Consider the following 72,089-nt stretch of genomic DNA (forward strand, 5'->3'; position numbering starts at 1 on the left):
ATCTTTTGAATATTCATACTCAACTCCTTGGTTTGCTGATTCTCTTTCGCATTTTACACTCCTCACCTTAATATGCCTATAGAAATTCAACTTCCCAACACACAACATAGCAGTCACACCTAGTTTCCTTTAAACCTGGAAATTAGGACATTTAGGGTTAAATTGAAAGAGACAGTAAGCTGGAGGTCTCTTCTGAAAAATAAGGAAAAGATAGAATTAAAATTGGACAAGGTTGAGATCCAAATCTGGTTCAATTGGATTAGAACCAATCAATCTCTTAGTAGGAGGCACAATGACTGTGAATGTGGATTTTAGACGGTTGAAGACTCATTATGTATTCTAACCAATACTCAGACCAATACATAGCCCTAGCAGAATCATCTTCTATCTTTCCACAAAATTTTTCAGCCTTACATTTTCTAATTTTATCAATCAGGGACTATGTGAGCTTTTAGTATTCTGAAGACAAATAGGTGTCATCGAAGGCACAATAAGGGGCGGATGTTACGGAGACGTAGGGTTGGCTCCCATAAACTCGGTAAACCATTAGCTCATTATACCGCAGAAGGCATTTTTTGCCTCATTTATAGAAAATTACAGAATTGACTTGCTCCCTAATTGGAAGCCAGAATGTTACTATCAACTTCATCAATGATAGAACAGTTTGATTCGGCCGACATCTTTATATCTATAAGAAAACAAGATAATATCAGATCAAATAGCATCACACTATCACAAGTTAATATGGCATGTATTTTCTAGACTCAGCACACGCTACGTTCAATCTTAGAATCGACTAAATTGTAGCTATGATGCCACTAAGTGTAGCAACCCTCACCAGGTTCGATCGTTGGACTTGAATTATAGGATGCTACAATAGTTAATGGAGCAATTCAGATACAATTCCAACTTTAAACATTTAATTAAACAATCAAAACAATTCATAATTCATGCATAATATCATTTACAAACTAATTCGAGTCTCAATCGAACTTACGAAATCTTACAAGTTAACCCATGTATAAATAAGGACCATACTGAAAGCTTTTCAAAAAGTAAGGTAATTTTTGAAGTTAAGGCCACATGGTCGTGTGCCCAGGCCGTGTTACAAATGGTAACCGTGTAGAATTAGAGTCACAAGACCATGTTGCAGGGCCGTGTAACAAACTAAGACCGTGTGAAAATTAAAAGACTACATCAATAGTACACATACGGGCGTGTGGCTAGCCCATGTGACATTCGAAAATCGTATAATACATAAATCTCCTAACTACCATAGAGCACACAGTCGTGTCACTTTTCTGTATGTAACACACAATTGTGTGTTAGCCAGTGTATGCGAAATGAACCTTTTCATGCAAGTCACCAAAACCAATCTTAAATAGGGTAACCAAATGCATCTATCAACTTTTAAAATCTATACAAAACATACCAAATCATATCATATAAATAGACCTAATCATCTAACCAATATGCCTCAATGGCACCATCACAATTCAAATATTTCAAATAACTACAAATCATTCAACTAAATTTGTACCATTCATGTTATTCATGTTATGCACCAAACATACCATTTCACATACTAGCTCGTCCAAACCAACTTCATGCTTGGTTCACTTCCATGAACCAACAAGTGAACATATCTATAATGAAATTCCTATAAACATATCATCAACCATTCAAAACAACATTAAACTTATAAGCCACTCTTATTGCCTAGAAAAGGTATACACTTTAACATATTAAACCCATTTACAATTTATATACATATTCAAGACAAGTATCATTTAAAGACCATTTCACCAACTTTCAATATCAACACTTAACTATATAAAACCCTATTTACATGCCACATAATTGGATCTAAAACGATTCAAAAATCTACTAAAACTGAAGTTGGATAGTGTGATCTCCGAGTTGATCCAATCTTTACGTTCCGCAAAAGACAACTACAAGACAGGAAACATAATCAAGTAAGAATTATATATGCTTAGTAAGCTCATAAGTGTTAACACATTAACTTACCTCATTTCATAAGTAAATCTATCAAAATAACAAGTTTAACTAAGTTTCTTGTCAAAACATATCACAATAGTAAGGTGAGTATTTCATATTTAGTCATATAATCCGTAAATTTGCTCACACCATTCAGATCAGTATCATTTCATCAAAACTATCAAACGGAAACATGATTTTTGCTCAATTAAGCATAAGAACACATATAGTTGTATGAACACATTCATTTCCAATTATATACGAAATCAAACAATATATTTCCTTTTAAATAGTTAGCCCGATGAACTAAATGAATAGATACGAATACGCAAGTAACTATACCACACAGTAGGCACTGAAGTGCTTTAACAGTAGGCACCGAAGTGCTGAACAATAGGGAACATAGTGAAAATACTGTACAACCGCAGCTAACCCTATTGGCATGCCAATTGTATCCTATCCTATGCTCATCTGGGCTCAATACACATATTATGACAATTCTTTACATTTTAGTCCTTCTTGCCTTTTGTACCATTTTGAATACATTTCAAAATCAATTTATATAACAAAAATTCATAATTTAAGCACAATCAATATATTTATAAACATAAATACACCATATGAACTTATAGGAGCAAACAACAATAACAGAATGTTAGGGACTAGTCTGTAATTTTCCCTTTTCCTAGATTATTTTTCTCTCGGTTCACTTCTTAATCTATAGAGTAATTCATTTAATTCAGTGTACATGTCAACTTAATTTTTTTTTCATAATTTTCCTAAAGATTCACATTTTTTTCAATTTAATCCCTAAAACCAACACTATCATATCTTTCCCATTTAAGCTTCGTTTTTCAATCTGTTTTCAATTTCATTCTTATTTAACCATATAGAAACAGTAATTACATAATTTTTATGTCAAATTAATAACATTTTTATTTTAGTCCCTAAACTCAAAACTAACCAAATTCACTTACAAATTAGTCCTTAATCATTTCTAAGCTTACAACCAAACCATTTAACATCAAAAACCTCAAAATTCATCAATGAAAACATTTTAAAACTTTGAAAATTTTACAAAATAGTCCATGGGCTAGCTAAGATTAAGCTACAACGATATCAAAAACATAAAATTTACTAAAAAAAGGGGCCCCGAAAGTACTTACATGCATGGTTGGAAGCTTGGCCAAAACTCTCTAAGCTTAAAAATGGAGTTTCGGTGAAGAAAGGCGGAAAATGAAAACGAAATGGCCATATGCTTTGTTTTATGCTTTAACAAATTTTAATTATGAACTAATATTATAATTAACATAAATTTTCCATTTAAAACCATATATTAACCGTCCACTATAATATATTATGGCATAATTGTCATTTAAATCCATTCAATTATATCATTTACCCCACTTAGCTAATATAAATTAAATATGATTGACTTTTATAATTTTTCCAATTTAGTCCTTATATCTTAATTACTAACTGATCAATAAAATTATCAGACCAAAAATCACCATAATACTATAAATGACATGTAAATATTAATAAATAATATTTATTGACTCGATCATCAGAAAATGGGGTGCTGAAACACACTATTTTTGGTACTACTGAAAACGAGTTGTTACAAAAAGTTTATTGCTATAAATATCACAAACTAGCTCAATTTTCAAAATTTTATTTTTTGTTGTGCAAAAAAAATGTTTTCAGACCAGATTTTTCCAGCAAAACATATAATCAAAAATATTTTGCATTTTATTCATTTTGGTCCCTTTATTTGAAAAGCTCATATTTTTTTTATATTTAACATCATATCAAAATTTGATTTCATATTGACATTGTACTTTTAATCTATAGCATAACTTCTTAATAACTTTCAATTTATTCATTTTAGGGTACGTTTGGTTCATTGTAATGGAATAGGGCTATAATTGAATAGAGGTGTAATGGAATAGAGCTGTAATCAGTAATTCAATTGTTTGGTTGAATAGAATGGAATAGAGCTGTAATAGCATTATTTAGTTTGGTTAAATGGAATAGATGTTGTAATAGTATAAGGAAAAAGACTTGAATGACCAAAGTACCCTTAGCAGAATTTGTTTAGATAAATGATTATTGTTATTGTTATTAAATTTTAATAAATTTATTGTTACATATATTTTAATAAAAATAAAAATAAATAATTTAATCATATTTTAATATGATTATTATCAAATACAATTTAGTAAAATAATATATAATTTAATAATATTCTTAATATAATTATTATATGAATTAAAAAATCATAATTATAATATTATAAAAATAATATATAACCTACTTTATTATTTTTAAACTGCAATACATATTTAATGTGCTAAAATATCATTAATGAAACAAATAATTTAATTATTCTACAACAATAAAAAAACAAAGTATTAGAAGTATAAATAGCTTGTGATTAAAAAATTTAGACACTAAAATAGAAATAATGATATAATTTAAATGTTAATTTATGAGTTAAGTAATAATTTTAATCAATACTTTGTTGCATATAACAAACATTATAATGTTAAATTTCACATTTTCATTTCATTTTAATTGTGATAGAAAAATGTTAAACACCACATACATATAAACTATTTTTGAAAGCTAGACTGTTAAGCTATAAGCTTTTCATAGCTAATCTTTTAAGCAATTAACTTTTCACCAACATAACTAAGTTCGTTAGAGTTAGAACAAAAAACATGGAAGCTAGACTGTTAGAATACTAGCTTTTCACACACAGCAAAGACGCCACAATAACATTAGCATTTTTGCTTTCATTAACCATACCATACCATATATAAGATGGTCCAGAAATTGATCCACCTTATATATTCGAACTTGTGGCATTAATTAGATGATGAAACATGATTGTGCTGTATAGCACCACATGAAGTATGAAGTAGTGGATCCTAATGAACACATTCTCCTTGAAGATCATCCATTGAGATCTCAAACACACAATGCGTGTGAATCCTTCTAAAGTAATCTTGGTACTTTTAAGTAACAATAAACTCCAAAGAAACAAACTATCGAGCAGATAGAGAGCAATAGAAAATAATTCAAGAGCTACTCTGATCCAAGACAATAGATTCCACAGCAGATCGAATCCATTTACCAAACTGAATTTACTCAAGAGCATCAATAATTAACAGATCAAACTATTTTACTAATCCACGAGTAGCAAAGACATAACTAACCACATTCACATCACCTCAAATTTAGATTAACAGAGTTAATGTATTGAAACTAGAAGTAGCAAAAATGAACAGATTGAAACTCATTCATCAGACTAGATCATCAAGCAGCTGGCAGCAGATATCTAAGTAATTCTTCAGTTGCACTTAACAAAGACATAAAGTATTAAGGTTCTTTTACATTTCTCCAAGCTCAAGCACGTTGAATATTAAACTACAACAAAAATTAATAAACATCAAATGACAAGAAGGAAATAGCATCACCATTGTCAATGGAGATTCCCATTATATTTGTAGTTTTTAAAGGTCACTTTCTCAATACAGGAAAATTCTAAGGACATGTATCATTCTTGTGATTTCATGCCAACCAAGCTCCACCAAATCTTTAAACTTGTATCTACAATACGTATGTTGGAGAAGTACTCACATGTATCTCCGATTATGCACTTATCAGCCATCAAGTTGAATTTTTATCAGTATTGCCTTCTTGTTGTGCTTTAGAAGAATCTTCCTTTTTATCCATGATCTGCTGGATACCTTCTTGATATCCTTCTATGAAACTCTTAAGAGCATCTTTATATGCAGAAGCCCTTGTCATGTATAACCTCTGTAAAGCAGGCCTTAAATCCATCCCTCATCTTGCAGCAATCGTTATTAAATCATTTCCATAGACAACATCAAAACAATGTAAAATTTAAGAAAATAAACTATAATACTAGGAAAATAAGAGAGAGAAAAGGGTGAGAGGAGAGAAATTGGCCTAAAAAATTTTAGTTGAAAATTTAATATCTTCCTTAACAACTGAACCTTGGCCTGGTGAAGAAAGGATTCATCAAAAATATGCCAATGGAAGTGTAAAATATAAGACTTGAACACAGGTGCCAACAACAAAATAAAACAAAATACAGTCACAGATGACTCTGAGCAGCAAGGGGAAAAAGAAATCAAAAAATAAATTCCATGCTATCTCCAGACAAGTTCTACGAAAAAAGGAAATTGAAATGAAAACCTAACTGAACTCAAACATTACGGGACTTTGATCCTTGACCTCCATAAGATGTCTCAAGCACGAATCTAACGTAAACCATCAAAAGTTACAGTTCTACAATCCAGTTCTAATATAGCTTCTTCATCACATAAACCATCCAAAAATACAATACTACTTAATCAAAATGCAATACTACTTAATCAATACTACTTCAAAAGGCTTGCCTGATGGCTTGGCCAAAATGCAATACTACTTAATCAATGTAGACTTAGGTTTAATAGTTGAAATAGTAAATACTTCTAAGTTGTTCTCTGGCTTATTCTATAAATTGTTTTTCTCTATTATTCTCTTTCTTTGTTTTCCTTCTTTCACTCACATTTCTTCTCCCTTTTCACTCTAAGGTGCTTCCATCTATCTTTCTTCCTTTGTTGCTCACAGTTAACAGTTTGCTTCCTTTATAAGTTACAATGATTAAGCTCATATGTAGATGATTATCATCCAAATTCAACCAGGATAAACTAATAATAAGAAATGGAGTTCATATAGAATGTTCACATGGCAAACCAAAATTTAATCTTATATTAACTTAAGCCAGATATCTCAAGTCAACAAGGAATCTGCATAGCAGTCACAAAAATGAAAATCAAAAGACAAAATATATAATACTAAGATAAGTGAGCATTGGATATGAGTACGTGTCTTACACAAGTATACTCATTTTTTTCGAAGTTTTTCTATATATTTGGACGATGATACTATATATTTGTGTCTATATATGTGTCAAACACAGGCATAAAGAGTTGGTAACATAAGACAGTATTTATAAACTGACTAAAGCATCTACATTCTTTTCAACTTGCAACAATCCCTATCCTATTCATGTTGATTTCCATAACAACAAATGTGCATTTATAAGTATAAAAGCTGTCAAACCCAGGGTCAAAGAAATCATTACCTTCTAAGGCCATAATGTAGTTATAGTAGTCTCTACCATCGAGAAGAAAGCTGGAAGACCCAACAGAGCTGTCAAAACCAGACCTTGTTCCTTAAACACTTTAAGAATCATAGATGCCTTAGGCCAAGCATTCCTCAACAACAATATGCACTACCCAATAACTCCATAACCAGCATTAGCCACTCCATCCACAGTAAAAACTCTTTTGCATCCAAACACCAATACACCACAAACCATTGCCACCAAAATACCCCTTTTCACCAAAACCATTTTTTGATCATTCCTCACACCTTCATTCTCTTCCCTCAACGATCCCACATGACCAAAAATACCATTTTTGAGGAATCAAAAAGCTTTGAAAGTTGGGGGTTCGAACAGGTGGAGATAATAGGAGTTGGGTAGTGATTGGTTTTGGGTAAAAAATTTGATTGGTTCTTCAAATTTCGATTAAAAAACATGAAAGATGAGGAATTTGTTGAATAAATAAAAGTAGGTCGACTGAAAATTGAGGATTCAAGTGCCATTTTTATCAATAAGAATAAATCAATAATTAAAAAAGATCGAAACTTGTTTAAGCAAAAAAAGAAGAAGAAGGGATTCTCAGGTTTCAAAGGAAGAGTCGTTTTGTAATGGAAAGATTCTAGTTAGCTGCAAGTGGGATGGCAATATATTGAAGAGAGAAAGATTTGAATAAGAAGAGAAACTGCAGATTGGGTTCAGAGGAAATGGGATTAAAAAAAGGTTTAAATTGATAAATTGGGAATTTGTTGATATTATAGTGGAAGGAAGAAGCATGAAAAAGAAAGGAAAATATTTCAGACGCGAGAAAGAAAGGATAACGGCAAAGGTAAAATTGAAAGCTTTAGCTAATTTCTTACCCACCCATTCCCTGAATCGTCATTCTATGGGGAGACCACCGAATGCTAAACAGCATTTTTGCCCTGAATAAGCCTGTATGGAATAGGGCTGTAATAGCTTATTACACCCAACCAAACAATGGTTTAATAATAGGTCCACTGAATTGAGCTGTAATGCATAGGTATTACATCCAACCAAACATGTTAGTTTCTAATGTCACAAAACTAAATATCAAGCCTAGTTAAATTTCAAATTTATTCCAATAGTTTTCTTTACTTTTCAACTTGGTCCTAACATGCTCAAAACTCATACTTCAATTTCTCTTCAAAATCAAACTCAATTTCATCAAATACCCATTAATGAAAATTTGATAAACATTTAAAAATTGACAATTCCAAGGCATGAGTAAGCTTAAACAAAGCTTAGATGATCATGAAAACATAAAAAAATTCAAAGAATGGACTTAGTACGTTAGGGATTTTGAACCAATTTGTAAAGAAAGAAAAGAGAAAATTCTTTCTTTTTCTTCCTATTTGGAGGACGCAAGCTTGAAAAAGATGAATACTCTCTCCACTACTTGTTATTTATACTAAGATTAATGTTTTAATTAACTTAATTAATCATGATTAGTTTACTAAATTAAGACATGTACTTGTTTATTAATTATAATTATGGAACTAAATGGATATCATCATCATTTTCCACTATCACACAAGAAACAATGGTTTAATAATATTTAGGTCATTTGGTTGATTACTAATTAGGTCCTCAAGTGTTTTCGAAATTAAAATTTAATAGTGATTGAACTTTTACAATTTAGTCCCTGGACTTTAATTAATGATTTTCTCGATTTAATTTCTCAATAATTTACTAATATATTTTCATACTAACTTTGTAAATCCTTCTATTCATATTTTCACTAACTCTGTTTATGGAATTAGGTTCCGAAATTTCATTTTCCAACACCAAAAAAGTCAGATCGTTACAGAATGGATTTAACCCATAGAGATTAAGGATATCCTATAAGGGTAACACATATAACAAAGTCATTGGATGAGAACTTAATAAGTAGATTCTGTAATGGTATATAAAAGGGAGAGCTCAATCATGGTAATTTAGTGGAATGACTCAATGACTAAATAATGTTGTAATTAATAGACGAAGAGTTAGAATTTAATTTTATTATTTGAACCCTAATTATATATGTCTAATCAATCACTCTGCTAGCTTAATATAACATTGATGGTTTGCATTTGAATCAATGAGATGAGTAAATGAAAATGATGAACTAGAGAAATAGATCGCATATATCACTATTCGCTGTGAATTTATTTTCTCACTATGAGCAAGAGATGACTTAGAGATTGAAGTAATATTTTCAAATTAGTATTTGATTGATTGTGACTAAATAATTGAATATCAAAGTGCAAATTAAATTAATTAGTCATTGCAATCTTGTTGAGCAAGGAAATTAAATTAATTTACTCATTGATTCTAACATGATAATGTGGTCATGACTTTAACAGAATTAGAATTTGGTTAAAAAATAAATAAATTATAAAATTAATTAAATTTATTTTAATTAATTAATTTTTTGATAGTAGAAAAATGATTATTAGGTAGGTTAAATTATATGAGATAATTAAATATCTAAATAACACATATAATTATACCCAACATACAAATGAGTCTAAGAGATCTGATTAATACATGATGGGCAAAAAACCCTAGTCTCCATAAAGGAAGGTGTTGCCCCTTATTTAGTCCTAGTAAGAATGCATATTTTAAATTAAAATATTATTATTTTTCAGCTCCTTCTTGTTCAACTAATACTCTTGTGATTTTCTCAATAAATAAAGACAATTGACAAGGGAAAAAAAACAATATTTAGTTTCGGTACTCTATCAAAATTCAGTGACATTTATTCTTCCAAATATATTCTAATTTTGAGAGTCTTTTTTTCTATTTCTAGACTATGAGAATTACTTATATTCCCACTAAGTATCAATAGAAACATCGGTTTGTGAATTAGAGCACACACTCTAAGCAAGTTAGGGTTTGAAAATAGAAAAGAATATCGTGTTGGTCGAAAGTTGGGAAACATCTTATATTGCCTATTCCAAAGCACAGGTACAAATTTGATAAAGAGTTTATTGCTATAAATAGCACCATATTTCGGGTTTTAGTTAAAAAAAACATAATTTTTTGTTGTGCAACAAATCTGTTTTATAAACTAAAGTTTTCCAACAGAAACACTAGGAAGCACATAAGTGTTCATCCTTCAAGCATACCAAAAAGCACCGAAGTGCTAAGCACGAAGGCATCATGGACTACATGTGAATGCAAGGCCCAAAGACAAAAGAGAGTGCACAAAATAGGTGTAATGCTCAAAAGCATCAGAACTCCAACCATATTTAATCCATATCCAATCATATCCTATTTATTTCACTAAGTTTACTAGGACACATTATGTACATAAATATCTTAAATCAATTATGGCAAAAAACATATTAATCATTCATACAGAAATGAATACAAAGCTTATAGAGTTCACATAGTTTCGAGTATATCAGACAAACTTTTGTCTAATTTCACATATTGGCACAATGAATGCCTTCACAAATACGTTCAATTCCAATTTATCAATTTAGGTCTTATAGCCATGTTCATTGTTCAGATTATTTTTTTCAAGCATCAAAGGTATTAAGTTTATTTGTTTGTTAACATTTTCATAGTGATTTCTAAGAACGGTTGTCATGACCTCACATATAATTGAACCTCCATTTTATAAGTTATACACCATTATCATGTACCAAAAATTCTCTTATTAAACAAGATAGCTTGTAAATACATGTTACTCGTCAATATTACCAACCCACACACACGTACTAATCAAATCACTTTTATATGCCATTCCATGGCAACCAAATTTTTCATATCACATTATTAGTTGGTTTGGCACATTATAACTAAGGCTCATTAGGCTTAAACCTTTCACAAGTCAATGTTTCAAACACCCTTGTCCATGGAGATTTCCATGCAATTATTACATAAACATTTTCAGATTCATTACAAAATTTAACTAATTTCCTAAACATATTAGTATAGGAAAGTAAAATCAAGCCTCACTTGAATCCATCCTTTTACTAGCTTGAAAATTCATTTCTCATCATTCCTCATTCACCTATCCACAAACGCATAACCAAATATTATTCAAACTTTTCTCGTAACAACCCATAACAAATATCAAGTTAAGGAAGATGGAAAACTTTATTACTAACCTTATTGAAGCTTTCTATCTCTAGCTTCAAGTTGATCTATAAAAAGAACCATAAAAAGACCTTGCTAAAATAATGGTTTTGAAGGTTATTCAAGCTTGATTATGAATTTCCTAGTTGATCTATGCAAGAACTCAATATGGGTGTTGATATTTTTTTAAGAGATTTAGAGAAAATAACAAAACAATGAAAAGGGAAAGCTTCCCCTCGGTGAAGGAGAGGGGGCGGCTGGTGGGTGGAGGAAGAGGATGACTTTTCATCCCTTTTTTCCCATTTTAAAATACCAAAATAACCTAAAGTCAAAGTTGGTCAAAATTCATTTAAAATTTGTGTGATCCACAATTCTTCTCACAAAAATAATCACATTAAATATCTTATCAAAATAATATTTTCAATATTAAATTCTAGAGAAATGAACAAATGCCCTTTTGTAGCAAAATAATCATTTTACGTCTCTTTGCACAACCTTTACAACAAATAGATACTTGTCAACTCAAATATCATAATTCATATTTAATCTTTAATATCAATCCATGGGTAAGGAAAATTACATATTTTCCCTTTTCTCAATAAAAATGGAAAATTTGTAATTTAATATCTATACTTTCAAATTTTTTCAATTTGGTTCCGGAAATGACTTTCATTACATCAATTCATATTCTAACTTATTCTCATGTCAATTAATCAATAATAACTTGAATTCCTCATTTTGGTTAAAATGTATACTTTAGTCATCAAACTTTTCAAAATTTGTAATTTAATTCTTTTGTCACTTTTCCCACATCTACAATACTTCTCATCAATTTTCATCGCTCATGTCAATTTCTCTCTTCTTCTTTTTTTAAACATTCTTTATTTGACTCAATTTCCAAATTTCTCAAAAATTCACCTTTTTTTTCTAGTCGCAAACATTACATGTCTTATAAAAAATTTGGAGGGTTACAAAGTAAAAAAAATTAATAATAGGATAAACTATAAAAATGGTTATCCAACTATGCCCACGTTACTGTTTCAATCATCCAACTTTAAAAATTTCTAATTTAGGCACTAATATTTCGTTCCTATTTTGGTTACCTGCCATTAAATTTATAACGGAAAGCCTTTTTCTAACTAGTGTAATAACACATTTAGTCCTCAATACTTATTTGTTCTATTCATTTGATCCTAGTTTAAAATAATTCAATAAATTTAACCCTTCACGTTTACAAATTCTATCAATTTAAACCTCAAACTTCCTAATCAAAGCTTTTAGCTTTTAAAAAAGAAGCATCCCACATCTATTAATTGCTTTATTTATGGTTGAAATTATCCAATTTAGTACATAACCCTTTTTGTTAAATTTTTAAGAAGTTGATGCTAGAAATTAACTAAACACCATTAAAAAAAATAGAAAATATAAATTTTAAAAATATAATATATAATAAAATTATATGAATAGTTTAATATTTGTAAAAAATAATTTTTCATTCTTACTAGCATAATTTTAGCTTTTAATTAATTTGGTAAATGATTAGAAACTAAATCAGATTATTGGTGATACATATAGCTTATTATGGATTTAGAAAATAAAAAAAATAATTAAAAATAAATAGAACACATAATAATATCTTAATCAAAATCATTATCAATGTAACAAAAGGAAATTCTATTAATTCTTTCACATTTTTATCTTATGAAAAATTAAATGTTATAATTTTTTGCTTATATAATTATCAATTGAACAATTGAACTTTGCAAAGCTATATTTTTTAACTCTAGATTTAATTTCCAATTTCAAGAACTAATTTCGAGGACTATTTCTATGCACCATGAAGGAAATATCATACTATTAACAATAAGAGTAAATCTAAAGTATTTTTTTAAGGTTTTTCTTATTTTCTTTAGCTAAAATTTTATCAATTAAAGGGTTATAAAATATTATATTTAGAAGAAAACCAATGAAAAAAAAAGAAAAAGAAATAAGGTGTCAAGATAAACTCATTGGTATAAGGAATTGGCTCAAAAAACTTTGATTAAGAAGTTTGATGATCAAATTGATAGAATTTGCAAACGTGAAAGGTTAAGTTATTGAATTATTTAGAGTTAGGATCAAGTTGATAAAATAAGTAAGTATGGAGGATCAAATGTGTTATTATACCGGTTAGAAAAAGACATTTGTAGGGTGACTAAAACAAAAACGAATTCAAATGCCAATGCCTAAATAAAAAATAAAAAATTGTAGGGTGGCCAAAGCAAGAACACAGGCATAATTGGGTGATCATTTGTATAATTTACTGTTAATAATAAATAACACAATTTAGTTAAAATTAGTATAATTAATTTATAATAAACACTATATAATTTAAATAGATATTTAGTAGGTCAAAATATATGAGAAATTCTCTCTTAGTCAATAATTTTTTCAAGTTATATAAATAAGTAGTAAAATATCATTATTTTAAAAAATAAATATATGTATTAAATTAAAATATTGCTATTATTTTATAAAAATATGACCAACTTTATTTACAAAAATGGGCCACTTTTTTTATTATTTATTGGAATGGACTGAAAACACTAAAACGCATTCATGTAGGAGCGTTTTAGGGGGAAATTCTAACAAAACGTGTCCTTAAAGGAGCGATTTTTCCATGTTATCACAAAACGCGCTGATGTGGACGCGCTTTGCTGACATGGCAAAATCGCTCCCTTAAGGACTCGTTTTAGCCTGTGTTTTTTACCCCCAATAGTTATTTAAAATTTTGACCGTTGAGGGGTTCAACGGTAAAAAAAAACTATAAAAACCCCTCCAATTTTTTTCACACAAATATTTCTTCCAAAATTCTCAAAAAACCTCTTAAATTTTTCCCTAAATTTCTCAAAGTACTCTTTAATTAATTATTTCCTTTAATTTTTCTCTAAATTAGTATTTTTTATAATTTAAGAAATATTTGATCGTCTTAGCAATGGCTGGGGAATTAATTCGTCTCGATCATAAACACATCTCCGTCAAACAAATAAAAATGGTAAGGGTTAATTTCAAATTTGAATATTATTTAATATTTTTTTCATTTATGTAATTTTAATTAATTTTTATTTTATAATTTTTTATAATAGCCTGTAGATCGGGTGTTACAATGTTATATTCATAATATGTCTGGTCCTTCATCACCGTTGATAGAAAATTACTTGAGGGAAACGGGTTTTTGGCACGTGGCCAACATGGGTGGGGGGTGCAAGTTAGACTCGAAACTCATCAGCACATTCTTAAAGAGGTGGAGGATTTGTAGTTACAATTGGGATTGCCGATAGATGGGTCCGTACTCACCAAGTCCGTTCAATCTGCTGATTGAAGGGCCATATGCTACGATCTTTTAGGTGCGATTCCAAATAATATTTATGGAGGTCGAATCGAGATGAGCTGGTTACGAGACACATTCTCGGAGCCGGGGAATGATTCGACTGAAGTAGAAAGAATACGATATGCTTTGGCATACATCCTTGAGATCATTAAAGGTTATCTGATGCAGACTTGTTACGAAAACTCGTACATCTGAGGTGGCTGCTGAAATTCGTTGATTTTAGAGTAGCTGGTTAACTTAGTTGGGGCTTTACCATGTTGGCAACATTGTACAAGGAGACGTACGAGGCGATGAAACCAAATAAAGCCAAAATCGAAGGTTGCCTATCACTATTACAATCATTGGCTCAGTTTCGCTTTCCATTTTTACATCTTTGAGTGAACCACCCATATACATTCTCACTCATAACGAGGTAAAATTTATATTAGATTTTACAATTATTACATAGATTTAAAATATAATTTTATGCTAAAAATTTATTTAATTAGGTGGAACCATTTGACGAGTTATGTTGGAATACCTACCGCTCTTGAAGATATACGGCTTCTATTAGACCAACGGTTGGAAGCGCATGTAAGTATTAAATAAAATATATATGTAAGTATTAAATAAAATATATATATACATAACATATTCATTTCATATTTAGTATTTAGTATTATGTATATAACTAATATTTTTATCACGTTCATATAGTTTCAATGGACACCATACGAGAATCCGACAATTCGAGCAGTAATTCCAGATGAATTCTGTCAAAATTCGAACATTTGGCATGTTAATGTCCCATTGGTCAACTATGCTAGAGATGCACCAGACCGATAGAGTGTTGCAACAATTTGGATTCTGACAACTGATTCCCGTGACACTTGAGGTGCTCGATGATGAGCACAAAATCGACTTACAGCAATCGAATACGCATTGCCCGGTATTCTTCTCAGAATATATCAAAATTTGGGAAAATCAGTATGATCATATGCCTACTTGCGAACCGATCATCGTTCCAGAGTTAGCATGCGCACCAGATTACATGCCATGGTTTAGGATCCATGGCAAGTCATATTTGCTCTCGGAAGAGCAGAGGCGTCGATAAATTTGTGTCGAAAGGAAATGACGGAGCCCTTTAAATCCAACGAGAATGGATGACGACACGGGCCCATCAACAGCGCCTATACAATCACTGGGCCCAATGCCTCAAGTGACGACACCCACACTACAACCCCTTCAAATTATGCAGGTGCTTATCCTAGCCTTTATATGTATCCTAACCCTTATATGTTTCTTTTTCCCAGTCCTATGCCAGGTTAGAATGCATGGCCCATTGCATTTCCTTTCCCGATAACTCCAAGTCAACCGACGCAAGAGGGATCATATGACGCACCGTCAGGAAGCTCACCTCATTCCAATCCCTATCGCCTTATGGAATTCAAACACCTCCACTTTGGGTTATGCAAACACCTCCGCATTTTTTTATTCTATCAAGGTGGGTCATCCTCCCAACACCCACAACCAGAACAACCACAAACCCCACTGAAAGCTGAACTAAGAAGGAATCTAGTGCGTAAATATCGACCATCCCCATGTGGAACTGATTCCGACCAGCACATACATTGATTTTTTAAATATATTTGTATAAACTATTTTTATATTATTTCATTTAATAAAATAAAAGTTGTTTTGAATATTTTAATAGTAAATTATTTTTATATTTTGTCTTATTTAATAAAATAAAAATTCTTTTGAATAAGGTAATAGAATTAATGCAACATAGTTTCATTTAAGCAATTATCAACTATTTCGATTTGGATATATTTGAATTGTATAACCTGGGTTCCTACACCATCCGCACAATTTTTGTTGGTTCATTCTTTCTCGGATATCCATATTATCACATATTTGACTCGAGCAATGTCGACTTTTTGGTTTGCGACATAATTCTCTATTCGGTAACAACTTAAATAGAGCAAGTGATACAAATGACCACTTACGTTCTTCTAGGACCAGTGGGAATACGTGTCTCTACACATTGTACATGTATTCTATTTTGTACACTTCGTTGCCATAACTTATTGGATCAAAACGAAGATTCTGACAAGCTGTAATTCCATGAGTGTATGGATAACGAAATGCGTCAAACGTCCCACAGTCGCAAGTCCTATTTCTCAAGTGTACACGTATGCTTGTGTCCACTGATCGAAAGGTATGTTACAGAGGTACTCTGCGTCTTGATCGTTAACTAACCGCAAAATCACCAACATCTCATGAAAATAGTCCTTATTGATCTCGTACCCTGTCAATATAAGTTGACAGTGAAAATTACATACCACTTTTCTAATCAATATAAATTGAATATTACAAACGAAATTATATAAATAAAGATTAAATACCCATGTTGATCACTTGTCGTTGTTCAGCGATAAACCAATATTGCCCGTAGTAGTTGGACACAACGTACCTTAGATAATAACGATGGTGTGTGTGATCCCATAGGCTTCCTTGCCGCTCAATTACAGCTAGTATTCCAATACCCCGATTTGATATAACACAGATATCAGGTTGGGGGCAGACATGCCTCCTTAACTTAGAAAGAAAGAAATCTCAGTCATCACCTGACTCCCTCAGTGTTATTGCAAATGCAATTGGAAGGATTCTCCCACCGCCATCCTGTGCCATAGTTAGTAATAGTCGATAGGTATATCTACCATACATAAAGGTACCGTCAATTTGTACCAATGGCTTGTAGTACACAAATGCGTCTCGGCATTGCTTAAAGCTTCAGAACAGATGCTTGAACACTTGGCATCCACGGAGCAAGCAGTTGTTGTAGTATACTAGGGCTATTTCAAGTTCTGTTATGCAACCTGGGACGTACCTCTCTAGCACCTGACACTACTATCACACCTCATTATATAAAGCATCCCACCCACTATGCATCTTTTCCAACGCCTTCTACTTAGCTATCCAGCCTTACGGTAAAAGGGCGTATACCTTAATTGGCTACGAATATTGGCAATTAAGGCCGATACAGAAGCCTTGGGATCTGCTTTCACTATCGGTAGTATTAAGCTAGCTATCATATCTGAATCCATCTTGGGATGATCTTGTGAAACACTTGTCAACGAAGTATATTAAATAATACAACATTAAGTAATAACAATATTATTCAAAAGCCCTAAACACCCAGTGATATTGTACCGGCAACACAGGTATGTGGACCTTTGTACTTATTTTTTCTCCTACAAGCCTGTCTTTTTCCTAACCGAAGCCGTAATTTTTCATGAACATGTACCATCTTATACTGCACACTTGGCCTCAAAATTCTCAGATTTGGATTTAACCGCGTGGTAGTTAATGCCGTTTATAATGCTATATTATTTCAATGCACCAAGAAAACTATTCTTACTGGAAAACTCCATATCAACTTCTAATTCACCCTAATCCAACGACAAATTTGTACGATCATGCCTTCTGTGTGGTAGATCTGGAAACTCCAACGTATCATCTGTCGATAGATCGACATTATGCATGTGGGCTGGAAGCGAGTAAGCCCTAAATTGCAGATCTTCTTCTTCATCATCTAAACCCTATTCACTGTCTTCAGGTTCAGTTGGAACAGACTTCGGTTCAAAAAATAATACAAACTTCTGCACTATCACGGCCGGGCTCTCGAGGTGGATCCACATCAGACTCATCATTCAACCTACCATCATCTACAACATACTAGGTCCCCTCGCCGGTGGATGTCGTAGGGAGTACATCATCCCTTCTTGTGGACGTTTTGTAATGTCCCCAATCAGGTGTGGATTGCTAACAACTAGAAGTTGATGTCATTCCCCAGTACGTATTTCCAGCATTGAACATCGACCCACTGAGGTGCATGTCCCATCCACTAACTAAGTGTCGTGCAGGAGTTATGTATTTCATACTGCCACCAAACACCGGTGCTTTCGTGTTCTACCTCCCACTGACTGAGTGTCGGGTAGGGGTCGTGTATTCTTCTCAAATAGTAGTAGATGTTGAAGTCGCAAATACTTCATTTGGCGATGAAAATTATATATATAACTCAAGATAGGTGATCCATTAGCGAGATGAGTCTGTACCATCGCCTCCAAGCTACGACCCTCTTTGATATCAAATAAGTCATATATGTCACGGGATCAACCAAAGCACAAAATTGATACTTAATAGATGAAACTCTCATTGGCATCATTCTAAAGATTTTGTGCTTAAGTCTTTTACGAAGTTCTGTCAAATCTATGTTCTAGTTAAAAACCAGTCGCATTGTGTTCTCCGATAAAAAAATAACGTCATTCTCGGTGTCACAGACCTCACCATCATAGCAAATAACAACACTAATACGTTCACTCATCTTCAATTTCTATTTTCCTTAGCCTCTCTAATTTTTCTTGTTGTAACTTCTGCAACATGAGAATGAAATTTGGCTCATTTATAGCCTAAAGCCAATCAGGAACTACTGTAGAAAAAGAGCGTCGACGTGGGAGCTTTTTTCAGTAATTTTGCTGACAGTGCATCCTACTTGAAGCATTTTTTACACTATTTTTCAGAACCTTCTTCTCAAAATTATTTTTTCAGGAACTAATGTAGAAAAAAAGCGTCCACATTGGAGCTTTTTTCATAAATTTTGCTGACAGTGCATCTTGCTTGAAGCGTTTTTGACATTATTTTTCAGAACCGTCTTCTCAAAATTATTTTTTCAGGAACTATTGTAAAAAAAGAGCGTCCACGTGGGAGCTTTTTTTAGTAATTTTGTTGACAGTGCATCCTGCTCGAAGCATCTTTTACACTATTTTTCAAAACCGTCTTCTCAAAATTATTTTTTTAGGAACTACTCTAAAAAAAGAGCGTCCACGTGGAAGCTTTTTTCAGTAATTTTGCTGACACTGCATCCTGCTTGAAGCGTTTTTGATACTATTTTTTCAGAACTGTCTTCTCAAAATTAATTTTTCTGAAACTATTGTAACAAAAAAAAACAAAATCCTTCTTGTCAATATATTTTTTCTAAACCCTAAACCTAAATCCTTTTACAAAAACCCTAAAAGCTAAACACAAAAATTATTTAAAAAAAACTAAACCCTAATTTAATTAATTTTCTTAAAAACTCTAAATCCTAATTTAATTTATTTATTTAAAACCCCTAAAACCTAATTTAATTATTTTTTTAAAAAAATTCTAAACCTTAATTTATTTTTTAAAATTCTTAAACCCTAAATAAAAAACCCTAAATTATTTTAACAAAACACTAACACTACAACCCTAAAACCCTAAACCCAAAAACCCTAGGCACTAAACATGCAAATAGCCCTAGCCCTAGAAAAACACGGGCTAAAATGCGTCATTGAAGGAGCGATTTTGCCATGTCAGCAAAGCGCATCCATGTCAACGCATTTTGTGCTGACATGACAAAACCGCTCCCTCAAGGATGCGTTTTGCTGGAAATTTCCCCTAAAATACTCTTATGTGGACATGTTTTGGTGTTTTCGGCCCATTCAGATAAATAATGAAAAAAGTGGCTCATTTCCATAAATAAAGTTGAAAATGAGCCTTTATTGATAAAATAGTCTAAAAATATTCATAAATTTAACATCATATACAAGTATATTTGAAAAGCTAAAATAATTGAATCTAGATGTAATTTTTTGTAATTAATTAAATACGTAATTACTTTAATTTTCATCTTCTTTCTAACAATTAAAAAACGTAATTAAAGTATTCCAATTATACTATATTCAATAAAATACAGTAATTACCATAATTACCCCATACACCATGTATATATATATAAAAGCAACTACGATCAAATTTCAAAATCAGCCTCAATTAGCCGGTGCCTTTTTATGCAGGAAGAAAATAGCTTATCTGTGAGTCGAGCTATACGGTATAATGATGAACTGAGATGAGAACAACACTTAGCAGCGTATATTCTATCATGTGATTCGAGGGATTAATGCATAATTTGCTGCGTATGTTTTGGGGGGACTCCATTCTTATCTACTTTTCCGGGTTTTGGAGGGAAATGCTAGACCAGACTGACTAGCACTATAGCGTCCAATTTATGGCCAGAGATGAGTTCACACCCTTATCAAAATCCCAACATCTGCAATCATTTCTCTTATTTCCAAATTATAACATCTTTTCTATCAAAAAACAAAAAGGAAAAATGAAAGGAAAAATATAGAAACCCAGTGTAGTACTTTTTAACTTTGTAATTATTAAAAACCATGCCCACTGGTTAAACTACTAATATTTAATAATTTTGGTAATTTGATGGCCAAGCAGGGTACGCTAGCACCAAATAAGGAAAAGGGGTGTTGCACATTTTATCAATCAGTAGGATCGAGAGTAATCGTCCCATTGAAAGGAAAAAAGGCAAAGCTATTCATAGTACACCAACAACGAACCGGTGGTTTTAGGTAAGATACAAAGAAAAAGGAAAGTGGAGACAGACCTTACCATTGTAATTTCTATAATGCCAGCTCAAATTAGCATTAAGAAAAAAGCTTATGGCTCTTCAGCACGTCCTGGCTCGCAAAGTTGGTTCTTGGTTCGCCTCGTCCCAGACAGTTACTCAATTTCACAGCTAAGCCAAAATCTTCTATGTTTTCAGTGCATGAATCTCAATACCCAGTAGCACACGACTTGACCTTGGAGAGCACTAGGACGACACAGAACAGCTATGAAACCAAATCAATCAAACGACTCCAACTAAAATAATAACAATGTTGCAAGCATGTAATGTTTCGACATCAATTGGTCACCAACATGAACTTAACATAGTAGAAACATCAGTCAAGATCCAACTGACCCTCCTCCCAAGGAACCAAACCCCCTATACATAATTTCTAGTACAGAGCAAACCTTTGGAGCATTTAAAAGGATTCCCTAAAGTAGAGACTGTTATAACCACTCACTACAATTTTTTTTCCATGTTGTGACACCTATATCAAAGTTGAAGCAGTGGCAACGCCATTACAATACCAAAGATGGAAACAAGCAACAACATCATCCACGTCGGGAAAGACTGTTTCTGGTTTCTTCGTGTATTCCTGAGGGTATCTACTTTTTTAACATCTTTCCCTGAAGAGTTAACAACTTTTTCAGTCTCGGGTTTAGAATTTTCTCCTTGAGGTGATTCTGGTGATAAATGCTCTGACACAAGCTGCTGCTGCTTGTTGTGCTTATCCACATACTCCGGAAACAGTTTTCTGAATGTGGGGCTGCCAAAACAGACCTAAGATGTAATTCTCAATATGGAAAGCAATGTGCACAAACAGTTTAGAAAACAAAACCAAGGCAAAATTTTCCTGATAGTAACTGCGCAGACACCGTTCAAAAAATAAATTGAAAATAAAAAGGGAGGTACAATGGAAAATGTGCAAAGATTTAGACTGAAGCAAACTACTCAAAGCAACTTATTACTGTTAACATCATGTACAACCGTGTAAAGTTTATTTTTTTGCAAATAACAATAATAATCCAGCTGACAGAAATACATTTAGCTTCCGAAAGACTGCCAAAGCATATTCACAGCGGCAGACAATGGATGAAACTAAATTGGAGACCCTTATATCATAAATAAATAAATAAACAGAAAAATGAAAAAAAACCAATGCAGGTGAATCAGTAGACTCACTTTTTACAATTAAATGCAAGGGATGCCTTTGCCAAGCGTAGCTTTTCAGAAACAGTAGTGTTCACACTGCCAGTGGTAGGACTATTATCCATCTGCACAAGAAATAAAGCAGCTCAGCATAAGGACATCCCCAATGTAAGCAAGAAGTATCCACAACCTAACTGCAATCTAAATTATTTAAATGACAAGAAAGACACCAAGTCTCACCATGAAAGAGAGAAGCCCGGTAAGTATGCTGCAATATTAAAGAAAAAGATTTTTAGCAACAAGAGCTAAAGATGCAAATACAAGCTATAGCAACTGTAACACAGTCAACAGCACCCTGTGACAGTTACATGTTTGAACATATGATGCAACAACAAAAGGAACTGGCAATTAGAATGTAATCTTCATACCTAGATACAGACCACATAGGGTTCCAACTTTCTGGATGAACTGAAAAAGAACATGACCAAGATTAAAATGAAAGCAGCTGTTAGAGATGCAGATAAAACAGGAATCTAATTCATTAAAAAATATTACAATCACTCATGGACAAGCATATTTTCTTCTGTGTCATAAACCGTCCATTGGGGGTGATCATCCTACATAGAAGAAAAATGCAGTTCAAGGTTTCAAAGAGCTTTGTGTTTTCTATCATAAATTTTAAAAGGGTTAAAACAGTAAGAAAGTGCATACCTGATTCCAGGAGGTTTGTAGGGATACTCTGGAGGGAACTTGATCTTTCCATAATAATACCCACCTTAGCAAACCAAATTGAATGAATAAATAAATGTCAGTTAGCTTCTTCCAGAGTGCACAATGATCCAGAGAAAATCAACCACAAACATCATGGAGTAAACTAGCTAACCTGCAAAAGGCGTTCCTTCACTCCCTTCCAGCACATAATCTGAATGAGCGAAGCAGAAAAATTAAATCAATGTCCATAAAAACCACTGCATCAGTTATATAACTTAGACAAGAAAATCATAGCAATTCAATCAAATACTTAACCCAGTGCTGGAACCTCATTCAATGAAAAAAGACTAGGGTACTTGGATAACAGGTCAAACAGAAGTAATATCCGGGAAACAAGTCAATTTTATAATGCAACTGCACGAGTAGAGGAACAATATGCCATTCCTGAGTGATACAATATCCATACTTATTACTTGCAACAGTGAAGAAATCAACTAACCAAATTGAGGATAGACGACAACTTCCTTCAGAACAATATCTTGGAAGGTATAATTGGATAAAGATTACGAGACAATAGAGATTGAACTTAGTTTTTGTACAATTATACCAGAAGTCTGCTATAGGTTCAATTTCCACATTCAATCACAAATTTACAGTCCACAACTTAGCTAGCATGAAGCATATTGCAAACCAACTACCATCCCCACACATAATTAACCAACAGTCAAGCCATGAATCATTTCTCAACAGCATTGGGAAACAGGAAAACACATTTTCCCGCTTTTACATAAGATGTTTTCATGTGATTGTTACAGAGTCTTATCCAAAGAAAGAAGATGAAAAAAAAGATTTAATAAACTTACGCCACTCAAGAATGTCATTTGGGGATGGACGAGCAACAACATGAGAAACTGGTTCCTACAAGGTCATAGAATAACTGTTAAAAATTATCAAAAAATAGTATTAAGCTATAATAATACCAACAACTTCTTATTCTAGCATCAATTTTCTAATATTTTCAATTTATTAGTGAAATGAGTGAAAAGATATCCAAAAAATTATTTGTCAATGGTTATGTAAGTTTAACAGAATGCTGAATTGTAGACTGATAAACTACTAAAACAGACAATAATTCCCAATCTGTCCACTCTTGATGCAAGTCATACACACGGTACCATAGGCATAAAATTTTCCTTGAATCAAAAGAAGAGTTATAAACCACACAGATACATAAATACTAAAAAATTACATTGAAATGACAGGATAACTAGATAATATTAATGAATAAAGAACAGGTAAGCATATCCATCACCAATTCATATAAAAAGCATGAGTAACAATAAAAGGAACTGGATGAAATGAAAGGATAAAACCATACCTTACAAAGTGCTCTATATTCTTTCTGAAGGCGCTTAACACACGATTTCTCCGCCATTCCTCTGAAACCTAAAAGTGGTCTGGGCCACAAGAAAATAAAACCCCACCCCCTGTTTCGTTTCTTCAACTTTCAAATTATAATTATTCACTGACCCAAGAAAAAAATAGAAAGAGTAAAATAAGAACAAACAGTTAAATGGAAGACAGCAATACGATAAATTCCACAAACATTTGCCTAAAATCCTCTACCTAAAGATCCATATAAGCAGGCAAATTAGCTAATTTATCGACTAATCAAAGGCCTAAAAACTCCAACAATAAATTTACGTACTCGTAACCAAGAATCATGAGAATAACTCAACAAAAGTAACATCCTTTTTTCTTAGATTACTTTAGTTAACAGCTAGTTTAATAATAAAACAAAGATTACCTTAAGGAGTTGCCAAAATCATTGCAAAACAATTAACAAATAAATTGCTAAATCTGTTTTAGACTGATATAGATTGAATTATAAAATTTGATGATCAATTAATTAAATTTAAACTCAACGTCTTATCAAGGAATCACCCTTTTAAAAAAAATGAAAATGGAGATCGGACTTTTATTACTGAAATTCAAAGACGATAAGTTCAAAAATATCCCAAAATCGAGGGGGGAAAAAAACTAAAGAGAAAATTGAATTTGAAAAAGAGAGAGAAATTACCTGGGGATCGAGGCAGATAAAAGAAGCTGAAACTATAACTAAAAGAAAGACGAAAGAGAGGAAAGGAAAGATCTAACGGAGAGCGAAAGCGAGAGAGGAGGATTCTTTTGACGCTGGGGATTTGTTTGTTACGCTTTATGTGATAGTACTGTAGCGTACTACTAATGCTGCCGCTGCTCCTTCCTTTCCTTCCCTTTCTCCAGTTATCGTCTCTCCTTCGAGATCGACTTGCCGGAGGATTTTGCTTTTGCTGCTTTCTTGAAATGACATTATCAGCCTTCTTCAAATCATTTCATTTTCTAGTATGTGGAAATAATTAATGGTTAATTTGGTAATATCAGATGCTTGTTTCCTTTTTGAATAACATTTGTTTTAGCACGGATTGGAAATGCAGTTTGACAACTGTATTTTATATTGCCAAAAAAGAAAAACTAAATTTAGAATTTTCAAAAAAATAAAAAAATAAAACCAAAACAGAAGTACTTAAAAAAACCTTAATTGAAAATTACAATTAATTGAGTCAAAATTAGACATGAATTCAGCAATTGAAATATAATTTTTCGTTGTGACAGGTGATATGTGAAAATTGCTGATTTGACGTAGAAAAATGTTAATAATGAGTTTAGTTTTTAATTATTTTTATAGAATTTAATTGAGTTTTTAATTATTTAAGCTTAAAAATTGTAAAATACTATAATAAATGTAGAAATTTATAAAACCTACAAGAAAATAAAAGGTAAATGATATCTTCTCATCGACATTACATGATAAATATAAAAATAACGTAATCACGAGTTATTTGTCTAGAACGAATGATTTAATTACTTTATGTTATGATTAACTTTTTCATGAAGAAAAATATAATGTTTATCATGAGATAAAATAAATTATATTGGGAGAATGAATTTTATCCCAAAAAGATCAATGATGTCATATGTAGTTAACACATATATGATAAGGTCATTGGACAAGTAGTTGATAAGTAGCTTTCGTAATGGTATATAATATGGAGAGCTCGATCATAATATTTTAGTGGAATGACTCTATGACTAAATAATGTTATAATCAATAGAAAATGGCTTGAAACTTAATTACAAATTATTTGTACTCTAATTATATATATGTTTAATCGATCCCTCTACTAGTTCGATATAACCTTGATGGTTTGCATTTGGATCGATGAGATGAACTGTAACACCCTTCACCATCCCATCAAATAGTATGAATGGGAGTTGCTATCGAAAACTTTCTTACCTTGTTTGAAAATTTTCTTTTAATAAAACAACATTAGGAATGTTATAAAAAAGCCAATTTTACCAATAAAGGCCCATTTCCAGCTCTATTTACAGAAAAAGGACCACTTTTTTCATTATTTATCGGAATGAGCCGAAAACACTAAAACTCTTCCACGTAAGAGCGTTTTAGGGGGAAATTCCAACAAAATGGTGTCCTTGAGGGAGCGATTTTACCATGTCAACACGACACGTTTTGCTGACATGGCAAAATCACTCTTTTAGAGACGCGTTTTAGTCTGTGTTTTTCTAGGGTTAGGGCTATTTGCATGTTTAGTGCCTAGGGTTTGTCGGTTTAAGGTTTTAAGGTTGTAGTGTTAGTGTTTTATTAAAATAATTTAAGGTTTTATTTATTTAAGGTTTAAGAATTTTATAAAAAAATTAGGGTTTATATTTTTTAAAATTAATTAAATTAGGTTTTAGGGGTTTTAAATAAATTAATTAAATTAAGGTTTAGTTTTTTAAAAAAAATAATTTTTGTGTTTAGCTTTTAGGGTTTTTGTAAAAAGGTTTATGTTAAGGGTTTAGAAAAAATTATATTGACAAGAAAGGTTTTGTTTTTTTTTTCTACAGTAGTTTCAGAAAAATTAATTTTGAGAAGACGGTTTTGAAAAGATAATGTCAAAAACACTTCAAGCAGGATGCACTGTTAGTAAAATTACTGAAAAAAGCTCCCACATGAATGCTATTTTTCTACAGTAGTTCTTGAAAAAATAAATTTGAGAAGACTGTTCTAAAAAAAATAGTGTAAAAAACACTTCAAGCAGGATGCACTGTCAGTAAAATTACTGAAAAAATCTCCCACGTGGACGCTCTTTTTCTACAGTGGTTCCTGAAAAATAATTTTGAGAAGACGATTTTGAAAAAATAGTGTAAAAACGCTTCAAGCAGGATGCACTATCAAAAAATTAATGAAAAAAGCTCTCATGTGGACGCTTTTTTTCTACGGTAGGTCTTGCTTGGCCTTAGGCTATAAATGTACCAAATTTTATTCTCATATTGCATAAGTTACAACTGAAAAATTAGAGAAGCTAAGCAGAATAGAAATTGAAAATGAGTGAACGTATTAGTGCTGTTATTTACTATGATGGTGAGGTCCATGACACCTAGAACAACATTGTTTTTTTATCGGAGAATACAATACGACTGGTTTTTAACGAGAACATAGATTTTACAGAACTTTGTAAAAGGCTTAAGTGCAAAATCTTCGGAACAACTACAATGAGAGTTTTGTCTATTAAGTATTGATTTTGTGCTTTGGTTGATCCCATGACATATGACTCATTTGATATTAAAGGTGGTCGTAGCTTAAAGGCAATAGTGCAGATTCATCTCGCTAGTGGATCACCCTATCTTGAGTTATATGTACAATTTCATTACCAAATGAAGCATTTGCGACTTCAACATCTATTGTTGTTCGAGAGGAACACACGACCTCTACCCGACACTCCGTTAGTAGGAGGCAAAACACGGAAGCTCCCATGTTTGGTGGTAGTATGGAATATACAACTCCTGCACGACAATCGGTTAGTGGATGAGACATGCATCTCGGTGTGTCGATGTTCGATGTTGGAAATACGTACTGGGGAATGACATCAACTTCTAGTGGTTGGCAATTCACATTGATTCGAGACGTTACGAAACTTCCACAAGAAGGGATGATGTACTCTCTACGATGTCCACCGGTGAGGGGACCTTGTACGTTGCAGATCATGAAGGGTTGGATGATGAGTCAAATGTGGATCCACCTCGAGAACCTAGCCTCGATAGTGTAGAAGTTGCATTATTTTCTGAACCAAGGCTTATTCCAACTAAACCTAAAGACGGTGAAGGGGGTTCAGATGAAGAAAAAGAAGATCTGCGATTCAGGGAGTACTCGTCTCTAGCCCACATGCATAATGTCGATCTATCGGCAGATGATGCGTTAGAGTTTCCAGATCTACCATACAGAAGGTGTGATCGTACAAGTTCGTCATTGGATTCGGGTGAATTGGAAGTTGGTAAGGAGTTTTCCAGTAATGATAGTTTTATTGGTGTATGAAAACAACATAGCATCATGAATGGAGTTAACTACCATGTAGATAAATCCAAATCCGAGAAGTTCGAGGCCAAGTGTGCAGTGCAAGACAGTACATGTTTATAAAAAATCATGGCTTCGGTTAGGAAAAAGACAGGCTTATGAGAGATAAAAAAAGTACAAAGGTCCACATACCTGTGTTACCGGTACAGTATCACTGGGTGTTTAGGGTTTTTACATAGTACTATTATTACTTAATGTTGCATTATTTAACGTACTTCATTGACAAGTGTTTCACAAGATCATCCTAAGATGGATTCAGATATGATATCTAGCTTAATACTACAGATAGTGAAGGCAGATCCCAGAGCTTCTATGTCGGTCTTAATTGCCAATATTCGTAGCCAATTGAGGTACACGCTCTCTTATCGCAAGGCTTGGATAGGTAAGCAAAAGGCGTTGAAAAAGATGCATAGTGGGTGGGACACTTCATATAATGAGGTGTGGCAGTAGTGTTAGGTGCTAAAGAGGTACATCCTAAGTGGCATAACAGGCCTTGAAACTAGCCCTGCATACTACAACGATCGCTTGCTTCGTGGATGCCAAGTGTTCAAGCGTCTGTTCTGGAGCTTTAAGCAATGTCAGGACGCATTTGTGTACTGCAAACCATTGGTACAAATTGACGGTACCTCTATGTATGGTAGATATACCCATTGGCTATTGCTAGCTGTGGCATAGGATGGCGGTGGGTGAATCCTTTCAATTGTGTTTGCAATAACACTAGGGAGTCAAGTGATGACTGAAATTTTTTCCTTTCTAGGTTAAGGAGGCATGTCTGCCTATAACTTGATATTTGCATTATATCAGATCGGGGCACTAAAATACTAGCCGCAATTGAGTGACAGAGAAGCTTATGGGATCGCACACATTATCAGTATTGTCCAAGGAACATTGCGTCCAACTACTACGGGCAATATCGGTCTACCACTGAACGACGACAAGTGACGAACATGAGTATTTAATCTCTATTAATATAATTTCGTTTGTAATATTCAATTTATTCTAAATAGAAGAGTGGTATGTAATTTTCGCTATCAACTAATATTGGTAGGGTACGAGATCAATAAGGACCATTTTCATGAGATGTTGGCGATTTTATGGTTAGTTAACAATCAAGGCACAGACTACCTCTGTAACATACCTTTCGATTAGTGGATAGAAGCATATGACGGTGGCCTACAATATGGTCATATGACCTCAAACCTGGCTAAATGCATAAATTTTGTTCTGAAAGGAATGCATCATTTGCTGATAACCTCGATTGTACGAGAGACATATTTTCATTTGGCGGTACTATTTCCAAAGTGAGTAGCAAGTTATAAAGGCCAAATGCAGGAAGGCCATATATGGTGCTGGAAGGTATTGCAAGAAATTAACAAGGCGAAGGCATAGGCCAACACCATACAGACAGTGTGTCACGATCGAGACAACCTATGGTTTTGTGTGACGGACTACGATAGACCGAACCTATAACACCCCACGCCTGTATCCGACGCCGGGATAGGGTTCAAGGTGCTATCGAAATTACACACTAATAAACAAACAAAACCGAGTCATATATCTATATTTCAATTTAAAATTTCTCAAATTTCATCTTTAAGTCCCTAATATGGACCTACGGGGCCCAAAATATGCTTAAAAAGTGATTTGGGACTAAACTGGGTACTTTGGAAACTTTTCCTTAAAAAAAGGGGCACACACCCGTGTGGCTCCCATGGTCGTGGGGCCAGCATGTGGGTAGATTTGTGTTGCTCACACGACCATGGGACTAGCCTGTGGGTGATTCTGACTTTGCCACACGGCCTGGGCACACGCCCATGTGACTTGGCCGTTTGAAAACCTGATTTTTCACCATTTTTAAGTTATTTTCACATATCAAACACACCTAGTTCATGCCCAAAACATTGACTTATAAATCTTGATCAAATAACATTCATTTATCCATTTCCTGTACCTAAACACAATTATACACTAATAGAATCCAACCAATCAATTATTTCAAGCCAAAACATGTATATTTCATTTTAAAAAACAAATCATCACATTCAACATACTTTGAATACTTAATCATTCATACAATTACATTATCAAATCACCTCCTATACATGCCATATAAATCAAAAAGTTGTTTAACAAAATCTACCGGAGTAAATCTGGATAGTGTGATCCTTGTTGTAGATCTGATCCTCCGTATGTATATAAGTCAATCTACAACACAAATGTCATACACAAGTAAGCTTATAAAAGCTTAGTAAGCTCATAGGCATAAAAACACAAATCTTGCCGAACATTGTACACAATCATACACCTTTTAATTTTAACTACTTTATCCTGTAAATCACAAATTCATTATTAAACTCTTTTGAATAATTTCCATGTTGCTATTCACGAATTTAACTTCTTTGGGCCCCCTTTTTTCATTTATTTCCATTGTCAAATTATGGAATAGTAATGGGATTAAGTGCTTCATTATCACATTACCATAGTAAACTATGGACTTGTACATTGTCACATATCACACACCGAAGCCATAGCTTTGTTATGGTCTTATACGGATCACATCACACACTGATGCCATATCCCAAATATGGTCTTATACGGAATCACATTATCATGTCATACCGATGCCATAACCCAGCTATGGTCTTATATGGGAACAAATATCACATTGCTCTGATGCCATAGCCCAGCTATGGTCTTATACAGAAGCACATATCACATCTTTTTCGTCAATTCATCATGGTCATAAAAATGAAAGCACTCAAAACCATTATTCCAACTAATTTGTACTTTTAATTACATATTATTTAGTAATTAATACAATTTGATAGCATTCATATACAATAATATACCTTAGTGAATCATAAGATTTTCACAACAAAACATTAAAATTTGCCATATGAACTTAGTTGGGCTAATTTGCAAAAGTCGTAGAAATTCAGGGACTATTCTTAAATTTTCTCCTTTCCACGATTCACTTCGTTTTCTTGATCTATGATTATAAAATCATTCCTTCATTAGTATCTATTTCGATTCTATTCTATTTCACAACTTATGCCCTTAATTTTTTGAAATTACACTATTACCCCAAACTTTTCAATTTTTACAATTTAGTCCCTGCTCAATTTATTCATCAATTAAACTAATTCCTTTCAAATATCATTTTATCCAAACACTAAAAACTACTTCACAGTCTTTGACAGTCCAATTTTTAACACAAAACCCTAATTTCAACAACTTTCACAATTAGGTCCTAAAATTAATTTCTATGAAAATCTCTTCATAAAATTATCATATAATAAAATTAAAACTTCAATTCCATAATAAATCATCATAAATTTTCAGCACTTATTCATGGGAACTTTTAAAATTACCCATGAAATCAAAAACTAATGAATTAAACAAGTGGACCTAGTTGTAAAAATCTTAAAAACACAAAAATTACAAGAAATAATCAAGAGTTGAACTTACATGCTGTAGAATATAAAAACCAGCTTCTTATAAGCTCTCTACTGGTGTTTTTAGCTGATGAAGATGAAGAAAAATGTTGAATTCTCTAGAATTACCAACTTCATCATATTTTACTATTAAATTTTTACCCTATTTCCAATTTTGTCCCTTGTTCACACTTGATTTTTATTTTTCCTGCACACACATGCCGTCCAGCCCAATAATAGGTGTTTAATTGCCTATTTAGTCCTCCTTTAATTGTTACTAGAACTATTTAATCACATCTCACAATTTTGCACTTAATTCAATTTAGTCCTTTTTACCCAATTAGCTACTGAAACCTTAAACTTTCTTGACGAAACTTTAATACTAACTTATTAACACTCTATAAATATTTCTAAAAATATTTATGGCTCGATTTATGAATTTGAGGTCTCGATACCTCGTTTTTATCCCATTTTATCTACAACTTCTTTTAATTCATAATTTCACTAATTCAAAATTATTTCTAAAACCACACTTAACATTTACTTACTAATATCTAAACTCACCTGTCAGATTTAGTGATTTCAAATCACTGTTCCGATATCACTCAAATTTGAGCCGTTACAATTCTCCCCCTTAGGAAATTTCGTCCTTGAAATTTCGTACCTGAAAACAAATGAGGATACTATGATCTCATAAATTCTTCCGTTTCCCAAGTTGCCTCCTCTAATCCATGTCGATGCCATAACACTTTTACTAATGGTACTCGTTTATTCCATAGTTCTTTAACTTCCTGAGCTAATATTTTCACCGGTTCCTCCGAATAAGTCATATTTGATTGTAGCTCTATCTCAGTATGAGGAATCACATGTGAAGGGTCTGATCTATACAGTCTCAACATAGATACATGAAATACATTATGGATTTTCTGAAATACATTATGGATTTTCTCAAGTTCTTGAGGCAAGGCCAATCTATAAGCTACCGGACCAATCCTCTCAATGACTTTATCCGGTCCGATAAATCGTGGACTAAGCTTTCCTTTTCTACCGAACCGTAAAAATTTTTTCCACAGGGAAACTTTCAAAAACACACGATCACCCACATTGAACTCTATATCTCTTCTTTTCAAATCTGCATAGGACTTCTGACGATCGGAAACAGCTTTCAAAATTTCTCGAATAATCTGAAATTTCTCTTCAGTTTCCCAAATTAAATCCACACCCACTAATTTCGATTCACTTAATTCAGACCAATACAACGGAGTTTTACATTTTCTTCCATACAGAGCTTCAAACGGTGCCATTTTGATACTAGCTTGATAACTATTATAATAAGCAAATTCAGCTAAAGGTAAATACCTTTCCCAGCTACCACTAAACTCGAGTATACAGCACCTCAACATATCTTCCAAAATCTGAATCACTCGTTCTGATTGCCCGTCAGTCTGAGGATGAAAAGTTGTACTAAATTTTAATTTGGTACCTAAAGCTTCCTATAGTTTACTCCAAAACCTCGAAGTAAACCTCGGATCTCGATCTGAAATAATTGATGTCGGCACCCCATGTAATCTCACAATTTCTGACACATATAATTCTACTGATTTTTTAAGCGAAAAATCTGTTCTAACCGGAATAAAATGCGTCGACTTAGTTAATCTGTCTACTATCACCCAAATTGAATCTTTCTTCTTCGGAGTCACAGGTAATCCAGATACAAAATCCATAGTCACATGTTCCCACTTCCATTCTGGAATCATTATAGGTTGTAACAAACTCGTGGGTACTTAATGTTCTGCTTTTACCTGTTGACAAATCAAGCATTTAGCTACAAATTCACAAATTTCTCGCTTCATACCTGGCCACCAATACATTTTCTTCAAATTACAATACATCTTCGTACTGCCCGGATGAATCGAGTACATGCTACTATGAGCCTCTAATAAGATATCGTTCTTCAATTCTAGATTATTCGGGACACAAATTCTATTGCGATAGTATAACATACCACTATTATCAATAGAGTACTCTAAGTTCATGTTGTCTTGAACCATTTGTTGTTTCAGCACCAACTTCGGATCTTCATCTTGCAACTCCCGAATTCATCGAAAGAATACTGGTTTTGCCTTTAATTCGGCTAACACAGAACCATCTTTATTAATAGACAAATGAGCATTTAACGCCTAAAGAGCAAATAATGATGATTTCTGACTAAGTGCATCTACCACTACATTTGCCTTACCCGGATGATAATCAATGACAAGATCGTAATCTTTCAATAGCTCTAACCATCGCCTCTGTCTCAAGTTCAGCTCTTTCTGCGACATTAAATATTTCAAACTTTTATGGTTTGTATACACATAAAATTTCTCCCCATATAGGTAGTGTCTCCAAATTTTTAGAGCAAATACTATAGCAGCTAGCTCAAGATCATGTGTAGGGTAGTTCCTCTCATGTGGTTTCAACTGTTGAGAAGCATATGCTATAACTTTTCCTGTCTGCATCAATACATAACCTAAACCATTCAGAGACGCATCACTAAATACTACATATGGCACACCTGATTCAGGCTGAGTCAACACTAGGGCCTCTGTCAACCTTTTCTTTAACTGATCAAAACTTCATTGGAATTCTTCCGACCATACAAATTCAACATTCTTCTATAGTAACCAGGTCATCAATGATGCAATCATTGAAAAATCCTTCAGAAATCGACGGTAGTAACCAGCTAATCCAAGAAAACTTCGCACTTCTGTAACATTCTTTGGAATTTTCCAATTAATCACTGCTGACACTTTGCTCGGATCTACTCGTATACCATCAGTTGACACAATGTGGCCCAAGAATCCCACTTCATGAAGCTAGAATTCACATTTGCTAAATTTTTCATATAACTGTTTTTCCCTCAAAATCTGCAGTACAATTCTCAAGTGCTGAGCATGCTTAGATTCTGTCCTTAAATAGATCAGTATATCGTCAATAAACACAACCACAAATCTACCCAAGTAAGACTGAAAAATTTGATTCATTAAATCCATAAAAGCAGCAGGAGCATTTGTCAAACCGAATGGCATAACTAAGAACTCATGGTGACCATACATAGTTCTAAAAGCTGTTTTCATTACATCACATTCCTTTACCTTTAACTGATAATACCCAGATCTGAGATCTATCTTCAAAAACACCACAGCATCTTTAAGCTGATCGAATAAATCATCAATACGAGGCAAATGATATTTATTTTTAATCGTTACCTTATTCAACTGTCTGTAATCTATACACAGCCTCAATGAACCGTCCTTCTTTTTCACAAATAAGACAGGTGCTCCCCATGGCGACATACTTGGTTTGATAAACCCTTTGTCCAACAACTCTTGCAACTATGTCTTCAATTCTTTTAATTCTGCTAGAGCCATTCTATACGGTGTCACTGATATGGGAGCTGCTCCCGGAAGCACATCTATCACAAACTCAACCTTTTTATCGGGTGGTAAACCTGGTAATTCTTTAGGAAATACATCCATAAATTCATTCACAACAGATAATTGCTCTAACTTTGATTCAGAACTTCGAGTATCAAGAATATAGGCTAAATAAGCCTCATTTCCTTTACGTAACAATTTTTGAGCAGAAATAGATGAAATCATTCTAACCGTATCATTCAAATTTCTAGACTCAACCAAAATAATATCTCCCGTCTGACATTTCAAACTAATTCGTTTTTCTCGACAATTCACTACCGCATCATGTTTCATTAACCAGTCCATGCCTAAGATAATATCAAATTCCCCGAAAGAGTAGCAGCATTAAATCAGCGGGGAAATCACAGTCCTTAACTTTCAGTGGACAGTTATGAAATATTAAATTAACTACCACACTTTAACCTAACGGATATGTAACTTGTACATCATAACCAGTAGGCTCAACAATTAAATTCTTTTCAGATACTAACATAGTACAAATATATGAATGAGTAGACCCAGGGTCTATTAAAGCATACACAGGAACATCATAAAGATAGAAAGTACCATCAATTGCATCCAAAGCTGTTGCTTTTTCTCTTGCTCGAATGGCATAAGTATAAGCAGGGGCCCTAACTTCTGATCAATTAGCAGTATCTTTCATACCTGAACGAGTAGCCACGGTAGCACTACTCTGACCAGAGCGTCTTCCTTTTTGAGGAAGAATTTTCCTGTTTCTCCTTCTGTTCCACTTCTTCTACTTGTAGTTAGGGACAATCACGAATAAAGTGATAACTGGCCCCACATTTATAACAAGCCCCTAACTTACTTCAACATTTACCCGGGTGACTTCTTCCACAATGTTGGCACTTAGGCTTTTGGGTATTTTGTACACTACCCACACTAACAGCAGGTCTGTCAGATGCCTTATAATCAGATTGTCTTGGTCTACTCTTTCTCGATCTTTTCAGTGCTAAAGTGGCTCCACTAAATTCCTCTTTAGATTTCTTCATTGGTAAAGCTAAAAATGACTTAGATGCACTTCTTTTGAAAGATTCTTTACTTCTTCTGTCTCGTTGCATCTTTCTATTATATACTTCTTCAAGTTTTTGAGCATGATCTGATAGAACAACGAATTCTCGTATCTCAGTGCCCCCTATCATCATTCTGATCTCATCATTTAGCCATTCTTCGAATCTGATACACATTTCTTCCTCAGTGGGTACAATATCTCATGCATATTTGCTCAGATAAATAAATTCTCTTTCATATTCAGCCACTAACTTGTTTTCCTATCGCAAGTCAAGAAATTCTCTTTTCTTCTTATCTAGATATCTTCTACCAACATATTTCTTCTTAAATTCATTTTGGAAAAATTCCCAAGTGATCTTCTCAGCTGGTACAATAGCTTCTATTGTTTCCCACCAGTTATAAGCTTCTTCTTTCAATAATGACACAGCACAAATTAAGTAATCATCTAGTGAGCACACCATTTGCTTAAAAACCCTCATTATACTTTATAGCCAATATTCAGCTTTGACGGGGTCATCATCTGTTCTTCCCCGAAATTCTCCAGCCCCATGTTTTCTGAGCTTTTCAAATGGAGAACGTTTACCAGATTTAGTTGTCGGAGGAGGTGGAGGACCAACCGGGGGTACTACTGATGTTGAAATAGGGGGAGGAGGTTGCTGAGTCTGATTTCTTTCTCGCACATTCTCATTATACCACTGATTCATGAATCCATAAATCATATTTTTGAGTTCTTGTTCGTGCATAAATGAAATTGAAACTTCACTACTTGTTCCTTGTCCAGAGGTTTGTCCTTTACTGTTAACTTCTTCTTGCTTAATTTGTTCTGGTCTATCTGACATTTTTTCAAATCGAAGATAATCTATAATAAAAACATGGAATAGATCGGATCATACACATAACACTATCACAGATTTATATGGCATGTAATTCTAGACACTTTTCATATCATACATATTCTGAGAATTGGCTAAACCTGGCTCTGACACCAATAAATGTAACAACCTATGCCCGTATCCGATGTCGGGATAGGGTTCGAGGTGCTACTGGAATTACACACTAATAAACAAAAAAAACCAAGTCATAAACCTGTATTTCAATTTGAAATTTCTCAAATTTCATCTTTAAGTCCCTAATATGGACCTACGAGGCCCAAAATATGCTTAGAAAGTGATTTGGGACTAAACCAGGTACTTCGAAAACTTTTTCTTGAAAATAGGGGCATACACCCGTGTGGCCTGCTCGGAGGGCTCCCATGGCCGTGGGGCCAGCACGTGGGTAGATCTGTGTTGCTCACACGACCGTGGGACTAGCCTGTGGGTGATTCTGACTTTGCCACACGGCCTGGGCACACACCCATGTGACTTGGCCGTGTGAAAACCTGATTTTTCACCATTTTTAAGCTATTTTCACATATCAAACACACCTAGTTCATGCCCAAAACATTGACTTATAAATCTTGATCAAATAGCATTCATTTATCCATTTCCTGTACCTAAACACAATTATACACTAATAGAATCCAACCAATCAATTATTTCAAGCCAAAACATGTATATTTCATTTTAAAAAACAAATCATCACATTCAACATACTTTGAATACTTAATCATTCATACAATTACATTATCAAATCACCTCCTATACATGCCATATAAATCAAAAAGTTGTTTAACAAAATCTACCGGAGTAAATCTGGATAGTGTGATCCTTGTTGTAGATCTGATCCTCCGTATGTATATAAGTCAATCTACAAAACAAATGTCATACACAAGTAAGCTTATAAAAGCTTAGTAAGCTCATAGGCATAAAAACACAAATCTTGCCGAACATTGTACACAATCATACATCTTTTAATTTAACTACTTTATCCTGTAAATCACAAATTCATTATTAAAATCTTTTGAATAATTTCCATGTTGCTATTCATGAATTTAACTTCTTTGGGCCCCCTTTTCTCATTTATTTCCATTGTCAAATTATGGAACAATAATGGAATTGAGTGCTTCATTATCACATTGCCATAGTAAACTATAGACTTGCACATTGTCATATATCACACACCGAAGCCATAGCCCTGCTATGGTCTTATACGGATCACATTACACACCGATGCCATATCCCAGATATGGTCTTATACGGAATCACATTATCATGTCATATCGATGCCATAGCCCAACTATGGTCTTATACGGAAACACATATCAGATTGCTCCGATGCTATAGGCCACCTATGGTCTTATACGAAAGCACATCACATCTTTTCGTCAATTCATCATGGTCATAAAAATGAAAGCACTCAAAACCATTGTTCCAACTAATTTGTCCTTTTAATTACATATTATTTAGTATTTAATACAATTTGATAGCATTCATCTACAATAATATACCTTAGTAAATCATAAGATTTTCACAATAAAACATTAAAATTTTGCCATATGATATTACCTGGGCTACTTTTGCAAAAATCGTAGAAATTCAGGGTCTATTCTTGAATTTTCTCCTTTCCACGATTCACTTCGTTTTCTTGATCTATAATTATAAAGTCAATCCTTCATTAGTATCTATTTCGATTCTATTCTATTTTACAACTTATGCCCTTAAATTTTTAAAATTACACTATTTCCCCAAACTTTTTAATTTTTACAATTTAGTCCCTAATCAATTTATTCATCAACTAAACTAATTCCTTTCAAATATCATTTTATCTAAACACTACAAACTACTTCACAGTCTTTGACATTCCAAGCTTTAACACAAAACCCTAATTTTAATAACTTTCACAATTAGGTCCTAAAATTAATTTCTATGAAAATTTCTTCATAAAATTATCATATAATAAAATTAAAACTTCAATTCCATGATAAATCATCATAAATTTTCAGCACTTATTCATGGGAACTTTCAAAATTATCCATGAAATCAAAAACTAATGACTTAAACAAGTGGACCTAGTTGTAAAAATCTTAAAAACACAAATTACAAGAAATAATCAAGAGTTGAACTTACATGCTGTAGAATATAAAAACCAGCTTCTTATAAGCTCTCTAATGGTGTTTTTAGCTGATGAAGATGAAGAAAAATGTTGAATTCTCTAGAATTACCAACTACATCATATTTTACTATTAAAATTTTACCCTATTTCCAATTTTGCCCCTTGTTCACACTTGATTTTTATTTTTTCCTGCACACACATGCCGTCCAGCCCAATAATAGGTGTTTAATTGCCTATTTATTCCTCCTTTAATTATTACTAGAGCTATTTAATCACATCTTACAATTTTGCACTTAATTCTATTTAGTCCTTTTTACCCAATTAACTACCGAAACCTTAAAATTTCTTGATGAAACTTTAATACTAACTTATTAACACTCCATAAATATTTCTAAAAATATCTATGGCTCGGTTTATGAATTCAAGGTCTCGATACCTCGTTTTTATCCCATTTTATCTACAACTTCCTTTAATTCATAATTTCACTAATTCAAAATTATTTCTGAAACCACACTTAACATTTACTTACTAATATCTAAACTCACCTTTCGGATTTAGTGATTTCAAATCACTGTTCCGATATCACTAAAATTTGGGCCGTTACAGAACTAAGGTATTGCCGGTGGGCAATATCGTGTACGCTTGAAAAATAATACTTGCGACTGTGAGATGTTTGATGCACTTTGTTATCCATGCATTCATGCAGTTGTAGCTTGTCAGAATCTCCATTTGGATCCCATGAGCTATGTCAACGAAGTGTACAAAATAGATTACATGTACAATGTGTGGAGACATGTATTCCCACAGTCTTAGATAAACGTAAGTGGCTATCTGTATCGATTGCTCTGTTTAAGTTGTTACCGAATATAGAATTGCGTCGCAAACCAAACGATCTACCTTTCTTAAGTAGATACGTGGCAATATGGATATTCGATAAAGAGCGAACCAACAGAAGTAGTGCGGATGGTGTAGGAACCCAGATCATACAATTCAAACATGTCCAAATTGAAATAGTTGATAATTGCTTAAATGAAACTATGTTGTATTATTTCTATTGCCTTATTCAAAAGAACTTCTATTTTATTAAATAGGACAAAATATAAAAATAATTTACTATTAAAATATTCAAAACAACTTTTATTTTATTAAATGCAACAATAAAAAAATAATTTTGATACATGATATTCATGACATGTTTTAAAAATTTATAATTAAGCGTCCTTGAAACTAACTATTATCACGATGAAGGCAAATGTACCTATCGAACAGTAGTATAGCTTTAGCAAGATCGGATTGTCGAACCCAAAGGAACTAAGAGTACTAGTAATTACTTTCTTTTTATTATCTAGCCTAAAAATTAAGGGATTTGTTTAGCTAAACTAATTAACTAAACTAAGAGTGCACAGAGAGAAATTGGGGAAAAGATTTTGGGAAAATTCGATTGATTAAGACAATACCCAAGGAAAAATCCACCAAGACTTCACTTGTTATTTGACTCTAAATCAGACGATTTATTCATTTGACTTGATCTGTAGAAATCCCTAAGTTATATTATTATCCCTCTCGAGGCTAATAACGTCTAACCCTAGGTTGATTAATTGAAATATCTTTCTAATTAACGCCTTAGTGTTGCATTAACTCGATCAATAGATCCCCTTATTAGGTTTCACCCTAATCCGGAAAAATCTTATCACCTTATCTCTAGGCGTGCAATCAACTCCGCTTAATTATGACAAATTTACTCTTAGACAGGGTCTCTTCCTCCTCTGAATAAGAGCATTAACTCGAATCAATATCCTGGAATATTAAAACAAGAATTAAGAACACATAATTAAGAATAAGTGAAATATTTATCATACAATTCAGATAATAATAACAAGATCCGTCTTAGGTTTCATTCCCCTTAGGTATTTAGGGTTCATTGCCCTTAGGTATTTAGGGGGGTTTAGTTCATAATAGTAAAAGAAAACATCTCAGAAGAATAAAGAATACAAAACATAAAGAAAACCCAAAAACCCCTGAATGAAAATTGAAGGGAGATCTTCAGTCTTGACGACGAATCCAACTTCTAAGATGGACCAATCGGCTTCCCTTGAGTAATTCCTTACTTCCTACTTCGCGTCCCCCTTCTAAGTACCTCCTTAGGTGTTTAAATAGGCTTTAGAATACCTAAGAGCCCTAAAAATTGGCCTTTTCTGAATAGGACTATACTTGGGCTCGGCAGGGACATGCCCGTGTGACACGCCCGTGTGCGATTACTCCAGCCCGTGGTTAAGGCATTGAATAGGCATGGGTGTGTAGTCTACCCGTGTAAGTCGTGCTTCGATCCTGCCAAATGGACACGACCGTGTGACACGCCCGTGTGAGGAAGTCCAGGCCGTGTTAATTTCCCATGTGGGTCCATTTTCTCTGTTTTGGGCTGTTTCTGGCTCTTTTTACTCTCCTATGCTCACCTAAGTATAAAACATGAAATTAAAGAATTAGGAGCATCGGATTCACCAAGTCTAAGGAGAAATCATCCATAAATGTGCTAAGCATGGGATAAAAATATGTATAAATTACGGTTTATCAAATATCCCCACACTTAAGCGTTTGCTTGTCCTCAAGCAAAATCCTCAACTCATAATCAAAATAAATTCTTCTTGATAAATGCCAAATGATACATGTTTTTACCCCAAATACTTAGCATATTTATGGATGTTTACTACTAGATTTGTGGATTTTGGTGCTTTTAATCCGGTTATTTCATGTTTTGTACCCAGAAGAGCACCAAGAGTCAAAAGGAGCCAAAAACGAGCTAAAAAGGGACAAAACAAACCAAATCGAGAAGATGCACACGACCTAAGCCTTGCCACACGGGTAGCTCACACGCCCGTGCCTTTCGAGGGTGTCGACCAAGGTTTACACGACTTACACGGCCTGGCCATTGAGCCCACACGGCCGTGGCAATTTAACGGATCGCACTCGGCGTAACACACGGGCGTGTCCCTTTTTCAAGGAGTTGTATTCTACACGGAAAAAGGATACTTAGGGGGAAAGAAAAGCCAATCAAAAGCCTATATAAAACCCCTAAGTAGGACCTAGAAAGGAGGCTCTCCAGAATTTTTCTGGAACACAAAACCACACACCGGGAATTACTTGAAGGAAGCCAGACGATCCATCTCAAAAACCGGAGCTACTCCAAGACTGAAGATCCCTCTCAGAATTCCTTTAGGGGTTTTAGAGTTTTCTTTATGTTTTGTTATTTTCATACTTTTGAGATGTAGTCTTGTTTTATTATGAACTAAACCCCTTAGATACCTAAGGGGGATAAAACCTATGATGGATCTTGTTATTATTATCTGAACTGTATGATAAATACTTGGTTTGTTCTTAATTATGTGTTCTTAATGCTTGAGTTAATAGTCTGAGTATTAATTCATGATTTGATGTGCTTATGCAGAGGAGGAATAGACCTTGCCTAAGAGTAGATTTGGCCTAATTAAGCGGAGTTGATCAAACGCCTAGAAATAGGGTTGCGAGATTTTGCCAGATTAGGGTGAAACCTAATATGGGAGTCCATAGAGTGATTTACTACTTCCCTAAAGGTTTTAATTAAGAAGTAAATTTTGATTAATTCAACTAATGGTTAAACGTTATTAGTCTCAAAAGGGATAATAACATAGGTTAGGGAGTCTCACGGTGTAATAGCCCAAAATTGGGTCTAGTTGAAATAGAGGTTTCGAGACTACAAAATCTGAGATAAAAATAATTATTTTATGATTATTTTGAGGTCTATGATATGATTTCATGATTGTGTGAAAATTTCATGAAGAAATTCTATGCATAAAGTGCTCAATTTGAAGTTAGGGACTAAATTGAATAAGTTATAAAACTTGCATTCTTGAAGTTTCTAGTTTGAAATTGCTTTGAAATATTAATTAGGAGTTTTAAATAGAAATTTTACCAATTTCTAAGTGATGGACAAAAATTGGACATGGATGGAATTTTTGAAAGTTTAGTAAGGAAGGGCATTTTGGTCATTTGGTAATTAAAAGAAATAAAAAGAGAAAATAAAGCCAAAATTTACTCATCTTTTTCATGGAGGCCGAAATTAGCATGGGGGAAACCATGGCTAGGGTTTTCAAGCTTTCCGAGCTCAATAGTAAGTCCGTTCTAACCCCGTTTTTCAAGTTCTTTACGTTTTTAGAATCCCGGTAATTTGATTAAGCTTATTCTAGCAATAATTTAAGCTAGGGTTCATATTTGGAAAAATAACCATAGGTGAAATGTGTTTATTTTGATGTTTTATGATAGAACATGAGGTTTTAAATTATGTTAGACAACTTGTGCTACTCGGTTTTAAGTGAAAACGAGTAAAAGGGCTTAATCGGTAAAAATACCTAATAGTCATAAGTATATGTTAGAGTAGGAATTTGATGTTGCCATAGAATAGAAAAGTGATCAGCATGTCATAAAACATAAGAATAAGGGATGAAGTTTAATTCCCGAGCCTAGGGGCAAAAGTGTAAAAATGCAAAAGTTTAGGGGCAAAATTGTAAATTTTCCAAAGTTTGAGTTAAGGACTGTTTTGAATAGTACATTAATTAAATAAGTAAAATATGATGTTTTAGATCCCATAAAACGAGATTTGAACCTAGAATGAGAGAAAAATCGAAAAATGGGAAAGTTGGTTAAATGGCCGTTTTAGTATCGAGGTAAGTTCATATGTATAATAAGCATTTATTTATGCATGTTTCAATGTAAAATTGATATATTTATTATAATTTTCGAGGTGTTGAAAGTATGTAAGTTGATATGATAATAATACAGCAATATTGCTGTAATTTAATTTGAAAGTTAAATTTAGTGAATTAATTGAATTATGTTAAATTAAATGATTATGGTGCCAAGTTTATGAATTGATTTAAAAATATGTCTATGGTACATGCAGTGCATTGAATTATCATACATAAATGTGATTTCTATGATTATGGATATTATGGGGAAATTGTAAGTTCATATGATTTTTAATAAGGCAATGTGTAATTTAATGTTATTGCCTTGATATTAAATAAGATGTAAGTTTATATGTAAGTAATACATCAATATTACTTGTATTATGATATTTTATAATAATATTGGAAATATGTTTGTGGATAATTACTTGATTGGTGAAATTGTTGGAAAAGAGAGAGAAATCCCGGTTGAACCTTCGGAAAGATTGGATGATACAGATAGTATGTAGCTAGGTCACATGTATGGTGCTAAGTGCACATCATGTGTACAAGAGAGCTACAAGACATTATGATGTAGCTAGGTCGCATGGGTGATACTATGTGTATACCATGTAGACAAGAGAGCTACGGGATATATGTAGCTAGGTCACATGTGTAGTACTAAGTGCAGGCTACTATGCGTACCCGATAACTTCGATCACGTGTGTAGTACTAAGTGCAGGCTACTACGTGTATCAGATAGTTAGGTCACATGTGTAGTACTAAGTGCAGGCTACTACGTGTACCGGATAATTGGTTGCATGTGTAGTACTAAGTGCAGGCTACTATGCGTACCAGATAGTTTGGCTACATATATGGCACTTATGTGCAAACTTTCCATGTATCCAAATTATATTCTGAAGTGTTCAACGGGAGACTCTCTATGTATTACTTTGTGAGTGTTGTGATGAATAAGTGCAGGAACTTGGTTATGTGAATGATGTGTTCATTAAGTGACCAGGATGTGGTAAGATTATAAACAAGTAAGTTATACATGAGGATGATTTTATGGTGATCTTGTGATCATGGGCCTATACTTGTGATGTATGAAATGTGGTGAAAATGATTTGTGATATGTATGTTAAAATGAGGTTAATACAAAGAAAGTGTGAAAGAGTGAATTAGCAATAAAACTATTTTGGATAGTAGCAGTGACGTGATTTTGAAAAATCACCAAAAATAGTATCAATTGAATCAGAGACTGAATGAGATGTCAAATTAAAGATTAATAAGTCTATTTTCATATAAAAGAAACAGAGCAAGAAAAAGAGTTATATATTTTGAGATATTTATGTTTTTGTGAGACTGATTCAGAATGATTACGTGATCCCCTGTTCTGACTTTGGAAAATCACAAAAATTTGGAGAAAAATAATTAGAGGCTCAAAATTATATTTTTAAAATCCCTAATGAGTCTGTTTTCAATATAAATCAACAAGAACATTATTCAAGTTCTGTACTGTGAGATAATTAATTTTTAGTGAATAGAGGTCAGAATTGTCAGAAAGTGAAACAGGGGAAATTTTATTGAATAAACTGTACTAATTGGATAAACCAAAAATTATACAAAATTTTATGGTGGAAAGATATGTGAGTCTAGTTTCAGGGGAAATTTATGGATCTTAATTTGGAGCTCTGTAGCTCAAATTATAAATAAGTAAGTAACTATGACTCGTGTGGACAGTTTGATGTGAGCATTTATTAGTAAATTGTGAAATCGTACTTACAAGAATGCTATATACATTAAGGATGTGGAATGGAGGGGAGGAGGAGGAAAATAAGTATATGTGGAATACATGGAAACTATGGTATATGAAATATTGATATAATGAAATAAATGATATGTGTTTATAAGAAAACAGAAAGAGAATAATATGTATCATGACATGTATAGATATATATGACTAGTCTCAATGTAATGCTTGTTGGGTATGGAGTTGAATTGAAATGTTTCAGGCAAACATGTTATTCTGCGCATCTAAATTGTGGTATTTTTATAAAGATATGATCTAGCTTTAAATATGAATGCTTGATGATTAAGCTGAAGATACTTGGTAAGATGATAATCTTGGTATAAATGTATAAGTGGTACTATAATAGACAAGGTAAAATGAGTATGAGAGACACATGTATGATGACATACAAATGCTATGTTTGTGGTTTAATTGAGAATGTTTAATCATTAAATGAATACCATGTTATATGCTTTTGATTTTGTATAAGTGTGTAAGAGATTAAGGTTGACCAAAGCTTGGAAAATAGCATAGGTATATTCTACACAGGCAGAGACCCGACCATGTGTCTCAGCCGTGTATGGAATACGACTTTGGGACACGGTCATGTGGAGCCTTAAAGTATGAAATTTCCAAGATTTTCGTAAGTTCTCGGTTTAGTCCCGAACCCTTTCTAAAGTATGTTTTGGGCTCCGTAGACTCAAATAAGGGACTATGTGTAAGTAAATGAACGTTTAGAAATATGAATGAAATTTTATGGCCCGTATTTTAGTTTAATGTTTGTATGTTTGTCCGGTAACACCTCGTACCTTATCCCGACCTCGGGTACGGGTAAGGGATGTTACACACGGATCAAGTCAAGTGAATAAATCGTCCGGTTCAGAGTCAGATAACAAGTGAAATCTAGGTGGATTCCTCCTTGGGTGTCGTCTCTATTAATTGCTTCTCTTCAAGTCTTTTTCCAAATTCTTTCTTCACTTTAATTAAATTAGTTAATTAGTTTAGATAATTAGTTTAATAAACAAACCCTTTTATTCTTAGGCTAGATAATAAAAAGATAGTTATTACCAGTACTTTTGGTTCCCTTGTGTACGATATCCCGATCTTGCCATTACTATACTATTGTTCGATAGGTGCGCTTGTCTTTTCGTCGTGATAATAGTTAGTCTAGGTTTGATCTTCATTATAAATATTTATTACTTGTTACAAATCACTGCGATCACTTCTCAATTTATAATCCCTATCAATAATATCTCAAAATAATCCATAAGTATTCATACATTGAAAATTCAACTAAAAGTACATCAAAGTTTCAAACATTCCAAGTTGAGCATTTTATTACGAAAACATAGGTGTCTCCCCTCATCTAAGTGATTACCTTTGATCAAAATATCACCGAGTTTAACATCCTCACTAAAGGTTCACTCAAATCACTCGAGGTGTTTAAGGACATCAATTAAAGCACTCATTAGTTAATATGAAAAGCTATTGCCATAGGCTTGCTTGAAAATCAAATCTCCACCACTATATATTGAGCTGATACATCAATCAAAAAGGTCTTTTAGAGGGTTGTAATGTGGCTTTGGTTAGGGGGTGTGGTCACAAGCTGAAAGAAAAGGTTAGAATCGAGATTGAATTGAAAAATTACCTAGCTAGAAAAATAACTAGTCATCAGTTGAATACAAGTGAGCTTTTTCTCAGAATATGGAATTAACACTCAAGCTCAAAAACGACGAATTACTACTAATATGTATTGAAGTATATATATATTTTAAGAACAAGTCAAATACATGGAACTTAATTGCTGCAACGAAGAATAAAACATAGCTAAGCAATTAGTTCAAATCAAATCTCGACAAAAATAGGGATCAAATTAGGAGATTTCAACAATAATGGGTTATGGGTTAATATTGAGGGTAAATCAATTAATGGCTTGTTAGGCTCAAAGGGGTTCACTAAAGGTTAATTATGAAGGTAGGGTTTTGTGGAGTGAGTGGGTTAAGCCTAAGTGCCTTTATCATCTTGACATATCAACTTAAATGGTGTGGTCTTGACATGCATAATCAAGCAAGTTTTAGAATAACAAATCAAAACTGACGCACTCATAATAAAAGTGAGCATGAAAGGAATAAAATATGCTCTAAAGGCTCAAGATCTCACAAAAATTATGGCTTTTTGATGTTTAAACTTGTGAATTTCAACTCACGATAATACCTAAACTTAAGGAAACAACCGAAAAGTTTATAATTCTTAAAAAATTAACTTACCATGCTTGATTCCCTAATATCTTAAAGTTTAAACAATCAATGCATGAATGCCTATGTTTTAATTCAGGACATATCAATAAAAATCATAAATTAATTAAAATTCATTCTAATAGTGATATGAGTGATTCACGTAAGAATAAGACAAAATTCAAGGATAGCTAATGATGATATAAAAGACCCCCCACACTTAAGATGTACATCACCCTCAATGTACAAAGATAAATATATTGAAATATATAGATATATAATCATAAATAGGGAGAGAAGTGAAACTTCCTGAATGATAAATGAATTCCTTAAATTGGAGGTATAGAGAATAATCGGCCAAGGCAATGATGAGAGTGGAAGAGGATACTCCGGTGTAGAGGTTCATTAGTCCATAAGTCCTTTGCCATTGGAGTTTTTAGTTCCTATTTGATGATGAGCTTTGGAGCTCTTTATGACTGTGATAAATTCAGGAACTCTTTAGGAAATATAATGAAGCATAATTACTCGTAATGAAATAGCCGAAAATAAAAATTGTAAAAATCAAGATAAAATAGTATTAAAAGGAAATAAAAAGTAATTTCAAAATATAAAGATAAAAATAAAATAAATAATAGGTGTTTATGGAGAAATTAGGGCATACGGCCGTGGGGCACGCCTGTGTGCCTTCATTTCAGCCCGTGCATTTCATGGTTTTTAAAATTGGGCACATTAGTGTACACGGCCATGTCGCACGGCCGTGTCAATATTTGTTCGCTTCTCCCATGCCCGTGGATGCAGGTGCACGCCCGTGTTATTTTGATAGGCTGGACCACGGTCGATGGGCACAGTTATGTCGGTTGCCTTTATTAATTTGGTAGGATTGCCCATGGCCATGTCACACGGCCGTGGCAATTTATCGGATCCCGTGTTGGGGAAACGTTTTTGATCTATTTTCACAAGGCCGTATCGCACGGTCGTGTTGCATCTCGTGGTATGTGCACGTCCTACGGCATGCCGTGTGCCTAGCCGTATGGTTCTGGAAATCTTGTCTTCAGTGACTCAGTTAGTGAATTAAATGTTAAAGACTAAAATTTAAAGAAGTCAACACTGTTAGTGCTCGGGGTGCCTCCCAAGAAGCGCTTGTTTATAGTCTAAGCTCGACTCTACCTTGTGGGTATATTTAGGTAACTTCGTGGAGCCGTAGCTCTTCTTTATCGTCTTTGAAATTCTCACCGTTATACATTTTGAGACGATGTCCATTTACCTTAAAAGTGCCTTGTGATGGATGACTTACCTCTACTGTGCCATATGGAAACACAGTTTGAACTACAAAAGGACCTAACCATTGTGGTTTAAGATTTCCAGGAAACAATTTGAGCCTCGAGTTATATAACAGGACAAGATCTCCAACTTCAAATTGCTTCCGTTGCTTCAAATGAGTGTCGTGGCGGTGTTTCTTCACTTTCTTATATAGGCGCGAATTTTCATATGCATTGGCTCGCCACTCATCTAACTTGTTCAACTCAATCAACCTATTTTCACCTGCAAGTTTGGGGTTAAGGTTTAGAAATTTTATAGCCCATAATGGTGACAACTTTTCCCATAAACAAGTCTGTAAGGAGATGTTCCTATGGGAGTCTTAAAAGCAGTTCTATAGGCCCATAAAGCATCATCTACTTTCATCACCCAATCTTTCCTATTTAATTCTACTGTCTTTTCTAGGATACGTTTAAGCTTTCGGTTCGCTATTTTGACTTGGCCACTAGTTTGAGGGTGATAAGGGGTAGCTGTTTTGTGATGAACTCCGTATTTCTTAAGGGTCTTGTCAAATTGGGTGTTACAAAAATGAGTACCCCTATCACTGATAATTGCTCTAGGTGTACCAAATCGAGAGAAAAGTTTCTTAAGGAATCATACTACTACTCTAGCATCAGTAGTAGGTAAAGCTTGGGCTTCAACCCATTTGGACATATAATCAACAACTACTGAGATGTATTTATTCCTGAATGAATTAGGGAATAGACCCATGAATTCAATACCCCAAACATCAAATATTTCATATGAGAGCATATATGTCTGAGGCATTTCATCACATTTGGATATATTACCTGTCCTTTGACATTTGTCACAAGAAGTAACATACCTGTTGGCGTCTTTGAATAGAGTGGGCCAATAAAAATTTGATTTGAGGACTTTATGTACGATCTTCTTTCTACCGTAATGTCCTCCAGTCGATCCTGAGTGGTAATGTTCCAAGATTTTCAATGCTTCTGTCCTTGGAACGCATCTCCTAATGATTTGATTTGCATATTTACGGAAAAGAAAAAGGGTCTTCCTAGAAGTAGTTTTTCACATCAGTGAAGAATCGCTTCTTTTGCTGATGTGTCAACCTTTTTGGGATAATGTTAGCGGCTAAAAAATTTGCAATATCTACAAACCAAGGTACCTCAAAATCAGATATAGCAAAAAATTGTTCTTTAGGGAATGAATCATTTATTTCAATGTCATATGGTTTGTTGGTACTTAAGTTTTCAAGCCTGGAGAGATGGTCAGCCGCAAGATTTTTAGCTTCTTTTTTATCCTTAATCTCCAAGTCAAATTCTTGCAATAATAAGATCCATCGAATGAGTCGAGGTTTTGCATCAGTTTTAGTCAAAAGGTGGCAAAGAGCGGAATGGTAAGTATAAACGACAACTCTAGACAATATTAAATATGACCTAAATTTATCGAATGCAAAAACCACAGCTAGCAGCTGTTTCTCCGTGGTGGTGTAATTTTCTTGTGCGGTTGTCAAAGTCCTGCTAGCATAATAGATAGGTTGAAAATGTTTATCTCTTCGCTGTCCCAAAACTGCACCTACTACAAAATCACTCGCATCGCACATTAGTTCAAAAGGTGAATTCCAGTCAGGTGCAATTATAATTGGAGCTTTAGTCAGTTTATCCTTTAAAGTATTCAATGCTTCTAAACACTCCTGATCAAAATTAAAATGCACATCTTTTTCTAGTAATTTAGTCAAAGGCTTAGCTATTTTAGAAAAGTCTTTAATTAATCTTCTATAAAACCCAGCATGTCCTAAGAAGCTTCTAATAGCCTTAACCGAATTAGGGGGAGGTAGTTTTTCAATGGTTTCAATTTTAGATTTATCAACCTCAATCCCTCTATAAGAAATTTTATGTCCTAACACAATACCTTCTTGAACCATAAAGTGACATTTTTTCCAGTTAAGCGCAAGGTTTGTTTCCTCACATCTTATTAACACCCGTTTTAATTTTTTGAGGCAAAGATGAAAAGAGTTACCGAAAACTGAGAAATCATCCATAAATACCTCTATGATGACTTCTACGAGTTCGTCAAAAATGGCCATCATGCAGCGCTGAAAAGTGGCAGGAGCATTACATAATCCAAAAGGCATTCCACGATAAGCAAACATACCGTATGGACATGTAAATGTCGTCTTTTCTTGATCTTCAAGAGCTATTGGGATTTTGAAATATCCAGAGAGTCCATCTAAAAAGCAGTAGTACATGTGTCCTGGCAATTTTTCCAACATTTGGTCAATGAATGGAAGGGGAAAGTGGTCTTTTCTCGTGGCATCATTTAGCTTCCTATAATCAATGCACACTCTCCAACCTGTGACTGTCCTTGTTGGGATTAATTCATTCTTCTCATTGGCTACAACAGTCATGCCTCCTTTCTTAGGAACAACTTGCACTAGACTCACCCAAGAACTGTCAGAAATAGGATAAATTATTCCAGCATCTAGGAGTTTAATTACTTCAGCTTTAACAACTTTCTTCATGTTGGGGTTTAGTCGTCTTTGGGCTTGCATGCATGGTTTATACTCATCTTCTATTAAAATTTTGTGGGTGCAAAAAGAAGGACTGATCCCTTTAATGTCAGAAATTTTCCAAGCTATGGCCCTTTTATGCTATCTTAATACTTGGAGTAATTCCTCTTTCTCCTTGGGTTGCAAGTTGGATGAAATAATTACCGGTAATGTAGAGTTATTTCCAAGGAATACTTATTTCAAGTGATTCGACAATTGTTTAAGTTCCAGTTTGGGAGGTTCGTCAATAGAGGGTTTTTGCTTAAGTTCATCTTTTACCTTAATTCCCTCATATTTTGCTAGTTTTGGGGAGGTGTCATTGGAGTTTAGTTCGGTTCCTATTTCAGAATCATCATCCATCCCCTCTCCTTGGGCAAGACACAGTTCCATCATGTCATTGTGTACGATTTCCTGAAAAGAATCTTGAGTAGCATGATCAATAGAGTCGATAAAATAACATGAGTCATCCTGTTCTCTAGAAAATCTCATGGCATCATAAATTTTAAAAATAATCTCTTTGTCACCTACTCTAAGTACCAATTTACCATCACCCACATCAATTACAGCCCTAGCAGTGGCTAAAAATGGCCGACCTAAGATTAAAGGAACCTCAACATCTTCATCCATGTCTAGCACAACGAAATCAACGGGGAATATAAATTTATCTACTTTTACAAGTACGTCCTCTATAATTCCCCTAGGATATTTAACAGATCTATCAGCTAATTGAATACTCATCCTAGTGGGTTTAGGTTCCCTAAGACCAAGTTGTTTAAACATTTTATATGGCATCAAATTAATGCTGGCGCCTAAATCAACTAGTGCTTTATCAACATTCAAACTACCAATTAAGCAGGGAATAGTAAAACTTCTTGGATCTTTCAGTTTAGTTGGCAGTTTATTTTGGAGTACGGCTAAGCACTCCTCATTAAGTTCTACTGTAGATAAGTCTTCAAACTTCCTTTTGTTTGTTAGAATCTCCTTTAAAAATTTTGCATATGTAGGCATCTACTATATAGCTTCAACAAAAGGTAAGTTAATATGCAGTTGTTTAAAAAGTTCAAGAAATTTACCGAATTGTACATCCATGCGGTCTTTCTTCAACTTTGCTGGGTATAGGATTGGTGGTTTATATTCTTTTGGCATTAGATTGTCATTGTTTTCGGGTTCGACCTTCTTTTTGTCAGCTTCTTGTGGTGGCTTCTTTTCAAATTCAGCTAACACTTTCCCACTCCTTAGTGTAACTGCTTTCACGTGTTATTTTGGGTTGGGTTCAATGTTACTAGGTAGACTTCCTGGTGGTATTTTAGAAATTAGTTTGGCAAGCTGTCCTATCTGAGTTTCGAGCCCTTGAATTGACACTTGTTGATTCTTAAGTGTTGTTTCAGTATGCTAAAAACGAGTTTCTGACACTGAGATGAATTTTGTTAGCTTCTCCTCAAGGTTCAGCTTTTTCTCTTGTTGGTAGGGTGGTTGTTGGAAGCCTGGAGGTGGTAGTGATCGCTGATTCCCTTGGCCTCCCATAAAAAGTTTGGATGGTTCCTCCAATCTGCACTGAAAGTATTACTATAAGGATTATTTTGAGATCAAGGATTTTTACCCATGTAGTTTAATTGCTTGTTCTCCATGTTGTGGCCATAGGGTGGGTTTTCTGAATTGCTAGATCCACCTCCACTTGCTTCGCACTTCATTACTGGGTGAACCTGTGAAGAACCAAGAAAACCGTCAATTTTTCTATTCAGAAGTTCTACCTGATTAGAGAGCATGGTGACCGAATCGATGTTAAAAATGCCAGCTGTTTTCATTGGCTTTGTCCTCATGACTTGCCACTGATAATTATTCAGTGACATCTCTTATATAAATTTATAAGCATCTTCAGGTGTCTTATTGTTGATAGTTCCACCAACGGCTGCGTTAATCATCTGTCGAGTCGAAGGATTTAGGCCATTATGAAACGTTTGAACCTGTAGCCAGAGTGGTAACCCATGGTGAGGTCACCTTCTCAAAAGGTCCTTGTATCTCTCCCATGCATCGTAGAGTGTTTCTAAATACATCTGCACAAAAGAAGAGATATCATTACGTAATTTGGCTGTTTTAGCCAGTGAAAAATATTTTAATAAAAATTTTCGGTCATTTGTTCCCAAGTAGTGATTGACCCTTGTGGTAACGAGTTCAACCATTGTTTAGCCTTATTCCTCAACAAAAAGGGAAACAACTGAAGGCGAATGACATCATCAGACTAAAAATTGGCCTTTTCTGAATAGGACTATAATTAGGCTCGGCAGGGAAATGCCCGTGTGACACGCCCCTGTGCGATTACTCTAGCCCGTGATCAAGGTTGTTGAATAGGCACGGGCGTGTAGTCTACCCGTGCAAGTCGTGCTTTGATCTTGCCAAATGGACACGGCCGTGTGACACGCCCGTGTGAGGAAGTCCAGGCCATGTTGATTTCCTATGTGGGTCTATTTTCTCTGTCATTTCTCGCTCTTTTTAATCTCCTATGCTTACCTAAGTACATGAAATTAAAAAATTAGAAGCATCGAATTCACCAAGTCTAAGGAGAAATCATCCATAAATGTGCTAAGCATGAGATAAAAATATGTATAAATTACGGTTTATCAAAAATCAATGTATATGTTGGTCAGAATCAGTGCCACATGGGGGTGGTCAACAATTACGCTCTTGGTTCAGCTTTTGGTGGGTGTTGTGGTTGCTCTGGTGGAGATTGTGGTTGTCCTGGTTGTGGGTGTCGGGAGGATAACCTACCTTGATAGAATAAAGAATGTAGAGGTGTTTGCATCACCTTCAGTAGAGGTGATTGAATCCCATAAGGCGACGGGGATTGGAAATAAGATGAGCTCTCCAATGGTGCCTCGTGCGATCTTTCCTGCGACAATGGCCTATATATCATCGGTTGAGTCGAAGTCATCAGGAAAGGAGATGTATTGGGCCATGCATTCCAACCTGGCATAGGACTAGGAAAAGGAAATATATAAGGGTTAGGATACGCACCTGGCATAATCTGAAAGGGCTGTGGTGTGGGTGTCATTGCTTGCGACATTGGCCTGGTGATTGTGTGGGCGCTGTTCATGGGCGTGTACCATTATCCTTTCTCCTTGGATTTAAAGGGCCCTGTCGTTCCCTTCCGACACGGATTTTTCGACTCTTTTGCTCTTTTGAGAGAAAATATGGCTTGCCAAGGATCCTAAACCATGGCATATAATTCGGCGCGCACGATAACTCTGGAATAATGATCGGTTCGCGAGTAGGTATATGATCTCAAATTTTGATATATTCTGAGAAGAATACCGACCAATGCGTATTTGATTGTCATAAGTCGATTTTGTGCCCATCATCAAGCACCTCAAGTGTCATGAGAATCGGTTGTTAGAATCTAAATTACTGCAACACTATCTGTCTAGTGCATCTCGATAGTATAGTTGACCAATGGGACCTTAACATGCCAAATGTTTGGATTTTGAAAGAATTCATTTGGAATTACTACTCGAATTGCTAGATACTCGTATGGTGTCCATTGAAACTATATGAACGTGATAAAAATATTAATTATATACATAATATTAAATACTAAATATGAAAAAAATATTTTATGTATATATTTATTATTTAATACTTACTTGCGCTTCCGACTATTGGTCTAATAGAATTTGTATATCTTCAAGAGCTGTAGGTATTCCAACATAACTCGCCGAATGGTTCTACCTAATTAAATAAAATTTTAGCATAAATTATATTTTAAATCTATGTAATAATTGTAAAATCTAATATAAATTTTACCTTGTTATGAGTGAGAATGTATATGGGTAGTTCATTCAATGACGTAAAAATGGAAAGCGAAATCGAGCCCATGATTGTAGTAGTGATAGACAACCTCCGATTTTGGCTTTATTTGGTTTCGTCGCCTTACACGTCTCCCGGTACAATGTTGCCAACATGGCAGACCCTTAACTAAGTTCGCTAGCTACTTTAAAATCAACGAGTTTCAGCAGCCACATCAGATGTACGAATTTTCGTGACAAGTCCAACATCTGATAACCTCCAATGATCTCAAGGATGTATGCCCGAGTATATCATATTCTTTCTACTTCAGTGGAATCATTCCCCGGCTCCGGGAATGTGTCTCGTAACCAGCTCATCTCAATCTGACCTCCGTAAATATTATTCGGAATCGCAGCCAAAAGATTATACCATATGGCTCCCTAATCAGTAGATTGAATGGACCTGGTGAGTAGGACCCATCCACTGGCAATCTTGATTGTAACTGCACGTCCTCCAAAGTGATGGTACACTCTCCGCATGAAAGATGGAATGTGTGTGTCTCGGATCTCCACCTCTCTATGAATGCGTTGATGAGTTTCGGGTCCAACTTGCACCCCGGCCTATATTGGCCACGTGCCAAAAATTCGTTTCCCTCAAATAATTTTCTATCAACGGTGATGGAGGACCAAACATATTACGAATATAACATTGTAACATCCGATCTACAGGCTGTTATAAAAATTTGTAAAATAAAAATTAATTAAAATTGCACAAATGAAAAAAAACATAAATAATATTCAAAAATTGAAATTAACCCTTACCATTTTCATTTGTTCGACGGAGATATGTTTATAATTAAGCATAGAATTTCTTCATGAAACTTTAACACATGCTTATTTTCATATCCTAGACCTCATGATGATCATAAAATAATTATTTTAAGCGGATTTGTGGCCCCAAAACCACTACTTCGAATAGGCCCTAATTCGGGATGTTACACTTTGATTTTTTCGATGCCATAGTCCAACTATGGTCTTACACATAATTGCCAAGGCCCTGCCGTGGTCTTACATTCACATGCCATAACCCGATTATGGACTTATTATCCAATTTTCCATAGCCTAGCTATGGTCTTATTTAGCATCTCGTTTACTTAAATCGTACATTAAATTTAATATCTCCACATTTATCTATTAGAATAAATACTATCTCAATTTCATCCATCAAAAAAATAGATACACATTTAAGTTCAATTATACAAACTTACCTCGTGTACAGAAATGACGAAACGAACCGACTATTCAATTACTTTGCTTTTTCCCCGATCTAAGTCTGAATTCCTCTTTTCTTGATCTATAAGTAATCAAAATCAGCTTATTTAATCAACTATTCATTCAATTTAGTCCAAAATACACTTTAGGGCTATTTTACACATTTTCCTCTAAACTTTCACATTTTTACAATTTAGTCCTTATCACATAAAATTGTAAATTCATGCAATTTAGTACAAACCCATGCTTATTCAAATTTAATACATGTTACTAGCAGCCCATATTTTCAATTTATTCACACTTTAACCACACATTTTTCACATTTCACAATTTAGCCCCTAATTTGCATTTTTACCAAAAATCACTTAACAAAACTTGTTTAACTAACATCAAATATATATAATCTATCATTAAACATCAAAAATCATACATATTCATCAATGGAAACTTCCAAAATCTTTAACATTTTTGTAAATTAGTCACTGGGCTAGCTAGTACTAGTTGCAACGATCACAAAAACATAGAAATCATTAAAAACGGAACTAAAAATGGACTTACATGCTCAATATACCATAGCCGAAATTTTCAAGATTTGAAATGGTGTTTTCAATCCCTGATTTTGGTGGTTTCTCCTATTAAAGAAGATGACACTTAATTTCTTTTTGTTTTATTAAACATATTAACTTAATTATTAATTTAACATTAAGTTTTAACCTTTATAAATTCATTTTTAACGAACATAAATGTCCATTTAAACAAACATTGGTATATTTACCACATAAGGACTTCAACTTTATTAAACACCTTTAGCTAATAGAACACTACTTTTGCACTTTACGCGATTTAGTCTTTTTTCTCAAATTGACCATTTAAATGATAAAATTTCTTCACGAAATTTTCACACATACATGCTATCATGCTGTAAACATTAAAATAACAATAAAATAAAGATTTCAACCTCAGATTTGTGGTCCTAAAACCACTGTTTTGATTTGACTAAAAATAAGTTGTTACATACGGCCAGGCATACCGACGTGTATGGCCATTTTTAGGGCACATGTACGTGTGTGTTGGCCGTGTGACCCTAGCCAGAGAGTTACACGGGGTCAGACATGGGCTGGGACATGGCCATGTGCTCCCATTTCAAATGTCCACATAGCCTGTGACACGGGCGTGTCTGGTGGCCATGTGAGACACACGACCTGGCCACATGGGCGTGTATCCCCTATGTTGAGAAAAAAGTTTCAAAGTTTTTTGAAAGTTTCTTGAGTTGCCGGTTTAGTCCCAAATCACTCCCAAAGAATGTTTAGGGCCTCGTAGGCTCTTATAAGGGACAAATTGATTGAGATTAAATGATGAATTCCTAAATTGAGAAAATGTATGCTAAATGGATGTTTAATTATTTTGTAAGTCTGGTAATGCTCCGTAACCCTATTCCGGCATTAAATACGGGTGAGGGGTGTTACATTTATTGGTATTAGAGCTACGGTTTAGTTGATTTTAGGACTAAAGTAGCGTGTGTGTGAGTCTAGCTATATATGACATATATATAACTTGTGATAGTGTGATGAATCCTGACCTTATAAACTATGTTTTTGTATAGTAATGGATCCCGGACAATCTATAGTAGATGATGTTGAGAGTAATACGCCAGCTCCTGCTCAAGGGACAGCGCCTTCTGAATCTAGACCCGTGTCGAGTAGTCACGGAGGTGAGGCTAAAGAAGCCTTCTTCCAAATGATGAATGAGTGATTCACTCAATATATTCGTATGAACCCAGCTACTCAACAACCTCCACCCCCACCTATTCCCAAACTAATCCCTGTAGTTCCTTAAGGTATGGATCCTTTGCGATTGAATAATCCACCTGTTGTTAAGACACGAAAATATGGGCCTGAGGAATTCAGAGCTACTGTTAGCGATGACCCTGAGAGAGCTGAATTTTGGCTTGAGAACACGATTCGGGTATTTGATGAACTTTCTTGCACACCTGCAGAATGTTCAAAATATGTTGTATGACTGTTGAGAGACACTGCATTTTAGTGGTGGAATACCTTGATATCCGTAGTTCCGCGAGAAAGAGTTACTTGGGAATTCTTTCAAGTTGAATTCAGAAAGAAATACATCAGCTAATGGTTCATTGATCAGAAACAAAATGAATTTCCTGAACTAAAACAGGGTCGTATGTCGATAACAAAATATGAAATAGAGTTTGTACAACTCAGTAAATATGCTCGTGAATGTGTTTCTTCTAAGGCTATAATGTGTAAAAGGTTCGAAGATGGATTAAATGAAGAAATCAAATTGTTAGTTGGGATTTTTGAGCTAAAAGAGTTTGTCGTTCTAGTTGATAGAGTTTGCAAAGCCGAAGAGCTTAGCAAAGACAAAAGAAAAGTGAATTCTGAGGCTAGAGACTTTAGAAAGAGATTTGCAGGCAAATCACATCAGTCAGCATCAAAAAAATCTAAAGAAATCTTAAGAATATCAAAGAGATAAATTGATTTTGGTAAGTGAGTATGTTCATAAGTTAGCAAATTGCTGAGTTTTCGAGAATTAAATTCATAACAAACACGAACATGGTTATGATAATTTTAAGTTAAAGAATGCAATTGATCTAGCACATTTGTGTCATATTGATTAAAACTTGTTTTGAAATCGTGCATTGGAAATTGTTATTTTTATTTTATTTTACTTAGTTTAATTTTTAATCTTAATTAAACCCCTTTTCAAATCATCAAATTTTCACCACCAACTAGTTAAATTCTTTATTTCACAAATATTTCTTTGCACAGTCCCTATAGGTACGATAACTTGACATTTACTTGTCACTTTATTACTTGTTGTGATTTTGTACACTTGCACATTTCCATCATTCCAACCATCACCCTCTCGATTGTTAGAACAAGTAAACAAACTCATTCTCAATTTAAAATCAATAAACATGGTTTCATCCAACACATCCTTAAATGCCTACATTTCCACAGAAAGTTGCTTCGCCCTACCTTGATTCTTACAATTAGCAAGAATCTCATTAAAGTCACCATAAACAAGCCACAAAAAACTTAACCTCCCACCTAACCTGCCATAATTTGTAGTGGCAAATTAGGTACTTTCCAACACTTAACGAGGTTTTTTTAAGCCGTTTTATGTTATTGTATAGCATTTTCAGTTTTATTAGCTTATATTTAATTTTTTGTAAAATAAGCATTTTTACGCAAATAGATTTGTGTTAGTTCACCTATTGGGCCAATACGAGTCTTAAGGTAGTTTTAATGAGTTAATTGAGTGTGCAATACATCTATTTTTAGGCCCAAAAGCATTAAAAAAGACAATCGGGTCACAACACGAGCTTCTGAGGTTGCAACACAGCAGATCGAACTCCAAATGTGAGATTCAAAGTTGTGTGTTGCAACATGCATAGGCCTGTATCGCAACACAGGTTTGATGGATGGGAAAAATTAATTAATGGTGTTTTCGTTCGCACAATCCATATTTAGCATAATTAAGGTTTGTAATTGACCTAATTGAGCAGCTAACTTTGCCTATAAATAGAAAAGCTTAGGCTAAGCTATGGGAGGTCGTTAGAAGGCTCCCTTAAGGGTTTTAGTTAGTAGACTTAAGGCCTATTTGGATGGGCATTTACCTCTAGTGTGGTGTCATCTATCGTAATTTGATATGGCAAATTAAGCTTTCTTGGTATACTTAAAGAGCTTATTCTCAAGCAAAGTAGCATTTTTTTTGTAATTTTTGAAAATTTTAGATTTTAAGTTAATAAGTGCAAATGCCTTATTTTTACTCATTTTGAGACTCAATTTGGTCAATAGAGCTATTGGGGCCCCTAACATATGGTTGAGTAATGTAGGGATGTGTTGGAGGTTGAAAATGAATGAAAACGGCACCAAAGGAGAGGGAATTTTAATATCCAAACCTTGGAATCGCGATACCTCAACCAGACTCGAAGACTGGAGACCACCCTCAATGGTATCACTATCTCCACCCTTTAAGAAGACCCCCACCTTTGGAACTATCAGAGGTATCGCGATATCCTCTTTTATAGTGTTGCAATACAATATTGTGAGGGGACAAAATTAGACAAAAGGTTAGTCTTTGTCCACCCGAACCACCAATCAGTGAAAGCCCATTCAAGGTTATTTTGGGCACACAAAGTGGGTTAGAATAACTGCTATATCAACCAAAAATTGGGTGAGAGAAAAAGGAGGATACATTACCTTAGTTTAGGCTTAGTTTTCTCTAGGTTTTCGCTTAGCTTTTCTTCTTCTTCTTTTATGGTTTTTTTATTTTCATTTCTTTAGCTATAGATTTTACATTTCCCAGCAACTTTTCTTCTTGTTTTAGTTGTTCTTAGTGTTAGTTAAGTTAGTTATCACTATAGCTTAGGTTTATTTTCATCTTTAGTCCTTGTAACTTGTTTGTAAGACATTTTTAGATTTAGTTTAATGTATTCCATTTTTTTTACTTTGTATTTGTTAAAGTTTTCTCCTTTTATGTTTATTCCATTAGATTTTCTTGTTGAATGTTTTTTTACATGCTTTTTACATTTTCTTACATAAAAATCTCAACTTTTATATTTTTCTTAAGCTTTACTATAATTACTTCTTTGCTCTTCATTTACATGGTTATTAGTTTTATTTTCAGCATGAGTAACTAAACTTTTAAGAGGTTGGTTGATGGAGATATAGTAAGCTGATTTTTGGATGAATGGTCAAATTGTAATAAATTGGACTAATTTGAATGAACTTAAAAACTTAGGATTGACGATCTGAGGGGAACATTAAGGCAAGTGAGACCAAGAGGAGATCTTGTTATCACCGATTCATTAGTCCCGAGTTAACCGATGATATCGAGAGATAATCCAGATTAATTTGTCTAACTTGGTAATGTGGAGACCTAGAGGTAAAACAGAGTCATTTTGGAAGTTAATCCAAGGATTAGTAAACCACATCAATGTCAACCAACCACCAATTGTTCTATAATAGTTATTTTACAATTTGGTCCTTTCTAACTAAATAGTAAAGTAGATTAATTTCTCTTAATTTTATGATTTGCCATAATATAGTTTTTTGCGATTAGTTAGTTAGGCTCTTTATCTTATACGTGTGTTATTTAGTAATTGAGCCAATCCACGATTCTCATGGGTTCAATCCTTAGAACACTACAAATATTACAACTGACTTGTCACACTTGTTGTAAAGCCGTGATTTTTATATCTTATTTTAAATTCTTGACTATTTATTTCATAGAGAGAGTCAATCGTAATGTGTTTTAGCTCTTTTTTTCTCATGTTATAATATCATTAGAGTATCTAGTCTTACCACCACCGCTGTTTTTACACTAACCGTAGGTAAACGCACTGTCCATCCAAAGGGGCCCTTAGTTCTAATTAGGATTTTAATTAGGTTTTTATTTTCTTTTCCGAATATTTTTTATCTCTTGTTATAACTTAGATTTGATTTGATTCCAAGACTTTGTTATTAAGTATTTTTATATTTTTCATTCACTTTTTGCTTGTCAACATCGATATCTCACTAGTTGTTAAAGGGTTTTGCAGAACCGAGCGCATCTAATTTATCAAACGAATCAATTTCTATCTTTCTTTTGTTTTAGTTTAATTTTTGTTTTGACTGATTTAAATCAATTCTTAGGAAAATGGTCTCTAGATTATGAGTAGCTAAGTCCTTGAGGAAGGTTAATGAGCAAGTGTGGAAGTTGTAGATAGGCCAATTTGCCCGGCCCCTTTTGAAACCCAAAATAAACCAAAAAAGAATAAACGTCAGTCCATTACAAGCCCAAACCTAATACAAGCCCAAAACACCCGCGGCCCAAATGGCCCGAAACTTAAACAAACTTCAGCCAGCCAAGAACCCTAGGGTTTGCCCTTGCGTCGCAACAAGCCTCCAGCAGCCTCCAACGCCTCCGTACATTGTACGTCGTACACCTCCACGCCAAGTGCCAGCACACGCTCATACTCCGTACCTGCAAACAAACAAACGCAGTAGTAGCGAAAAAACAAAGAAAAATTGTGTATTTTATTTCATTTTTGAATATTCAGCTATAAAGCCTACTAGTTTTCGATTGTAAGGGGGACGCACATTCACGAACACATACAAAAGCAATAAAAGGCAAAAAATAGAGAGGTGATTTTCGGTTTTGAATCTTTGGGGTTTGTTACATTTTTCTCTCTCGATCTGCTCCCTTTGCTTTTCTTTTTCATTCTTTGCATCTAATAATAAAAGAAAAGATAAAAATGAAGCCTTACGTTGTGAATCTGCCACTGATTCTTCCTTGCCTCACTGAAGTTGAAGGTGGAGGAGGAATCACTGGGCTGTAAACTGGTCGGTTGTAGGCTGCGATAGGGCCATGGCCAAAGGGGGTTGGCTTAGTTCGGCTGAAAAAAGGGGAGGCTAGGGTTTGTTTGGCCGAATGATTCAGTTTAGGTCCTTTTAAAGGATCAAATATGACGCCGTTTTAAGCCCATTTCAATGGATCAGAAATGACGCCGTCTAATCACGCCCGACCCGATCCAATTTGCTGCCCCGATGACCCGCGTGTTTTCGCGATGAGGGTATATTTCCCAAATCAGCCCCTCTCTTTTCGCACCACGTTTCAATCAGCTTGCACTTATGCTTCAGTATTTTTTTAAATTACCCCTGCAATTTGTGCGCGTTTGCACTTAGTCCACAGTACAGTGTCGCGTTTTGGGCATCTGGAATATTTCCAGCTTTAGTCCCTACATATTTGCTCGGGTTATTTATTGACCCAATTTTCATTTTTTTATTTATTTATAAACTATTCATCTTATTTTAATTCTTTTTTATTTTAGTTTTCTATTTGTATAACTTACCTTTTAAACATACTTAATATTTCTATATCGATCTATTTTAATCAATTTGTTTGGTTATATTTGTACATTTGTTTTTGAAGATTTTTATTTAGATTATTTTAACATTCTTGTACAATATTATTTTAGATAATATATATTTGTACATGTAGTATTTTAATTGAGTTTTTGACTCGTAATGCTTACTCTTTTAAAGTTCCTAATATTTTCATATACGTGTGTATATGCGTTGAGTTCTTTTGAAAACTTTATTTTGTTTATAAAATCATCGTTTTAAAATTATTTTCACGTTAAATTATTTTAACGCTTTTATATAACATTTTGATTAAATACTTATATATATACTGGTACATATATTTGATCTATATACTTTATTAGATCCATGATTTTATACCTATAGTCTTCTTTGTGTAATGAATTCAAGCTTCTTTTTATCATGTTATTTCGATGTTTATATGATATTTCTTTAAATATTCTATATATGTTTCATGTACATTTTTTTAAAATCAAGGTTTGTAATTTGTAATTTGTAATTTGTAATATTTGTCACTTTAAAGTGCTTAATATTTTTATATATTTGTTGAACTATTTCAATGACCTTTTCACATATTTTTCACCACCATTTTGTAGTTCATTTTTATACTATAATATTTATGTAACACTTGTTCAAATGTTTCATGTATATTTGTTCATAAACGGTTAACAATTTAGTTCTATGTACGTATTTAGTCCCATACTAGAGTTATTTTATGAATTCTCTTAAATTTTTCTCTCTTTCTCTATATATATATATTCCTTTACGTACATAAGTCACCTTTTTTTAAAAAAAAAACAAATTTTACTACACATTGTTTTGGTCTAAAATTTCACATTTAAATACTATTTTATACATGTACATATGTCTTTTAAATCTGTTTTGTACGTTATGTCTCGTCTTGTACCCTTTCTATTCTTTTGCACATATATTATTTAAATTATCATGTACTGTGTCAACTTTTAAATGAATTTGTGTCTAAAATATTTTACATGCAATTTGATTTAAACTTTGGTTCTATAATATCCATTTCAAAAATTATATGCCTATTCCTAGTTTTTATACAAGTTTGTCAACCTATATATTATGTGTCCATTTATTTGTTTTTATTTTAAAATCATTATGGCACATTAGCTTCTAATTGCTATGTTGTTTTTCTACATCTTGCATTGATTATTTTATATCACGCAATGTATATTGTTGTGACATGTTATTGTGTGTATTGTTTTGGTTGTGTTGAATTGTTACATTATTATTTTCGTCATTGTATTATGATATCAATTATTTCCCATGCATGATTGTAATCGGATTATATTCTTTGGTTAGTTGTATTTAATTTTTAGTTCGTTAATTGATTGTATCTTATGCGTGCACATTATCCTCTATCATTACTTTTCATTTGGTTTATGAAATGTGGTTTTATAAAATTCAAATCTTTATGATCAATTTCGTCTTATTTCAAAACGCATTAAGACGTTTTAAGCTATTTTTATGATTATACATTTAAAAATTCTTTAAAACGAAGACGAGATTCGATATTTGGCAATTCGCGGAAAAGTGCCCTAACATGTTAGGTTACAATTTCGCGTTTGCTCGAAATAATCGAATATCCCTTCAAACTTTCACTCATGCCTTTTAAAAATTCTTTAAAACGAAGGCAAAGTTTGATATTTGACAATTCGCGGAATCGTACCCTAACGTGTTGGGTTGCAATTTCTCGTTTGCTCAAAATAATCAAATATCCCTTCGAGATTCCATTTAGGTCTTCTAAAAAAATCCTCTAAAACGAAGGCAATACTCGGTGTTTGACAATTCGGGAATCATGCCCTATCGTGCTGGGTTGTGATTTCTCGTTTGTTCAAAACGATCAAATATTCCTTTAGGTTTTCACTCATGTCTTTTAAGAAAACCCTTTAAAACAAAGGCTATGTTCGATGTTTGGCAATTCGAGAGTTGTGCCCTATCGCGCTGGGATGCAATCTCTCGTTTGTTCAAAACAATCGAATATCTCTTTGGAATTTCACTCGTATTTTCTAAGGTGAGGCAATGGTCAATGTTTAGAAATTTAAGGAATCGTGCCCTACTGTGCTGGGTTTCGGTTTTCCGTTGGACTAAATAGTTGAGCATCCTTTTGTGATTTTCAAATTATAAATTTCTGGACGTCGAAACGAGAAGATTTTTGACAATCAACTCGGGTTATCCAAATGTTATTAAAAAAGAACAACATTTCAAAAACATTTTTAATTTTAGACATAAAGACAATGTTTAATCGATTTGGTACCAATTTTGGGCGTAGTGAGGGTGCTAACCCTTCCTCATACGTAACCGACTCCCGAGCCCATTTTCTAAAATTTTCATAGACCATAATCGGTGTTTTAGTAAACCAAAAATGTTTTATTAAAATAATCAAATCCCTAGGTGATCTGATCACACCAAAACAAAAGATCGGTGGTGACTCCATATTTCTATTTTCCAAAAAGTCGATCCCCCCTTATTTTCATTAAATTTAAAATTTTAAAATATTTGAAAAAGGGATGGTTTCGACAGCTTGGCGACTCCGTTGGGGACTTGAGAGTCGAGCCATAAAAATCGATTATTTACTGTCCTTTTGTCAAAAACCGAAAATGTATTTTAAAAATCATGTATCTTTCGATTGCATTCGATTGTATGATTGTTTTGGTGCGGGTCTTGTATAATAGTACTGCATTTCATTGCATGACCAGTGTGGTCACATCTTCTAAGTAGGAGTAAGAAACTACGCTTTCGTGAGGTTTTCACCTCCGCATGGGCTAGTGGATTGCTTCCGGGGTACATCCGTACCGATGATTTCGTGAGATTTTCGTCTCCGCATGGTCATAGGGAAATGTATCCCCCCGAACTGAAATTGATCTATATGAGCCTATAATGGGTGAAGATTGAGGAATTTGCTGGTTCCGGTACCCTTATTCTAGAGCCGAGCCACATATAGAGAGACCTAGGAACTTACCCTAGGTAGAGCCACTCCGAACCCTACCAATTACCCGATTAGGTACTTTGTTGGTTGTTTATTTTTGTACTAACATGTTTTGTTTTTTGTTTGTTCATTACATCATCATAGGAAGGAGGTGTTGATTCATATTCAATTGCTAAATAGAACAATTTGTCATAAGAAAACGAATTTCTTAATAACACGGATTTACAATACGGTTGTCTGAATTCGGTCCAAGTGAACATGACAGAAGAAGGCTAATAGTTCGTGGAGGAAAACAAAACTTTACCTAAGGATTCAAGTTGATAAGGATTATCCAAAAGCCGTCGCGTCCTGACTTTCTTAAAGGAGCTAATCAACATTGCGAGGATAGTAATTCGTGGCCCAGATCAAGCAAAAGGAGCTAGTAGAGGCACGCATTGGAAGCTTACGAGATTTGACTTTCAAAGGGGATTAGTGCCTTCGCCTCGAATACGAAAGTAAGGCCGTATACGTAATCCCTTTTTATGAAAAAGAATTTGTTTTATAGAAAAATTGCTCTAGGGGAATTGAATTCAAAATCAACATCTTCCTTGCCTTTGCATTTATCCCATGCATTTGCATTGCATTGCATCATTTGCATTGAATTTCCCAAAATAACCCTAGTTAGGTAAAGTTATTTCAGAACCGACAAAAGATATGGACCAAAGGTTGGAGAGAATGGAGCAAAGGCAAATGCAGATGCAAGAGTAGTTGATCGAAATTCAACAAGATATGCGAGAAATGCTAGAACTCCAAAGAAATATGATGGGCCAGTTAACCCATTTACTTGCCAAAGAATTTGAAAAAAGGAGTGGCCCAGTGGTCAATAATGAGGATGATGTTGAAAAGATCATCTATTCCCCAGGCTTTTCCCCAATAAGCGTCCCGACCCAACCAGACATGCAGGAGGCACCCGTTGTTATCGGACACCAACATCAGACGAATACATCAGCACTGTTAAGCTTCTCGATTGGTTTAGGTTTTAACCTGAAAGATGATCAAACCAAGCCAGTTGTTCTGGCAGAAACGAAGGCAAGGGGAGAGTGGACTTTAAAGGCCCCAAAGAAGAAGGAAAAGAGAGCAAGTAGTGCGAGTAGGTATAACAAGGGTTGCTTGGAGCTGATTATAGCAAGTCAGCCAAGGAGGGTAACTACAAGCCATCAGGCCTCCCCAAGGTGAGAACCCGATCGAAGACCAAGCTCAGAAAAACCCCAATACACGCCTATTCCAATCACGTACAGAGAGTTGTACCACGTTCTGTTCAACGCATATGTTGTATCCCCTTTTTACATGAAACCTATACTGCCCCCATACCCTAAATGGTACGATGCAAGCAGCCAATGTGAATACCATGGGGGCATCACGGGGCATTCCATCGAGAACTATACCACTTTTAAAAAGATAATCGAAAGATTTATTAAATTAGGTATTGTGAAATTTGATGGTCCCTCTAGAGTGGGAAATCGGTTATCTAACCTTTCTGTTAAAGAGGCGAACATTATGAGTTCCATGCTGGATTGGGGCATGAGATTTAAGGGTACATCGAGCTCGGAACTCTAATGCAAGGCCTGGTATTGGGGAACCCAAACATCAATGATGTATCAGAAGAGGGAACCCGGGAGTAGACTTTTCCAAGCTTCTGCCCTTATGTACTTAGGGTGTTTTAAACAATGGGACTGTGAAAAGGATCCTTTTATTTTTAGAGCTAATCTAGAGTAATATTCAAAACAAGCTTGTTGATTTAGGCCTAGAAGCAACAAAAATCCTTTTGTGAAATAGGCTTATATCCAAAATCTTTATTTCAATGAAATACATGTTTGAGTAAATATTTTTTTATTCTTTCCATTTTATACTGTACAAACGACTATTCTTAGATTCTTTCATTCATGATCATACCATACAAATAATCATCATTAGAATCATTTACTCTTTGGAAAATGCCTTCGTACCTATAACAGGTCTCCAGACATCAATGACGTAAGCGACGCTGTCACTAATTTCGAGTCTCTTTTTGGAGCAAGATATGTGTCTAGAGGGATCTCAGGACCTTGAAGATGACAGAGATTGTGACTTATTTCCTAGTTTGTTAAGGACGGTAGAACAAGATGAAAAAACTGATCTTACTTTACGAAGGGTCAATGGACATTGTGAACAAGGGGCAAAGATCGAAACTTGAGTCACCATAGGGATAAAATGAATTGTCTTTGAATTACTTCAAGAAATTCAAAGATGTTTTCACATGATCATGTCGAGATATATTCGAGATATTAAGATCTGTGGATGATACAAAATGTCTATACAGTGCCAGAAGGACACTTGTTAAGGGTTTCATGGTAGCCACGCTAATCATGAGGTTTGGGTATTGTTGATCTACCATGGAAGGGGATTGCATTGGTTAAAGCCACATTCATTTCTTCACAGATTTTCTCTATATGAGGCAAGAATGTTACCAGGCCATTCTCATCAATTTATTTTGGCAGGGGTGAAGGTCGCTTCATATGTCAATATACAAGATTAATAGTCATAAAAAAAATAAAAAAAGGGGAAGGGGTTGCTGACAAGTAATGTCAGAAAGGATCACTTTCAAATACAATTGCACAATGTCAAAAGTTTGCAGTTTGTTCAAAGATCAGACACTATATCATAGTGCAGTAAAGGCATCCAAAAAGAAAGACAAAAGTTCAAAAATAGCAAAAGAAAAAAGGAAAAGCAAACAATAGAACAAAAGTCATAATGAAAAATGACTGAGTCTTGTAAATATTGGCATAAAGAAGTTATCGTTTACCCTCTATATTTGTCGAATGTGAGCCTGGAACCTTCACCGGGGAAACACATTGATTTATAGGACTGAAATAGTTTTTTGAAAATGGGATTCCTTTTCTTCGAGTCATGGCAGAACTAAAGTTGGATGAATCATAATAAGTCCAATCCTGATATGATCAGTCAAATTTAAAGGGTATCCGTCACAGTCAGATGATGCAGGCATATGACAGAAAGGTTTATCCTCGAGAATTCCATGAAGGGAGCTTGATATTGAAGAAGATCTTTCCTATATAAAAGGACTTCAAAGGAAGAAATATGCCAAACTAAGAAAGACCTTATGCAAAGAAGGCCTGTTTTGGAGGAACATTGATATTGACTGAAAAGATTCGCCCAGTTTGGGGAAGTCAAAATACAGTCAAAGAGTATTCTACCTAAAAGGGAGAGGCCAAGGTGAAAACCGTAAAGGACGCCTCGAGACCTTTTTTTAAAAAAAAAGAGAGATCGAAGTAAAAAATAAAAATAAAAATGAAATGGGCTAATTTGGTCAACCTATCCACAATCACCCACACCGAGTCTTTCTTTGATGGTGTCAAAGGCAACCCACTCACAAAGTCCATGGTTACCCTCTCCCACTTCCAAAGTGGTATTTTCACCGGCTGTAACAGTCCAGAAGGTAATTGATGCTCAGCTTTCATTTGTTGTCATGTCAGACATTTTCCTACAAACTCCGTTACTTCTCGCTTAAGTCCAGGCCACCAGTACAATTCTCGCAAGTCGTGATACAACTTATTCCCTCCAGGATGCATGGCACATAGTCCCCTATGAGCTTCTTTTACTATTGTCTGCCTTAAATCAGAGTCCCTCGGAACACAAATTCTTCCTCGGAAACACAGAACTCCATCACCATTTAAACCGAACTCAGAAGTTTCCCCTTCCTTAACTTGTTGAAAACGAGCAACCAAAGACTCATCTTCCAACTGCTTTTCCTTAATCTGGTCCACCCAGGTTTGCCTTACTTGCAATTCAGCCAACAAACTGCCATCATCATACAGACTCAAACGAGCAAACATTGCTCTCAGATCAGATACGGTTCTACGACTTAAAGCATCAGCTACCACATTAGCCTTGCCTGGGTGATACTCGATCGAACAGTCATAATCCTTAAGCAACTCAATCAGTCTCTTTTGCCTAAGGTTCAGCTCCTTCTGAGTCAACAAATACTTAAGACTCTTGTGGTCTGTGCATATAATACACCTCTCCCCGTACAAGTAATGTCTCCAAATCTTAAGTGTAAATATCACTGCCGCCAACTCCAAATCATGAGTAGGATAGTTCCCTTCGTGAGGTTTAAGCTATCGTGATGCATATGCAACCACCTTACCCTCCTGCATTAACACGCAGCCCAAACCCACGTGTGATGCATCACTGTACACAGTAAAATCCTTCCCAGACTCCGATTGAATCAACACAGGTGCTTCAGTCAGAACTTTCTTCAACTTCTAAAAAGTTTCCTGTTGCTTTTCAGTCCATACAAACGGTACTCCTTTCATTATGAGTTTTGTCAGAGGTGCTGCCATCACAGAAAAACCTTCCACAAACCTTCTGTAGTATCCTGCCAACCCTAGTAAACTTCAAATTTCTGACACCGTCCTAGGTGGCTTCGACTCCAAAATTGCTTCAATCTTTCGAGGGTCCACGTTAATCCCTTCGGCAGAGACCACATGTCCTAAGAAGGTTACCTCCCTCAACCAAAATTCACACTTGCTGAACTTCGCAAAGAGTTCCTTCTCCCTTAACACTCGCAGCACTATACGGAGATGCTCATCATGTTTCGCTTTAGTTTCAGAATATACCAGGATATCATCAATGAAGACGACTACGAATCGATCCAAGAATGGTTGGAACACCCGATTCATCAGATCCATAAATGCTGCAGGAGTGTTCGTCAGTCCAAATGGCATAACTAAAAACTCGTAATGACCATACTGAGTCCTGAATGCCGTCTTATGGATATTCGCCTCCTTGACCCTTAACTGATGATATCCAGATCGGAGGTCGATCCTAGAAAATACAAAAGCCCCTCTAAGCTGGTCAAACAGATCATCAATCCTTGGCAGTGGATACTTATTCTTAATTGTCAGTTTGTTCAACTAGCGATAATCAATGCACATCTGTATTGTACCATCCTTCTTCTTCACGAATAGCACCGGTGCTCTCCATGGAGACACGCTTGGCCTAATGAAGCCCCTATTCAACAACTCTTGAATTTGTGCCTTTAGCTCCACCAACTCCTTCGGTGCCATTCTATACGGTGCGATAGACTCTGGTGCTGTTCCAGGCAATAAGTCGATTCCAAACTCCACTTTTTTGTTCGGAGGCAATCCTAGAAGCTCCTCTGGAAAAACATCTTGGAACTCCTTTACAGTCCTAACCTTATCCACTGACAATCCCTCCCCTTCCGACTGACTTACAAATGCCAAATAGGTCTCATAACCTTTCCGAATCCACT

At 34.3% G+C, this 72,089-nt stretch overlaps 2 protein-coding genes, 2 long non-coding RNA genes and 1 other non-coding gene across 9 annotated transcripts; 1 reads left to right on the top strand and 4 right to left on the bottom strand.

Moving 5' to 3' along the window:
* Window positions 1–5,275: 5,275 nt before the first annotated feature.
* On the bottom strand, window positions 5,276–9,469 carry LOC107961840 (uncharacterized). Its single transcript, XR_001701446.2, has 2 exons — window positions 7,160–9,469; window positions 5,276–5,854 (listed from the first exon to the last, which is right to left on the bottom strand). It is a non-coding gene; the product is annotated as an uncharacterized lncRNA (long non-coding RNA).
* Window positions 9,470–10,918: 1,449 nt separating this feature from the next.
* On the bottom strand, window positions 10,919–11,605 carry LOC107961839 (uncharacterized). The gene is made up of 2 exons (XR_001701445.2): window positions 11,299–11,605; window positions 10,919–11,201 (listed from the first exon to the last, which is right to left on the bottom strand). It is a non-coding gene; the product is annotated as an uncharacterized lncRNA (long non-coding RNA).
* Window positions 11,606–21,331: 9,726 nt separating this feature from the next.
* Window positions 21,332–25,425, bottom strand: LOC107961837 (ubiquitin-conjugating enzyme E2 34). Of its 5 annotated transcripts, none has more exons than XM_016898002.2 (10): window positions 25,046–25,425; window positions 24,344–24,490; window positions 23,829–23,883; window positions 23,138–23,176; window positions 22,966–23,029; window positions 22,810–22,871; window positions 22,683–22,722; window positions 22,495–22,522; window positions 22,288–22,379; window positions 21,332–21,871 (listed from the first exon to the last, which is right to left on the bottom strand). In XM_016898002.2, exons 2-10 carry the CDS (start codon window positions 24,398–24,400, stop codon window positions 21,598–21,600), a joined length of 711 nt encoding a protein of 236 aa, XP_016753491.1. In that variant the 5' UTR covers window positions 24,401–24,490; window positions 25,046–25,425; the 3' UTR covers window positions 21,332–21,597. The 5 variants fall into 5 exon arrangements, with proteins under 5 accessions (XP_016753491.1, XP_016753492.1, XP_040971552.1 ...); XM_016898003.2 differs by having other exon boundaries at window positions 24,344–24,463; window positions 25,046–25,417; XM_041115618.1 differs by having other exon boundaries at window positions 24,344–24,452; window positions 25,046–25,414.
* An 8,210-nt stretch (window positions 25,426–33,635) lies between these two features.
* On the bottom strand, window positions 33,636–36,517 carry LOC107963062 (uncharacterized). The gene is made up of 7 exons (XM_016899659.1): window positions 36,218–36,517; window positions 35,976–36,066; window positions 35,280–35,455; window positions 34,989–35,048; window positions 34,519–34,709; window positions 34,260–34,467; window positions 33,636–33,653 (listed from the first exon to the last, which is right to left on the bottom strand). The coding sequence occupies exons 1-7, from the start codon at window positions 36,515–36,517 to the stop codon at window positions 33,636–33,638; spliced, it is 1,044 nt and encodes a 347-aa protein (XP_016755148.1).
* Window positions 36,518–53,864: 17,347 nt separating this feature from the next.
* On the top strand, window positions 53,865–53,971 carry LOC121231561 (small nucleolar RNA R71). Its single transcript, XR_005929619.1, has one exon. It is a non-coding gene; the product is annotated as a small nucleolar RNA R71 (small nucleolar RNA).
* Window positions 53,972–72,089: the final 18,118 nt, after the last annotated feature.

This window comes from Gossypium hirsutum, chromosome A06 (assembly GCF_007990345.1).
Source record: "Gossypium hirsutum isolate 1008001.06 chromosome A06, Gossypium_hirsutum_v2.1, whole genome shotgun sequence".
Classification (NCBI taxonomy): domain Eukaryota; kingdom Viridiplantae; phylum Streptophyta; class Magnoliopsida; order Malvales; family Malvaceae; genus Gossypium; species Gossypium hirsutum.

What these genes read in the sequence shown, in the direction of transcription:
- LOC107961837 (XM_016898002.2), bottom strand. Translation starts at nt 24,400, where the DNA reads ATGGCGGAGAAATCGTGTGTTAAGCGCCTTCAGAAAGAATATAGAGCA. An exon ending in AATATAGAGCACTTTGTAAG is followed by an intron (nt 23,884 to 24,343) that starts GTATGGTTTTAT and finishes ATGACCTTGTAG; the next exon opens with GAACCAGTTTCTCATGTTGT. An exon ending in TGAAGGAACGCCTTTTGCAG is followed by an intron (nt 23,030 to 23,137) that starts GTTAGCTAGTTT and finishes TGGTTTGCTAAG; the next exon opens with GTGGGTATTATTATGGAAAG.
- LOC107963062 (XM_016899659.1), bottom strand. Translation starts at nt 36,517, where the DNA reads ATGTGTATCAGATTCGAAGAATGGCTAAATGATGAGATCAGAATGATG. An exon ending in TACCGTGGCTACTCGTTCAG is followed by an intron (nt 35,456 to 35,975) that starts GTATGAAAGATA and finishes TGTTACGTAAAG; the next exon opens with GAAATGAGGCTTATTTAGCC. An exon ending in ATTGCATCATTGATGACCTG is followed by an intron (nt 34,468 to 34,518) that starts GTTACTATAGAA and finishes ATTCCAATGAAG; the next exon opens with TTTTGATCAGTTAAAGAAAA.